This window comes from Chinchilla lanigera, unplaced genomic scaffold (assembly GCF_000276665.1).
Source record: "Chinchilla lanigera isolate Chin_1 unplaced genomic scaffold, ChiLan1.0 scaffold00012, whole genome shotgun sequence".
NCBI classification, from domain to species: domain Eukaryota; kingdom Metazoa; phylum Chordata; class Mammalia; order Rodentia; family Chinchillidae; genus Chinchilla; species Chinchilla lanigera.
The window spans coordinates 25,212,863-25,274,804 of record NW_004955413.1 but is presented as its reverse complement, the minus strand read 5'-3'; the positions used below and the strand labels follow the sequence as shown (position 1 = coordinate 25,274,804).

Sequence of the window (61,942 nt, the reverse complement as noted above, 5' to 3'; positions counted from 1 at the left end):
GAAGGAAAGGAAAGGAAAGGAAAGGAAAGGAAAGGAAAGGAAAGGAAAGGAAAGGAAAGGAAAGGAAAGGAAAGGAAAGGAAAGGAAAGGAAAGGAAAGGGAAAGGCCTGGGGCTCAGTGCAAAGGCTGAGGCTTCAACCCTCACTACCACAAAAAACAAGACAAAACAAAAGCCATGATGAGCTTGAAAGTGCACATAGATGGAGAAGAGGCCCAGGGCTGCGGCTGGGGATGCTGACCAGAAGGCTCCCCCTTGCCAGCGCCAATATGGCAGGTGCGAAAAGCCTGCACACTCCAGGGGCTGGAGGGGAAGGGCTTCCGTGATGCCTGAAGCTTGAAATGTTTGAAGCGGCATATCTGGGACACATAACTGGGACAGGGCTTGGGAAGACACCGGAGCTGGGGAAGCACAGGTGACAGAGGGTAACCGAAGCAGAAGCCTTGGCTGATGGAGAAGCACGCAGGGCAGGAGCACTTTCACATTAGAAACAGGCTTCCCGGTGTGTGAGTCACCAAGAGCGTACACCATGAACTTAACGAAAGGAGCAGAGTGGCTAAGGGCGTGGGTGTCAGCGTAGACATATGACCTGCTCGAATCAGACTGTGCCCAGGGCGACCCCAGTGGTGCCATGTGACCTCTTTGGCCCAGAGCCTCATCTGTAAAATAGGATCATCTTGAGCCAGGGTGGCAGCGCATGCCTATAACTCTAGCACTCGAGGAGGCTGAGACAGGAGGGCCACAAATTTGAGTCTAGCCTGGGCAACTTACTAATATAGCAAGTCCCCATCTTAAAAAAATAAAAAAAAAGCTGTGGACCCAGCTCGGTATAAAGGCCCTGGGTTCGGTTCCCAGTAAAACACACACACACACACAGGGGCTCTGCCTTTGCCCTTGAAATGCTGTGAATTGAAACTCTTAATAATTTTATCTTTGAACCTGTGTTTTGTAAGCAAATCCAGAGAACAGAAAAGATACAGCAGGGTGGACTGGGCAGGGAAGTGGTGGGCAGCACAGGCACCCAGCAGTAGGCCTGGCCACCAGGTAGGCACCTGCGTGGCTGGGAAGTCTGGGACACTGTGGGGCTGCGAGGGGACAGAGATGCTTAGCGGCAGAACAAACTGGCCGTGGCAGCAGCCCACTGGGGCCATGGAAAGGAAGAGACACGACACAGAGCGCCCGTCCCTGCAGCAGGGGCACAGGTACAGCTCCTCAGCAGGTTGTTACAGAGTGAAAGCCCATCAGGGAACTGTTAGACTCCTTCAAGGCATTTAGAATTTCTGGTTTTGAAAATGCTGCAGCAGGACAAGGCAAATGTCTGCAAGCTTAGACAGAAATTAAATAGAAAGAGCATCATACTCTATGGAAAATAATTACACGTTTGCGTGAAGCTTCATCATTAACGAGGAAGGCAATTTTGAGATGAAGTTTTCCCATAATCAGTGATACACTTAAATCGCATAAACATGTTATTCAAATTATATGCAAATCACGGGATCATGTTCAGTTCCTTGTACAACCCCCCGAAGTTGTAGAAAATGTCAGAGGAAGCACTGAACATCACGATACGAATTCACATGTGAAATTGAATTCAGACTTCGATGAAACTGGTAGGGGCAATCAAACCCTTTTGGAAAAACAGTCTCACAAGAATCAGCAGTTTGTGGTACTAAAATTCGTATTTGAAATAATTCGTCACAAATTTCACCTGATGTGACAGCCTATAAGATATTCTTTTTTTTTTTTTTAAAGATATTCTTTTTTGTTTGTTTCAAACATGGTCTTTATGGACTGAAACCTCCACAAACTGTGAGCTAAATAAACTTCCCTTCCTTAAAACAAAACAAACAAACAAACAAAAACATGGTCTTGTTGTATAGTCCAAACTGACCTTGAACTCACTATGTACCCCAGGCTGGCCTCAAACTCCTGGTGATCCTCCTGTCTCAGCCTCCTGAGTGCTGGGACTACAGGTACACGCCACCACACCTGGCTTCTGTGATATATTCTTGGTGGCTCCAGCCACAGTGGCATTGCCAGAAAGGTCCTTCTCAATATTTACAATTATTTTAAAAAGTTCTCTTGCGAGGCTGGGGATTTAGCTCAGCAGCACAGAGCCTGCTTGACAAGAGCAAGGTCCTGAGTTCAATTCCCGGTACCGGAAAAAAAAACAAAAAAAATGAAAAACAAACAAACAAACAAAAAGTTCCCTTGCATTTACAAAGAATGACTACTATAGATTTCCACTGAAAATCAAATTGTCAAAAGTATAATATTTGGGGGCTGGGGATTTAGCTCAGCGGCAAAAGCGCCTGCCTGACAAGCGCAAGGTCGTGAGTTCAGTTCCCAGTACCGGAGAAAAACAAAAACAAAAACAAAAACAAACAAACAAAAAAAAAACCATCTCTAAAAGTATAATATTTGATGACTTCAATTCACAGAAAAATGATCCAGAGAAATCTTATGCTCAGCCATGTTTTCATATTCATATGGTATTAGTATTTATTGTTTTATATAAAATTATGACAGCAAAATATTATTGTAATTATAAATTTGTGGTGCTACTCAGGAACCACTATTACATTTTTATAATAAAATATTTTGAAAGGGAAAAGTGTTCTATTTTAGTATGTTAGTGCACTAGTTTCTACTGCCTTTTTTTTTTTTTAAACAGGGCCTTGCTATGTAGCTCAGGCTGGTCTTGAACTCACTGTGCAGCCCAGGCTGGCCTCAAACTCATGGTGATCCTCCTGCCTCAGTCTACTGCTTTTCAAACAAGAGGTTCTGCATTTTCATTTTGTACTTGGCCCTACCAGTTATGCAGCAGCACTGATTTTGAAAACTAGTATTTTTTTTAAAGGTTTTATATTTTCTTAAATTGTTCTAACTTAGTTCTTTCAGGTCTCTAATAACTCTCCTCAAGCCCAAAGTTTGCCCATCACATTGTAACATTTTAAAAACTACATCATATTGGGCATGGTGTCACATGCCTGTAACCTCAGGTACTCAGGAGACTGAGGCAGGAGGACCGCAAGCTGGAGGCCCGCAGGGGAACTTAGGGAAACCCTGTCTTAAAATAAAAAATAGAAAGAGCTAGCGAAGTATCTCTCAGGGGTAGAGAGCGTGCCTGGCATGCACGAGGGCCTGGGTTTAACCAGTGTTGCAGAACAAAACAAAACAACAAACCCACATTACAGCGTAGACAGCTGGTCACCTTAGCGGGCTGACACACCCCACTGTGGCTCCTATGTTCCCAATTCGCCCTCCCCATCATCCCCTTTGGGAACATCTTCTCGACCTGACTTCTGCTTTTGGCTCTCCGTGCAGGTGGCAGATCCGGGTGAGTGACGCCGCAGGTAAAGTAGGTGATGAGCGCTCCAGTGTCTGAGGAGAACAGAAGGCAGGAGAGCATGCGCGCTTGGAGGATGACGTGACTGCTATGTAACTAGTGCTAACTGCGCACCTTCCGTCGGGCGGGCCACGATTCTGCTTGGTTTTCTTGAAGCCTTTGGGGAAAGGGGCTGCCGGACGAGAGCTGCTAACCCCGGACTCCAGCAGGGCGGGTCGTTTTCACCACCCTGCAGCCCTTAGTTGGAACTCGCTCCAGCTGTTTCCTATAGCTGTTTCCCCATGGGCTTGCTGCAGCCTCAGGGTCAGGCCGTCCAGAGGTGTTTGGGCTGTTGATTAAGAGGAGCTGCAGCAGAAGCCTCCTTAAAGAATGGGATGGGGGTCACTGGTGGATAAATCGGTTTTCAGATTTTTTTATTTTGGTATGGGAAACCAACTCAGGACCTCGCCTTTGCCATACAGGCACTGTGCCACTGAGCTATGTCCCCGGCCAAGGTGCGGATACATGGAACTGAGACCCTGACACCTGCCCATCTTGCTTTTTACGCTAGTTGCCGGCCCTTCTCACTTGGACTGACCAATCTGGATGCCTCATCCTGGAGGGGGTCAATCTGATTGGCTTATTCACCAAGGGTGTGTGTGGGCGTGGCCAGTACTGCCGCTGACAGCCCCATAGAGACCCGGTTCACCAATTTTTCCACCAGTCCTGAGCTCCAGCGCCACCCCTGGACCAGAGTTGTCACATCTGACCCGCCTTAGTTCATTATTTGCTCAAATCTCGCTTCCTGCCACTCTTACCTCGTCATGATGATCGCTCTGTCTGCACAGCGGACCACAGCCTCTTCACTGCCTCATCCCACAACACCTCAGTTTGAAAAAAAAAAAAAAAAGAAAAAGAAAAAAAAGGGGGCTGGGGATTTAGCTCAGCGGCAAAGCGCGTGCCTGGCAAGCGCAAGGTCGTGAGTTCAGTTCCCGGTACCGGAGAAAAATCAAAAATCAAAAAAAAAAAAAAAAACAACCTCAGTTTGGCCACTCACCCTTCAGCACTGTCCTGGCACTAATGACCCAACCGCTATGGAGGCCGGCAAGGGTTCTTTAAAGATCCCCTGTCCTTGTGGCCTCCCACTACCTCTTCCCTAACCAGCTGCTCTCACTAGAAGTCACCAGTCCACCCTGCCATCCACCCATGTGCATCCCAGAGAGCTCAGGTTAAGTGTCACCTGCTAGGGGCTGTCCCCGCTCCTCCTGGTTTCGACTGCATCTTCAGACCTTCTCACACCCCGCCTCCCACTCACATTTGCTTGCATGTTGATTTAATTCCCCAACCCCCAAGTGGCCATGTCTGCCAGGACAGGGACTCCGCCTGGCTCCATGCTGAACTACAGGGCTCAGCAGCACCTGGGACTTCCTACAGTCACTGTCAGGAATGAGTCCTGTGACCACGATGTGCACATGGAAGAGCGTGGAGGTGGCCTGGAAAGGCCAAACTCTTCCCCTTGTTCCCCCGGGGGTTGGGGAAGGGACCAGACCGAGTGTGTGTGTGTACACGTCAGGTGGAGATTTTGGCTACAACTGTGGTGATTCTACTTTTCAAAAAGAGAACATATTCTTAACGTCACTGTGTAAATTTAAGAATTAAACAATAATAACGCTGGCCCAGGGCAGGGGAGATGGGGTCGGGCAATCCCAAGCCACACTCAAGAGAACAGAGAAACACCGGGACACACCTGCGATGCGCTGGTGGGTTCTGAGTCTTCACTTTATTACTATGTCACCAGGAATCACCACCTTCACTTGGTTCACCACAAATGGACGGATGTCATAAAGGAGGGGGCCACAGGGCCACTGGATTCACTCGAGAGACTTAACCAGGTGGTGGGGGTCGAGAGCAGGGGCCAGGACAGGGCCAGCCCTTCACCGCACACAGATATATTTGTGGAGCCTTATATTATACATCTTAGATATAGAAAATATATATATTTATACTATACACAGGCAGTAACGCTGCAAAGGGGCCAGGCACCCAGACAAGGGCTGTGGGCACCAGGGTGTGGGGTGCTGGGGTAGGGGCAGCGCTGGGAGACGGCTGGACCAGGCCACCCTCCATAAACTCTAGGGTGGGGATTCCCCTTTCTTGTTCCTTGGAGAATCAAAAGGATCTTGGGCCAAGGTTAGGGTCCCCCAAAGTAACAAGTAGAGGGTCTTGGTTACATGGGAGAAGCCAGGGATCCCAAGAGTCCTTGCAGATCAAGAATCACCAGGGCAGGATGGAGTGAGGAACCGATGCTGGTTCCCTGGGAGTCTGCCCACCAATACCACACTCCCAGGTATGTCAGGAGCCATGGCGGCCTGTGTCCACGTAGAAGGCTGGAGCCCGGGCTCTGCACCTCTCTGTGCTTTACCTAGGACACTTCCTGTCCCAGCTCTAACCTTTCTAAAGGCTCTTGCAATTCTAAACTTGTGTGGAACCCTGGTGTCCTGCGCCCTCTCTTGTGCTTGATGAGAAGGGGTCCCAATTCCACAGGGCTTGCAAGGGGCCTCTCCCCCCGGACAGTGTGGGAGCAAGGGGAAGCAGGGGGAGTGGAGGAGGGGTGCTAGATGCTGCTGGCCTGTGGGCTTGGGGCCCCCTAGGGACCTCCCAGTAGTGGAGTCAGCAGCTCTTCGTCCCATCTGCCCTGCCTCCCTCCTCCATCGCGGGTCCCTGCCCAGTGGCGGACCATGCTGGGAGCCTGTATCCAGGCTGTACCTCAGGAGCGAGGGTTGAGGGGTGCTTATTGAGCTGACTCAGCATCACCCCCACGCATGGCAGGGGTCTTGTAAATGCCCACAGCCTGGGGCAGCGGGGCCAGTCTGCAATACACACCCAGGATCAGGTGAAGGGCAAGGGCACCCTGCCTCCCGGCCTGGCACTGCCAGCAGCTGGTTGGCACCCAGCAGGAGAGATGGAGTCTCGCTGGGCCCACAGCAGGGGAGAGTCCGGTGGGGCTGGGACCTGTCCCGGCTTCCCACAGCGGGCACAGAACCTCGCCGTGCTGGAAACACTCCCACAGCCACCACGGGCCCACTGGGGATGCTCAGGGCAGAGGTAACCGGTCCCCGTGCTGTCCCCACTCCAGCCACCTGGGGGGACAGTCAACGGAGCCCCTTCTCCAGAAGTGGAAAGTGGGACTCAGCAACACGTGAGGTCCTCTCCCATCACTGCTGCCTTTGCGGGGCCTGAGCCAGGTGAGTTCACGCCTGTGCTTCACGGATACTCACTTGTGCTCAGAATCGTTTTCCCCTTCGCCTAAGTGGGGAGAGAGACACTAGGTGTCTGCCTAGAAGCGCCCCACCTCCCCACTACTCCTGCCACCCTCGGGGCCCCAGTGCATGTGAACTGTGCGTCCCACCAACCACGGACTCCACACCGTTCAGTGCTTATCCTCCCGAACAGACCAGGCGCTCCGGGAGGCAGGGACCACACATCCTGGGGCTCCCCAGCCCAGGTGCCAGAGAGGGCCAGCAAGCGACCTGACTCGCTGGATCCTGGGAGGCTGAGGGTGATGGTGGTGGGACCCCGTCCTCATGGGCCACTCACAGCTCCTCTGCTCTGCTCCCCCGTGTGTGCTGGGCAGACGTGCTGCTCTCCTGCCCCGAGAGGCTTGAGGTCGACCGTGCCTGTGCAGTGCTGCCTGCTGCTCCCCCTCTGGGCCTTTACTGTCGCTTCCCCTCTCCCGCTCTGCTCACCTGGGGCAGCACACCCCATGGGCCTGTGCGCCATCGGCCTTGTGACTCCGAACCCCGACTGCTCCCAGAGACCTCCCCACGCCCACAGGGCTCCAGCCCCGAATCCAGCCTGACGCCCCGACTGTGTCCTAGGTAGCATTCCTTTCCAGGGAGGTCACAAGGGTGGGGAATCTGCACCTGCTGGCTGACCAGGTAAGAAACGGAGGCCGGAAGCCAGTGCCGCCGCTCACTAGAAGAGCCCTGGGCCTCCTTGTCCACCTGCCCTGGGGAGGACTCAGGGCCCCTGCTAGAGGCGAGGACAGTGAGCAGTCCGGAGAGGCCACAGAGGGGGCTGCTGAGCCCCTGAGGGACTCGGGGAACAGGCAGAGCACAGGGACAGTGAGTGACGGGGCGGGTGTGCGGCTGGGGCAGAGCGAGCTGACTTGCAGCAGAATCAGCGTGTCTCATCGGGCTGGGGTCCGCAAGTCCCCCACAGTGAGGCTAACACCGAGCGGTGGAGCCCCAGGCTCTGGGTGGGGGGTGGCACGAGGACAGGGAGGAGCAGGCAGGCGCTGGGGGTCTGGGTGGCCTGGGTGTGGCCTCGCCCCTACGCCAGCTGCCTGAGGTGCCCGGGGTGAGTGACCTTGTTCTCCCCAGGCCTTGGTTTCCTCAACCGTGCAGTGGGGACAGCCCTGACAAGCCCAGCAGGCCTGCTGTAGGGGGATCTAGGGATGCCAGCCCGAATGCTGGGATTGAGCCCCTGTGGCCAGACTTCCAGGCACCACACCTGTCTCTATCCCACCATTCCCACCTTGGTACTGATGGAGCCACTCCACATCTCGGCCTCCCCTTTCCAGGGACCAGCGCTACCTCTCACCCCTATGCTGAGCTTGGGCCTGGCACACAGCAGCGCTCAGTGAGTGCTTGTGGGCACAGGGAATGAATGCACTGTCCCCAGTCCCACCCTCTAGGCCCCCGCTGGGCTCGGACACGCTGGTACACACAGGTAGACACCCCCACACCTGGTGCCCCATCCCTGCCCCGAGCCACCCTAGCCTCCATGGAGTGACCTGGAGGTGTGGAGGTGCTGGGCGGGGTGTGGGTGGGGCGGGGCAGGGCTGGGGGTGCAGGGTGGGGTTGGGGCAGGCGGTCACTGAGGCTCAGTAGCCCTGGGACTGGTAGCCCTGTGGCTCCGTGTCAAAGGCGGTAGCTGGCTGCTGGTAGGTGCCGCCCATGCTGGCGGGGTCCGGCCCTGTGGTGGGCTCCACGTAGGGGGCGTAAGGCATGCTGGAGTCCTGGCTGGGGTCCATGTAGTCCTGGGAGAAGAGGGCCGAGTCGGCGCCAATCTGGTACCGCTGGAAGGCCAGCACGGCCTGGCCCGCCTGGGGACGGGGCCATGGGGATAGGATAGGAGGGAGGGGATGGTTAGGGGAGAGACAGACAAGAGCGCTGGGTTAGTTGTTAGTTGATGGGACACAGGCTTAAAGATCCTCAAAGCACCAGACACAAAACCAAGCTGTCCCAGCAGCTACCCCATCCAGAGGCCAGAATCACAACATCCAGGCAGAGAGGACCTCCCAAGCCACCTGCCCTGTGTGGCCCAGAAATATTTGTGTCCACTGTGGAAAGTTAAAGCGGCCCAAAAGCCCCCAGCCTTCTCAATGTGTGTCCTTGGGGATACTGTAAAGAATAGGGAAAAAAGTTTCTTAGTAGGACAGAGATCTCTTGGCATTTCCTAAAAGCTCTCCTTCTATATCTCACAGCTAGACAGTCACGTGACTAAGTTTTGACCAAGGAGATATCTCCATGTTCTTTGTCCTTCCCTCTGATCTGATGCCTAGAATGCATATATGATGGCTGGAGCTCTAGGTGCCAAAATCGACCATGAGGATGGCAAAGGCCTGGATCACAAAGGACCCCTGAGTCGCTATGCCAGCCTGGGACTCCCTCCCCAGACTTATCTTTTTTTTTTTTTTTTTTTTTGTACCAGGGATCGAACTCAGGACCTTACACTTGCCAGCCAGGCGCTTGTGCCGCTGAGCCATACCCTTGGTCCTCCCAGACTTATCTTCAAGTCAGTTATTTGGGATTTCCATCACTGTTGCTGAACCTGAAACACCTGGTTATACAAACGTAGGGAACTGAGTTAAACAGAAACAAGTGCCAGGATGACATGACCTTGACTGCCAGGGCCTTGACTATTTGGGGAACTCCGACAAGCACCTCTGCCAGTCTCGTCTTCCCACCAAAGCCCACCTTGCACAGCACCAGTGACTGCAGCACACATACATGTTAGGACACTTTTTTCAGTAAAACTATTGTTTTGAGAACAGTGACACTGGGCCAGGGATAGAGCTCTGTGGCATAAGCGCCTGCCTGGCAAGCACAAGGTCCTGAGTTCAATTCTCAGTACCAAAAAATGACACTGTCCATGCCAAGCTAAGGAGTCAAACTTGTCTCTCAAACCAGCCTTGAGCCAAGTGAGGTGGTGCACACTTTTAATCTCACCACTCTGGAAGGCCGAGACAGGAGAATTGCAAGTTTGAGCCCTGCCTGGGAAACTTAGCAAGACTCTTCCTCAAACAAAACACAGGGCGGGGGTGTGGCTCAGTACAAAGGCTCTGGGTTCAACCTCCAGTACTACAAACAAGAGCCTCAGCCTCATGGCAGAGCTTTCCCCATAGATCTTTGTAGCCTGCAGTGGGAAGCAGTGTGCTGCTCACTCCTGCTGGGGGCTGGGAAGACTGAGGCCTAGAGGAGGCAGCTAGAGCTGCAGCCCGGCCCTAAACACAGGGGTCCTGCTTCTTCCTGGGCCAGGCCCTCCTCACCCCCTCCCATTTGGTCAGTCCCTTGCAATGCACCAAGTCAACCAGGGACCCAAAGGTTCAACTGCAAACAGGCCGAATGGCACCCCGTCCCAGAGGGCTCCAAAAACCCAGGTCAGGCGTTACCTGGAGGACTCTGGGGCAGCCCGTCCCTGGAAGAAAAGCACAGGGACCTGGGAAGGTCAGACCATGTCTAGGGAAGTGGGGCAGAGGAGTGCACCTCGGGTCATCACCGGGCTGCTGTGGGCTCAGAGGTGGAGCCTCAAAAGGCAGATGGGTGAGGAGCTCTGGGCACACCCAAGGTGCTGGCTAGAGCCTTTGGGAGCCCAAAGGAACGAATGGATGACTCCCCGAGAGCAGGGTCCGCAGGCCTGGTCCCCCGAGCTCCGGGCTCCCCGTCGGGCAGGGGGCTGCAGCAGATGGCCTCTTCGACCCTCCCAGGGAGCAGCTCTGTACAGGCACTAAGGATGGTCGGCGGGCTGGCCCACAGCCTTACGGGCTCAAGGCCTCCGGCAGCCAAGCAGTTAAAGGCACCATAGGACGGGGACAAAAGAGAGCCCCAGGCCCATGCTAGACTGAGCTGCAGCGGGGAGGCCAGGAGTCCTGCTCAGGGCCCGGAGACCTGGGGTCCACCTGGCGCTCTAGCTGGAGCGCTCCACAGCATCGCCCTGGCAGCGGGCAGTCTGTACTTTATGCCTCCCGGCCCAGGACTCTCACTCTGCACGCTTGGCAATAGCAAGGCTTGGGTGCTGCCCCTCACCTCCTGTGGAGAGGAGTGGTAGGTGGGGGCCACCCAGGCAGCTGAGCCCAGGGAGGCCCAAGTCCTCTGGCAGAGCAAGGGTTAGCCACAAGAAGATCACCCCTAAAACAGAGCCTACAGAGGAGCCCAATTCTCCGGAGAGAATGAATGAATGAATGGGTGAATGGGTGAATGAATGGGTGAATGAGTAAGGGAGTAAGTACAAGAGCTTACATTTATTGAGCATCTCTGTGCCAAGCCTTGCGTTGGCCTGTTCCATCGGCACAACCAGCCTGAGACGCTGGCCCATCACCATCTGTCGGCCCAAGGAAACGGACTGAGGCTTTCTCAGTTCACCAGCACGGGAAGGCGGGACCCGGCTGAGAATCCCCCAGCACCCCAGGCTAACCCCTCTTGGGAGCCACTCTCCAAGGGGGCACAAAGTCACCCTTCACACCCCAGCTGTGGAGAAGCTATCATACTGTGGCCACAGCTCAGTACCTTGGGTCACGGATACCTCCTGGCAAGTACAGAGCCCCCCAAACTCGCTAAGAGCCTGCAGCCCATCTGGGGGCAGCTCTGATGTGTCTGACTCCCCAGCCCAGCCTGTGGGCTCCTGGGGCCAGGGACTCCGTCTAACTGTCATAGGCACAAAACAGCTGCTCAATAAATGTTTACTGAATGAACAAACACAAAACAATGAACAAAGCAGGCATGGAAGAAAGTGGTAAGTGGTGAATCTTAAGGGCCCTGGGGTCCCCATCACTTCTGGCACCAGGCCGGGGAGCTAGGGCTGTGCTGAGGCAGGGAACAGCGTGCTGTACTCCTCCTGGAAGGTAAGGTCCTTGAATCTGCGCACGGCCAGGGCTGCGGTCAGGCTCTGCCGGAGAGAGCAGGGTGAGGCCGCTGGAGAGGACTGGGAAGGGTGGGGGCCTGCGGAGGCCCCTGTGAGTCAGTGCTTCAGCTCCGCCCCCAGAAATCCCGGTGTCCGATCACCCCTTCCTCCTTTGAACCCTGCTCAATCTCAGGGCCGGGTTTCCAAACTCTTCCCTGGAGGCTGTGTGGTCCCCAGTTCTGGGGTGCCTTCTTTGGACTGAGATCCCTTGGGGTGACCTTGTTCTTCCTGCCCAGGCTTGAAGACATTAAGAGTCAGAGTCACCACGGCTGGCTGCAAGGACCTGGACTACAGGTCTCCCCCTCCAAACTCCACCTCCCAGTACTGTAGAGGGAGACTGGATGTCCCAGAAGCAAATGGACATCCAGGGGCCCTCAGGAAGGGAAAGAAATGAATGCGTGCGGTGGGCCACACCTGCAATCCCAGCTACTCAGCAAGCTGAGGCAGGAGAGTCAAAAGTTCATGGCCAGAAGAGGCAACTGGTGAGGCCCTATCTCAAAATAAAAAAGGCTCGGGGTATAGCTCAGTGGCAGAACACCCTGGATTTGATTTTCAGCAGGGGGCAGGGGAGTCACCCCAAAGAGGGTAGGGACTAGGGAGGGCTGGTTGCCAGTCTACAGTCCCGAGGTTTCCTTGTGCGAGGCTTGGAGGGGTCAGTGCGGTGAACAGGAGGAGGGCAGCCCTGGGGACAGGGCCTGGAGCAGAGGAGACCTTGGCTCTCCACAGGAGGAAGACGACAGGAGAGAGGAGAGGGCCTGCACCCGGGGAGAGAAGGGCCGCTTGTGGGGAGCTGCAGGGTCTCCACCACCCAGCTGGCGCCTGCGCAGGATGGGTCTCCGGGCTGTTGGGCCCAGGGCCGAGCTTTCTTTGACTCACCTTTTTTTTTTTTTTTTTTTTTAACTTGAATAAACTATCCCTACACAGAGATCAGATTTCATGTAAAAAAATCCCAAATTCTGGCTCACTCGGTAAAACTAGGAGCCCTAGCCTCTGCAGGTTCCCATCCCTGCTTGGCAACGGAGCGGAGCACAGGGGATTCTCCTAGGATGGACAGGCATGGGTCACGAAGCTCAAGCACCTGGGTTTGTGACCCCTGCCCCACTTCCCTCATTTTCCAGATGAAAGACAGGAGCCAGGACAGTTGGGGCAGCCCAGGCTGAGACGGTCTCCTGGTTCCTGGCCTGCCTCCTTCCTAGCCTCAAAGCCTGGAGCCCCACCTTCCCGTCCAGGCCTCCACCTTCTCAGACCTAAAAGAGGCGCTAAATGCCATCCACAGAGTGGCAGGGGGTGGTGACCCCACAGGCAGGGCTGGGAAGGAGCGAGGCCATCGCAGGGCCTGGAGTGTGGGCTCTCAGGTGCTGTACTCACCCAAGTAAAGATGGAGAAGAAGGAGAAGGCGATGGCGGCCCGGGCTGCGTCGGTCCCTTCGTTCAGTGGGTTGTCCTTGGGTTTGGAGACCTGCCACTGATTGGCCAGGAAGCAGAAGCCCACGAACCAGAGGAAGGCCCAGAAGGCTGGGGGTCCCCGGGGCCAGGCACAACAGGCGGGGTGACACACCAGGGCGAAGGGAGGAACGGGGCAGTTCAAAAGCAGGTCTCCCGTGCTCCCCCACCCCACAGGCGAGGCCAGGGGGGCAAGCGGGGGTGGGAAGAGGCGCAGGCAAGAGGCAGAGGCAGAAGGGACCCCAAGGAAGGAGCAGACAGGGCCAGGAGCAGGCAGCACGAGCCGCAGCAGTGAGGGGCAGGAGGGAGAGAGAGAAGGCAGTCAGTCAGGTGCACTTCTCCAGCCTCCGCAGGCACCCACTCCCTGCCACGTCCCAGACTGCGGCCCTGCAGCCCACCCCTGGGGCTGGCAGCTGTCAGGGAGGAGCGCCACTGCCCTCCACCCTGCTCCGGCTTCCACAGATCTGGTGATCTCAGCCTGGGTGAGTCAAGACTTCCATTTCCAGTACCTGGCAGCCTCACAAAGCCCTTGGAGAGTGGAGATCTGGGAACTTAGCAGGGAGTCTTGTGGTGACCAGGGTCACACAGAGACGCCCTGTGCTGCCCAAGATAAAGTACGTGCTGCACCCAGAGGCACTGCAGGGACCCTGGGGTTCTGTGGAAGTTTGAGAACCTTAAATTTAATCCTGGTTCCTTCTAGAAGGGCTAAGGGGCCCAGGCCCGGAAAATGGGAAGATCATTCCGCAGACACCTGAGCCCCCAGTCTGGGGGCAGGGTGGCTGAGATACACAGCTCTGACCCCTGACAGAGCATCCACCAAGCTGACTCCTGGGACTCGAGGGACAGCGGTGAGGGAGCCTATGGCAGCGGCCACTTCTGAAGGGCAAAGGGTGGTGGCAGGTCACATCCACCTGCCCAGGCCTGACGGAAGGGGAAACTGAGGCTCCCGGGAACTGACTGTGCGCTGGGCATCTCGCTACCCCTCACTGTTTGCCTGAGGCTCCACTGGGCAGGGGTGCAAGCAAGGCCTAACTTAGTCCCATCCTGTCCCCGACCCCAGAGGGCCATGTGCTGTCCTGAGGTCCCAGACTCTGCCATGGTCTCACCTCCCGCTTGCCACCATGTACCCTGAGTCTGTCCCTTCGTCCACCTGCTCCTCAGCCTCCCCTGTGGGAAATGGGAAGAGGGTAGTGACCATGTCCCGAGGCCAGGGCTCACCCGAAACACCGATGTCAGACAGGACGGCCTTCTTGCGGTCCTTGACGCTGCTGATCTGGGGGAAGTAGACGTCCAGGGCCAGGTAGAGCAGGCAGGTGAGGAAGGCCAGCACGCCCACCGCCACACCGTAGCTGCAGGCGTTGGGGTTCTGGTTGTAGATGCAAAACTCCTCGCCCTCCGAGGGGCTATTGAGGTAGCCCTCATTCACGATGGAGCCGAACACCACGATGGAGAACACCTGAGGGCGCAGGGGGACAGGTGTGAACCCCAGGGATGGCGTCTCCCAGTGCCAGCCCTGAGGACAGGGTGGGTGCGACCTCCCTGCCCGCCTGCCAGCTGCCCCTGCGTGAGCCACAAGGCATACGCTGAGCAGGCGTTTCAAAGGGGGGCCCAGAAAGGCAGGACAACCTGCCTGGGGTCACACAGCCAGGCTGGTGTCAACTGTTCAGTAGAGGCTGGAACGGAGGACTCCTCTTATCAGACACGCAGCCGCCCAGCCAGAGAGGCCCTCCCGGCCCAGCCCCCACCCCCAGCGGACTCCTCCAGAGGCTGCGCTGCGCAGCCCCACCCGTCTGTCCCTCTGCGGAGCTGTGGCTGTCTGGGGTCTCATGTCTTGTCTTGGCTCCACATTTCCCAGTTGCCAGGGCAACCAAGGCCCTGACAAGCAGATAGGTGACAAATAAAGTATCACAGCAGTCCCAACCCTGCCACCTCATTTAAATCCTCAATATCCCCTGTGACAGGTACAACGGCGACAGCTCGGTGGGCAGCCAGGGAGATGGCCCCGATGACCCAGCCCCTACAACCCATGCCCTGTGTAGTCCACGTCCCTTGAGGGCGCTGGACCTAGTGGCTCGCTTCTAAAGGACAACATAGTATAGTTCACACAAACTGGCCCAGCAGCTGTGCACAGTGGCTCACAGCTATAATCCCAGGACTCCGGGAGGCCAAGGCAAGAAGGTGGCAAGTTTGAGCCCGGGCTGGGCAATTTAGCAAGACCCTATCCCAAAATAAAAAATAGGCTGGGGACATAGTTCAGTACAAAGGCCCTGGGTTCAATCCTTGGTACTCCCCCTCCACCCATAAAAAGACAGTGGTGGGATACATCTATAATGCCAGCACTTGGGAGGCTGAGGCAGGAGGATTGCTGAGCATTCAAGGCCAGCCTGGGCTACATAGTGAGTTTAAGGCCAGCCTCAAGTACAAAGCAAGACCTGTCTTGAGGAAAAAATAAAAGACTGAGGCTCCCACCTTGCTCACTCCTTGCCTCCTGTCCCTGCTGCTCTGATGGAAGCTAGCTGGTTTACTTTTGCTTCTCTTTTGCAGTGCTGGGGCTAGAGCTCAGGGGCTCGTGCATGATAGCCAATTGCGCTACCACTGAGCTGTACCCTGGCTCTGTTTGAGCTCCCACATGGCCAGGACCTAAAGAATTCCCTGGTTGCTGAGCATGGTGGTGCACCTCTGTAATCCCAGCACTCAGAAGGCTGAGACAGGAGGATTGTTGTGAGTTCGAGAGCAGCATGGGCTACAAAGTGAGCTCAAGGCCAGCTTGAACTGTATAGTGAGACCCTCTCTCAAAAAGACCAAAAAAAAAAAAAAAGAGAGAGAGAATTCTTTGGTTAACAGCCAGCGGGAACTGAGGCCTCTGCAGCAGTGTGGAAGTGGACCTGAGATGGTCACCCTCAGGGGAGCTGGCAAGTGAGACAGCAGCCTGGCTGTGGCCTTGCAGCAGGGATACTCAGCTAAGCAGATTCCTGAGCCACGAAACTGGAAGAGAACATGTTTTCTTTTTTTTTTTTCTTTTTTGGTACCTGGAATCAAACTCAGGACCTCATGCTTGCTAGGCAGGTGCTGCACCCCTGAGCTAAATCCCCAGCCCATGCTTGTTGTTTTAAGCCACAAGTTTTGGGGCAGTCTGTTATGCGGCAACAGCTAACTAATACATAAGCTTTTTGCAGTTAAAGGCACGGGTGGGTTTGTTGTTGTTATTTGTTTTGTGGTACTAGGGATCAAACCCAGGGATGCTATACCACTGAGCTACACCCTCAGCACTTTTTCAGTTTTGAGACAGAGCCTCACTACATTACCCAGGATGGGCTCGAACCTGTAATCTACTTGCCTCAGCCTCCTGAGTGGGATTACAGGTGTGCATCACCACGCCTAGCTCAAGGCACAGGTGTTGTGAATATGCCTAAGGTCACACAACTGGCACCTGACAGACCTGGGCTCTAAACCCAGACACCAGACTTAAGGTTCTCAGTTTCTTCTTGGGCTTCTTGCCTCCTCAGCAACCATGGAGGCCCCGACCCAAGGGACGCATGCTGGACAAGTGTCAGCCCCTGTAATGAGCTGGAGCTGGAGGCTGGAAGAGATTGCTCTTGCCATGTCCGCTTGTCTTCACTCTCCATTTTTTCTACAACAGAAATCCTATAATTAGGATGAGCCAGGTGCATCTTCTGCCACAGCGGACACCCAGGAGGGGTTCTGTGGGTGTGGGGAGCACACGTGAGAAGCACTGTCAGTATGACTTCCTCATCTTATCTACTGCAGATGTCTAGACAGTCACGTGCCACCTGGGAGGTTTTGGTCAGCGATGGAGGGCGATGATGGTGGCCTCGTGAGACCGGTGTCTAGTGATGCTGTAGCCATCCTAGTTTGTGTGAGCAACCCTGACGTCTGTACAATGACAGAATGCCCTATTGCACACTCAGCCTGAGTCCCCATTGCTAAGCAACGCATGACTGTCCTTCACCTGCATTTCATCACGTCCAGGACACACGAGTTCAGTAGGAAACATAGAAAACAAGTAAATCTACATTCAACGGGAAAGAGTGATGAACATTCTTCTTGAAAGGAAGGCAAATTTTGGAACCACAGTTTGGAGACCACCAGTTCAGGACACTGTGTGTTAAGGAGGATTTGGACCTAAATGGGAACCAGGATAACGGAGAAGGAAGCTGTGGCTCCTCCAGCCAACAGATTATTATTCAGCCATAGAAGAGAGTGGAGCACTGGTACAGGCTACACAGGGGGGATGGTGTAAGCAAGTGAGAGAAAACTGCAATAGAAGCCAGGGGCAAGGCGCTGAGGGGCAGCACGTGGAGGAGCTCAGTTTGGGCCCCAGCACCACAGAAAAGCCAGACACGAGAGGTCAGCAATGGCGCATTTTCTTCTCTGTGCTGCATTCACGAGTGGCACCAGAGAAAGGAAGGCTGGTGAGGAGCAGAGGGTGGGGAGGGTGGGAGTGATCTCGTGATGAGTCCAGTTGTGTTTATGGCGATGAAAGGGTCTCAGTCACAGAGAGGAGGTGGTTGCACAGTACTGTGAACACACCAAACGCTGCTGAATTACACAGCAGTGTAATGGATGGTTAATTGTATAGCAGGCAGAGTTGGCCACAATTTAACAAAAGGAAAAGAGGATTCTGAGGTTGTGTCCTGGTTAAGGCAGGGTGCACCTCCTCCAGGCCTGCCTGGGGACGCCACATGCCCACGGCCCTTTAGAGCCGGCACAGGCTCTGCGTCCTCCCCATCAGCCCACAGAGCCTGGGCGGGAATCTGGACGCTGAAGGGAAGCTGAGAATCACAAAGCAAGCGTGACACTGATGTTGGCAGCACGGGCTAGACCGGAGCCAGGTCTCCTTCCCGCCGGCCAGGCTGACGCTCAGCCTCAGGAGGTAGTAGCGAAGGAGAGGCTCGGCCAGAGATGCAGGGACCAGGCACAGGGACCAGCAGGGACACAGGCTGGAGCGCAGCACGAGTGTGACAGATCAAGACTCAAGTCCAGTTTGGTGTTCAGGGGCACAGGAGGGGAGTGACACAAAGCCAGGTCTTGAGAATCACTGTCAAAGGGACCCTCACTCAGGCAGGCAAGGCAGACTCTGGACACTGCTGGGCAAAGGCAGCTCCTGCACCGGCTGCCCGGGCCAACCGCCGTTCAGCCCCTGAGCATTGTGAACTTGAACCCCGCATCACAACAAGTCCAAGGGTCCTATCAGAAATCTGCCAGATCAGGTCCCCGAGGGCCAGTCCACGTCACCAGATGCCACCAAACCACTAGAATAGGAAAGCCCTTTGAATAGAGATTTCAGACAATGATGAGTCAGATGGACCTGTGAGGTTCAAATCAAAGACCTGCAGCTCATCACTGTGTGGCCCTGAGCAAGTGACTTAACCTCTCTGAGTCTCACATCAGGCCTCTATAAAAATGAACCTCCTGGCTGGGGCACAGCTCAATGTAGAACATGTGCATGGTGTGTATGAGGCCCTGGGTTCATCACACACGCCAGAGAGAGAGAGAAGAGGGAGAGAGGGAGAGAGGGAGGGAGGGAAAGAAGGAGGGAAAGAAGGAGGGTCTTCTTTAGATTAATTCTTGGAGGAGAGCCATATGCCAGTGCCTAGAGCAGGGCAGAGACTTGCAGGAGATTCATCAGGGCCTCTCCTTCCCCAGATGCCTCAGGAAAGGCTGGACACGCCCAGGAGACCCCTCTTAATGGTCACCTGCTCCTGGGCTGAGAGGTGACAGCAAGAGGGGACCCCTTCCCAAAGCAGGAAGATTTGGGGTCCCCACAGGCTGGGAGGCGGAAGCCTGGGCCCTGGGGACAGCAGAGGAGGAACCATTACAACTGGTCCCCTGGTAGAACAGAGCAGGAAGTCCCTGGAGAGGCGAGGAGGAAAGTGCTGGAGACGATGTGTCCCCAGGAGACGGAGGAGCAAGGTCACAACAGCCCGGAGGGACCAGGCGGCCTACGCACTCTCAGCAGCGCCAGCAAATGCTGGCTGTGGTCATCACCCTTGGCACAGGAGTCTCGCTGCCCAGCACTGTGCCAGGAAGGGCACCAAGGGTAGCCAGGTCCCCTGCGGTGGGGCAAGAGTCTATTCAGGCAAGCACCTACCACTTGCCCAGCAGGCGACCCGCGGCGTGAGACTTAACCTCCCTAAGCTCCAGCCCCCACACTGGTCAAGGGGGGTGATGAGCATGGGAGCTGGTGACACACTGAGGCACTAAGGAGGCTGTGCAGGCAGAGGACGCAGGGGGACCCCGCTGAGCCAGGAGAGATGGGACAGTGGTGAGCAGGGAGGGAGCCAGCCCTGCACGGCATGGGGTGTGTGCTCTGGCTCGGGAACAGAAGTGTGAAGGATAGCAGTGGGAAGTGGCCTCACATGGGAAGGTGTGGAGCAGCAACAGGGACAGGCACATGGGACAAGGCCACAGGGCTGAGGTGAGGACTGTGGCTTTAGTGTTCAGGAAGTCAAGGAGACAGGCTGGGTGGCCTGAGGGGCCTCTGACACAGTGGGCTTTGGGCAGACGCCCAGGTGCAGTAAGAAGCCACAAGTGCAAAGGCCCTGGGGTGCAGTAAGCTCAGTGTGTAGAGAAGCAGCACAAAGGCCAGTGTGGCTGGAGCAGACAGAGTGACGGGGAGATACCTAGGAAGTGAGGTCGCTGAGAAGGCTGGAGCTGGTCCCCAGGGCCTTGAAGGCCAAGTGAGTTCAGGAACCCTGCACACTTCTAAGTGGCTGATCTGACTTAGGTACGGACAGGATCACCCAAGCAACTTGGAGAGAAAAGATGCCCAGGAAGCTCCAGTGCCCAGGCCAGGAAGGTGAGGGCTTGGGGCTGGCACAGGCAGCAGGGATGGGGAGAAGTGGGGGGGCTGCTGCGCATCAGCATCGAGCCCCCCCGAATCTGCCAATAGGTCACCTAGGGGACGAAAGGAAGCGCGAGAACAGGCCGGATCTGGGCCAATGGGAACCGGGGCTGGGTGTGCTCCTGATGACATCACCTCCCAGGCGGCCTGAGAGTCTGCAAACGGAGAAACTGAGTCTCAGGAGGAGGGGACAGCTCCAAGCATACACACGAGTCCCCTGCACCTCCCCAGGCCCCTACAGGACTCGGCCTGCTCTGCTCTTACTGAGCTGTTGTCTCTCACCCTGACTGGGAGCCCCCCAAGAACAGGACTCGGCCTCCCCGCTCCACCAGGCTGATGCTCCTACTCTCGTCTCATGGCGTGTCCAGGACCCGCCCAGTCACACAGCTGTCGGGGTCACTCAGCACAGGACCCCGAGTCTGAGTCCAGTGCAGGTGCCCTGGGCCGGGCAGCCTCCCTGGGAGACCTGCGAAGGCCGCATCTGCAGTGACCACAAGGGACACAGAGCGGAGCAAGGAGACACTGGAGACCTGGAAATTCAACCAGAATGACATTCCACCTTGGCCAGGGGGAATTCTCCAAACAAGTGCACCCGCCTTGGGCAGGGAGCAGGTGCCAGAGGCCAGGGAAGTGGGGAGGCCAAGGGTGGCAGCTGGGAGGACCCTGAGGGCTGCAGGGGAAGGGCAGGCACAGGAAAAACCACCTCCCTGAGCTGAAGGAACCGTGGAGAAAACGCAGCAGGCAAGCAGGCCAGCGTCCCACCCTCTCTGAACTCCACCTGGAGCGCTTTTAGAAACAGGTTCCAGATGGTGCTTGCAAAAACAAATCGAAAGAAAGGAAACTCGAATCACACAAGCTCAGAATCTTGGGAATCTTGGGATGCTGGGTTCAGAGGCTCAGAGAATCAGAGAATCAGAGACCCCAGGACCGAGCTCTCCACGGTCCAGCCAGTTCACTGCCCCACCCCAGCAGAAGAATGGTGCAGCCACAGCGACCTGGAAGCTCTGCTCTGTGACCTGCACATTGTTCCCACCTTTTTCCTTCTTTTCTTCCTTCTTCCTCCCTTCCTCCTTCCTTTTTTTTGTACTAAGGATTGAACATAAGCTACTTCCCAGACCTTTCTTATTTTTCATCTTGAGATAGGGTGTTGCTGAGTTGCCTAGGATGGGCTATTATCCTGCCTCAGCCTCCTGAGTAGCTGGGATCACAGGCATGCACCACCGCATCCAGCTTTGCTCCCACCGTTGTCATCTGTCAGACATGAAAAAACACACCTGTCATCCTTGTAAACTGTGCCGGGACGTGTTGACTCCCAGCCACCTTCCTAGCCACCTCCCCACTCTTACCTTCCTGGTGGGACTTATTTATTCGTCTGCCTCCCCAGGAGACCCTGAGCCAGCCTGTAGTCCCCTGGGGTAGGCACCCATGGGAAGCACTGTATGAAACTGTCACATCAGTCCTCTAACCCACGGAAGGAAAACCAAATCTGACCGTGTCCCCACAGAGCAGTGTTAAACTTTGGATGCCAAGGCTTAAAGAGGCCCTTGCAGCCCTATTCCAAACCCTAAGCCCCAAGAACAGCATGAGACCAAGGTGTCCTGTCCCTACCCTCAGTTGGCAGACAGAGCCAGCAGGGCTCTGCCTGGGGCTCGCTGCAGAGCATTGCAGAGGTTCCAGGGACAGCTGCACCTCGCCAGTGTGGGGACAGAAGTCACTGTTCCACTGGGAACCTCCCAGAGCCCGGGCTGTCAACGTCCTAGACAAATGCTGGGTTTCCCTAGACAAGCTGCAGAGGGATGACACCTGGCCCTGCGCACCTGCACCCAGGCTAGGGGGCCTGCTCAACAGCTCCCCACCTCCTGGCCTTGGCCACCATCCATATGCGGGTATGCGACAATCAACAACACTGCAGCCTCCTCTCCAGCCTCCCCACCCATCCCTAGTGGTTCCCGGGCAGCCAGTGTCTCCTGGCTGAGGGTAAGGTACAAGTCCCTAGGACAGCTCTGCAGTCCTTTCAGGGGGCCCACTCTCCGCTCCAGCCTCCCCTGGCTTCCTGGTACCCTCCTACCACACCTCAGGCATGCACCAGCTGGCATCTTGCTGCCCCACCCCCATCCTGTCGAGGGGTGGGGCTGTCACTTCAGCCTCCCCACATAACTCTGAAGCACTCTATGTCCCCACCTGACCCAGGCCACTGTCACCACTGTGGCAATGACAGCATTCTGTATCCCCTCACCGTCTCTTCAAACCTAAGTCACACCATGTCTGTCCCCTGCTGGAAACTCATGCTGGGGCTCAGCCACCTCTGAAGTGAAATCCCCTCCCCACTGCAAACCCCCTTCCCTGCCTTCTCCTTAAACTCTACCAGGCTCTGCATCCTTCCCAAGCTCATTTCTGCCTCAGGACCTTTGCACCTGGCAGCCACTCTGCCTAGGATGCTTGACTTCCCTAGGTCTTCCCAGGGCCAGCTCCTTCTCAGCGCCCACACCTCAGTGGGAAAGACCCCTCTTCAGAGAAGCCCCAGACCAGAGTTCCAGCGCCAAAATGTTCTGGACGCTGGCCAGCATCCTTGATAACATCCTTACCTAACTTCTCCCTCCCAGACCCAGAGGGAGCTCAAGTCAGGAAGGGTCTGAGGGCACTGAAAGCGTGTCTAACGAGACAAAACATCCCCCACCCCTGCCTGTGCCTCCCCTTGCACACCTCTGACCACAGGGGGCTCCCTCCCTCCCAAGGGGCTGCAGTGTCTTCTCTGGAATGAGTCCTGCCTCCTTGCCAGGTCCTGCTGCAGTCCCAACCTTATTCCTGGGCTGGGAAAGGTGGCCGTGCTCTGAGAGAGGAGTCAGGTCCTGGGATGGGGTGGGCACCCCAGTCCAGAGAGAGAAAAGGATGAAGCCAGTGCAGGGCTCAGGAAGCGCTAGGCGGCCACTGGGCTTCCTGGAGATCGTGCTCCTCCCACAGCCCCAGAAGTGGCCCCGGGGGATTAGGCAGTAATCTGCCCCAGGCTGTCCCCTCGGTGCCAGCATGGGGGTGGGGTGGGCTGGGCTGGGCAGGGACCCGGCCAGTGACCTGTGCCATCAGAAAAGGGGAAACTGAGGCCCAGAAGGGCTTGCTTGACTGTCCCAGCACCCTTGCCTGGTGGGAGAAGCATGCAGTCTGTCCCCAAAACTTCTGACCCCCCAGGCCCTGCTGCCTCTGCCCTTTCCAAAGCTAGGAGTGGGCGAGGGGATGACATTACCACCTGGCCAAAGGATTGCCAATGCCAACCACAGGCTGCCCAAGGAGTACTAGGGATCCAACCCTGGGCCTTCACACTGAGTTATATCCCTACTCCCTTTTTATATTTATTTTTGTATTTTGAGGCAGGGTCTCTCTAAGCTGTGCAGGCTGGGTATGAACTTGTGATCCCCTTGCCTCAGCCTCCCAGAGTGCTGGGAGTGCAGGTGTGCACGGCCACCCTGCTGGCAGATCTATTTTATAGCTGGGGCCACGAGGCTGGGAAACGCAGGGCGGATGGCCAACACTGTTCCTTTTGTCTGAGGCTCTTGGTCGCCCCCGTGACATAACAAAGACAGTCCCTGCCCTCCAGCGCTCACCGCCTGACTGGGTGCTTGCCACGGCCCTACCACACCTCCTGGCCCTCCCCAGTGAGGCAGCCTCCGATCCTCTCCCTCGCTGCACCAAGGCTGAGTGGGGTCCTTCAGGGTCTGTGTTCACCTTTATTTATTTATTTATTTTTGAGACAGGCTCTCACTATGTATTCAGGCTGGCCCTGAACCCACCATGTAGTCCAAGCTGGGCCTGAACTTGCCATGATCCTACTGCCTCAGCCTCTCAAGGGCATATTTTAACTGGATCTCAGCCACATCCCCCTCCACTGGACAAAGCCCACCCTGGCCAAGACCAGCCCTGCAGGCACTCCACGTGCTCACAGGACAACAGGGAGTCCCGTCCTGTGCTGTCTGGCTCCGGTGCACTGGTACACCGGTGCAGGATACCACACACCCTCACTGCCTGCCCAAGCTGCAGAGAGATCTGTGAATGACACCTGGTGATAGATTTGGTGGTGAAGGTCACAGGACAGAGAGGAGGGGAGGCAGCCTGCTGAGCGCGAGCGCGGGAAGGCAGGAGGAGGCCTGGGGATGGTGCCATGCACAGCTGCTGTGAGGACTAGAGGGGCAGCAGCTTCTTAGAAGGGGAAAACTCCCACTTGTCGTGATGGGAAGGAGCCAGGTGTGGGGTGGAGCTGAGGATGGAGGACAGGAGGGAAGAGAAAAGCGCCGGGTCTGTGTCCTCGAGCTGGGGACAGGGACAGCACCCAGCAGCCTGGGTTGCTGCAAAGAGAGGTGGCCTGGGACGTGACAGCAGAGGCCCAGGATGCAGAGGACACAGGGGGTACGGGGGTGACAGTTGACACTGGGGAGGGCTGGGACTCAGAGGCCCAGAGCTAAGGAGCACAGGAGTCCGAGTCAGTGTGGGAGGCTGGGACAGGAGGGGCGGGAGGGCTGGACATGGGGACAATGGGGACAGAGGTGTGAGCAGCCTGAGGGTGGCAGTGACAGTGACAGTGGCTGAGGCAGATGAGGACTGGACTGCGGGGCGGGGCCAGGGTGTGCAAAGGCCTTGGAAGCAGGCGCAACCGTGGTCAGGCTGGAAGGCTGGGGACAGGGGCCGGGGGACAGTGCTGCCCCAGGCTGGAAGACAGTGGCCTGGCCACCCGCAGCCCCAGCAAAGGGAGGCTGTGATAGAAAACTGTCCCCCTGGACAGCAGGGTAGGGCATAGGTCAGGTTACAGTGCAACTTACACAAAGAAGCCACAGACCTTAGGACATCTGAGGGGACACTGCAGGGCACGTCCCCCTCACTGTGACTGTATCCGAGGAGCCCCAGCTTGTTGGGGTCTCTGCCTGGTTGCAGCCTGGGTCAGACAGCATGGGGTAATCCCTATAGCCAAAAGGGTACCGCCTCCCTGGAATGTCCCTTCCCCTGCTTCCTGGGGTCCCCTCTGCCACAGCCCCCACAGAGCATGGGGTGGAGGGTTTTTTGTGGTTTTGTTATTATTGTTATTGTTTTGTGGTACAGGGGATTGAACACAGGACCTGCATACTGAGCTTTATCCTCAACCTGCTCTATTTTTTATCTGAGACAGGGTTTCACTAAATTCCCCAGGTAGACTTGAACTTGCAGTCCTCCTGCCTCAGCCTCCCAGAGTACAGGGATTACAGGTGGGCACCCCCACCCCAGCTAGGCTGTAGTTCTTGGTGTAGCTTCTTTACACAGCCAAATTTAAAAGCCCCTACCTGGAGCTGCTAGGAACACAAGTGGGGTTCCCTGAGGGTGGAAGGGTTGGGAGCCACCAGCCCAATCCAGCTCTGCCTTTCCCTAACAGACGGGGAAACTGAGGCACAGATGGCACTGGCATTTTGCTCAAGCCACACGGGTGGGCAGGACCACCGGGGGCTGCCAAAAGGCACTTGCCACGACCTGCTCCCCACACCCGGCCTGCCTCCCCTCCCACTGGACAGCTGGTTCTTCCGGTCTGGGTGCCAAAGTTTGGGCGCCAAGCGTGAGTCCTCCAACCGCCCTGCCATCTGCCTCTCCTGGCTCCCACCCCTCCTCCAGGCTTTTCCTCCTCTCCCCCTCCTCCTCCTAGCCTTTGTTCTTTCTCCCCCAGGCTCGGGCAGGCCTAAGAGCTCCGCTAGCAGGTCAGGTGGCCTCCCGCATGTAGCTAGGGACTTCCTTCCTCAGCCCGAGGCTGTGGCGCCAGCCATGCCAGCAATTCGCCAGCTTCCAGCTAAAGAGGGGATCACAGAACCTTTGAGGAAGAGCTTCCAACCTTCAAGGCCTCCCAAACCCAGGCATCCAACCCCATGCCACAGATGAGGAAAGTGAGTCTGCGGGTGGGGCTTCCAAGGTCTCCCACAGTGGTCCCGTTCTCCGTGCTAAACCCCAGGTTCTCTAAGCTCCCTAAACCCCCAGATGCCCCTCCCTGAGGAACTGCCCAAGGCACAAGTGTGAAGCCCTCAGGCCAGGCCGACACCTCCCGCAGGCCTCTTGGCAGCTGACCCCATCCCAGACACAAGGGAGCAGCCCAGCAGACGGCCTGGCAGGCAGAGAGGCTGGAGGGTTCCAAGATGGTCAGTGACAAATGCCAAAAGGGACAACCAAATACCTGCAGCCAGGACACCTGCCCAGGGCCCCACCAAGCTCCACAAGGTGGCCATAGGCACCCTGCAGACAAGATTCCAATTGTGACTCCAACAGTCTCAGGTCTCGGGCCAGTGGCAGTCACCTTACGGGCCGAGCCTTGCTTCTGTCATCTGTAAGATGGGCACAAGGATACTTGCCCACTTATAAAACCCTTAAGAGACCAACCCTGGGGGGTAGGAGTATAGCTCAGTATAGAGCGGGTGCTTAGCATGCATAAGGCCCCCCCACCAAAATAACAACAATAAATTCTGACAGTGGCAAAATTTCTAACATGTTTTCACTTTATTTTGCCAAAACAAGTTTTTGAAAACCCTCTTATGAACCAGCACTGATCCTCTCTCCACAGGTCATCAGCCCACAAAATGAGAACACAACCGCCAAATAAAAGGCGGCCTTTGAATTCAATCAGCGCAGCTCCTGTTGTGACTGCATCGTCCCCTCTGGCTCCAGGTCAACCTGAGTCACCACAGACAGGTCACAGCTGCACAGCGGATGGATATCCTAGTCTCCTGGTTCAAATGGGGAGACCAAGGGACTGGGGTGAGGAGGTGACACTTGCTGAAGGTCACAGCCACTGCCTGGGGAAAGGGGCAGGAGTGGCAGCCAATCTCCCAGCCAGGACAGCCTCATCTCCCCAAAACCTGGGTCAGGGCAGCCTGGCCTCGTCAGTGTGCCAGTTCAGCCACCCCAACTCAGCTCAGATCTGGCCTGGCACAGCCCAGGCAAAGCAGTGACACAGGGCCGAGGTGGCCTCCGTCAAGGCTTAAGCTGCTTCTGGGAGAACCTGTTCCTGCCAGCCAGGCTAAGGGGCTTGGGGCTCAGGGCCCAGGGTGGGTGCAGGTCTAGTGAGGCCCATCAGCTTTTAAAAAACCAGAAAAAGATCTTTCTTGCAGAAATTGTACAAAGTCACAAGTTCACATGCACATGTTGGTGGCGCCCTTCCCTCCAGGATCTGGAGAGGGTACCCATTCCTGGTCTGGGCAGGATGGAGGAGCTCATACAGGATTTTCAATGTTAAAGCCAGGAAAGTTCCAGCAAATCAGGGTGATTTAGTCACCCATACTTGGAGTTCAGGCTTCATGAAGCCCATTGCCCGCCGTGTGTGTGTGTGTGTGTGTGTGTGTGTGTGTGTGTGTGTGTGTTATGGGGAATGAACCCAGGGCTTTTGCACTGAGGTTCACCAGCAGCCTTTTTTGTGTTTTGAGACAGGGTCTCACTAAGTTGCTAAGTTGTCCAGGCTGAGCTTGAATTTTTGATCCTCCGGCTTCAGCCTCGAAGAGTGCTGGGATTACAGTTGTGTGTCACCATGCCAGTTCTAAATTTTTAAAAAATGACGTGAAGAGACACAGTATTGTATTAACTGCAGCCCTTCCTAAATGGCAGTATCACCTGTGATCTCCTCACCAATTTTCTCCATTATGGTAAAATACATATAGCATGAAATTTGCTTTTTCGGTTTGTTTTCCTCACTCCCAGCCTTATCACCACAGTTTTAAGGGCACAGTTCGGTGGAATTCAGCATGTTCATGTTATCACACAAATACCACATGCGATTTATGTATTTCCCAGTAATCAGCAGGTATTGCTTTAACGAAATTTTATGTAAAGCTTCTCTGTTCTGTAAGGTGACAGTGAGCTGCATCAGATGCCTCTGCTCAGATAAAGGCGGAGAGCACCTGTGTGCAGGTGTGGGCGGGGCTGTGAGGGATGGGGACATGGGCGTTGGATGTGGCCAGCTTCTGTCCTTTCCAATCCTGAAGTCTCAGGATCCTGCACTCTCCCTGCTTTGGGGACAGGAGACCTGGGTTCTACTGCTTGCATGACACTTTTATGCTCAGCTACCTACAGCCAATTGCTCAGCCTCTGAAAGCCTCAATTCCTTCAGTGCAAGCTTGGGGACCTAGGTGGGGTCTGTGCGCTCTTTTCCCTGCTTGCCATGTCCTCCATTCTTCCTGATGTGCACAAGGGTAGCCTCCCTCGGCCAGGCCTAATGGGTCTTCCCCTGCTCCATGCAGCTCCTCCCATTCCAGGCAGGGAGACCCCTCCTGACTCTCACAGCTCTGCCTGGGGGCATCTGGCTCCCTGAGTACCAGGGCTGTGCCTGAGTCATGCCGCCTTCCCTCAGGGCCTGGCAGACTCAATAGAGCTCTGCTAAATGAAGCCATCACAGGCAGCAATGACCCAAGCAGACTGATGGCACCCACGCCCCCTCAAAAACCAGCGGCTTCACCTTCCCAGGCCGGGGACTTCAGGAGGGCAAACCTGAGCAGTTACACAGCAGCCCCTACAACAGGGCAGGTGCTCCAGGGACTCTGGGAGTGGGAGACTGTCACCGAGAAACAAATTTGGTGCCACAAGCCCTCATGGATGTACCCGCGGTGCAGGGACACAAACACTAACAGAGCCAGGCTTCCCTGTATCCTCCGTACCGAAAAGTGCTACCCATCTGGTGGGCATTTAAACCTGGACACCCTTCCTGCAGTCCCAGGAGCGGTGTAACTTTTTTAGACAAAGAAAACATAGCTCAAGCCAGGCATGGTGGCACTCACCTGTAATTCCAGTACTCGGGAGGCTGAGGCAGGAGGATTGCTGCAAGTTCAAGGCCAGCCTAGGCTACATAGTGAGTTCAAGGCCAGCCTGCACTACATACCCAGACTCTATCTCAAAAAATAAAATAATAACAATGACAACAAGAAGACATGCCCCCCCCACAATAAAAAAAAAAGAAAAGGCTAGCTCCCTTCTGCTCTGGGAGATCAGAGGTAAATACACAAGCTGGCCTGGTGGATCTCTGGACTCTGGGAATGAGGCAGGAGGATAGAAAGTTTAAGCTCAGCCTGAGCAACTTAATGTCTTAGCAAGAACCTGTCTGCAAATAGAAAATAAAAACTAAAAAGGGCTGGGGAAGGCCTTGAGTTGAAACCCCAGCACTGAAAACAAATACAAAAAACAAAACACACACCCCAAGCTGTCCTACCCAGCCACCAAGCCGGCTGCAGGTGTAGCTACACAGGGTTCCTGACTGTCCCTGCCCAGGGTCTCAGTCCAGATCCTTCCAGTCCGGGCCCATCAGGACTGAGTGCCAACCGGGCTTTCTTTGCCAGGTGCTGCCCAAGCCACCTGGACCCTTCCTCTCTGCTCTCTCTGTCACAGCCCCGGCCCAGGCTTGGCACTGGGCGCGCTGGGCGTCCTGCAGGTCCTGACAGGGCCTCAGGGGCCTCAGTGCTCCTCGCCTGAGGGGGGCCGTCCTCCCACACCGCGCACCGGCGTCCAGGTCCCTGCTGGGGGAGGGGCTGCCCCGGATTCAGGAAAGGTCGGAGCCCACGGGGCCTTTGGAGGCTCCTCCCACCATCGCTGTAAATCGGGAAACTGAGGCATGGCAGCGGAGGTGGCGCTCTCCACCTCAGAAATGAATTCCTCGCTCCCCGAGACTGTTTCCTGGGTGGTTCCCAGCCCAAGGTCACGCGGCGAAGGAGATGCAGCTCCCGGAGGAAGCCAGGTTTCAGGCTCCTGCTCCTCGCTGCCACCTTTGGGGCTCTCAACCCCACAGACCGGGTTCCCTACCCTGTCCTCTCCAACGTCCGCGGCGTGAGATGACCCACGCCCTGATCGGCGCCCCCAAGGCCACCTGAGCCCGGGCTACGTCCCCACAGCCGCGCGCAGCGGAGCCGGCAGCTGCACACTCGCGGCCTGGGGGTCACGGCGGCGGGGTGCGAGACGCGCGAATGGGGGGTCTCCCGGGAAACGGGGGTGTCCGGGAGCGGGCACTCCTCGCTGGGGCCCGGGGAGGGGGAGCAGCTCACGGGGGTTCGCGGACACAGCCCCTCTCCGCCGGCTGCCGCGCCCCTGGGGTCGAGGCGTGAGGGTGACAGGGTGTCGGGGTGCGCCGCTCTCACCCACACCCCACCACGGCCGCCCGCCCGTGCTTACCCAAGACACGACACGCAGGATGGTGTGTGGCTGCCGGACCAGGGTGTAGGGGTCGAAGGCGCCCCCGGCTTTACCAGCTCCGTACGCACCCCCTTCCATCGTGGCTGCACCGCGCGGCGCCCCCCGCTCGGCGCGCGCCGCCGGCCAGTGCGCGTGCGCGTGCGCGGCGCCCCCTCCCCCTTCCTCGCGCGCTGCTTGCGTTGTCCAGGACTCCCGCCAGGGGGCGCCGTGCGATGCGCCGAAGGGGGCTGGGCGGCGCGAGCCCTGGCTTGCGGGGACGCGCTCGTCACTAGCGCGGTGACCTCTTCAGCACAGTGCGGGGGAGGAGGTGGCGGCGAGTGCAGACGCGCCCCCGCCCCCGGGCACCCTCCCAGCCGTCAGCCCGGCCTGCAACCACCTTGTTATTTATTTGTCCTTTTCCTGTTGCTCTGTCTGCCTTAAATATACGGAGAAGGAAAGGGCTGTGTTTCGTCTGCACGGGGTGCAGGGCACACGCGGGGCGCCGCAGGTACATTTATGGAAGGAATGAATAACCCTCTCCCCAAGCCCCCCACGGCAGCCTCACCTGCCAGGACTACCTTTCGACCTGGCTTTCTCGATGACGTCACGAGTGTCCCCGCGTGGTCCGTGCGTCCCCACCTGACCTGGGGGGCTGCCAGTGCCCACCTTTTGTCTATCTTGTTTACTGCTGTATCCAGAACCTAGCATACAGTAGGTGCTCAATAAATAGGGCTTTCCCCATTGCCCCATCGCGTCTTGGTGAGACCCCAGGTTTTGTGGAAGGGCAGGCTGCTGGGTGACACCCACGTCCCAGGGCGCCCCCTGGCTCTCCATGAGGCGCCTCAGTTTCACTGGGTCCAGGAGCAGGCACTGGATCCATTTGGCAAGGAGATCTGCAGAGGCCTTTGCCACCCCCCAACTCCTGTCGTTCAGTGATGACAAGACCGACACAGACCTGCGCGGAGAAATGTGTGAGGCCTGAGGCACCTCTTACAACATCAGACAGGCCCCGTTCATCTCAGACCGAGTTCGTGGAGGGTTCATTCTCTGCCGGGCTCCGACGTGAGGGCTTCCCCTCATCGACACTCAGTCCAGCAACTGGCCGGGCATGGTGGCACACGCTTGTAATCCCAGCACTTGGGAAGCTGAGGCAGGAGAATCGTCGCGAGTTAGAGACCAGCCTGGGCTACAAAGTGAGCTCAAGGCCAGTCTGAACTGCATAGTGAGACCCTGTCTCAAAAAATTTAAAAAAAAAAAAATCCAGCAACTGTATGAGAGGACTACTGTGATAATATGAACTAGAAGAAATCTTTTGAGACGGTTTGACTCTGTAGTTCCAGCAGGGCTTGAACTCAAAATGATCCTCCTGCCTCAGCCTCCCCAGTACTAGGATTACGGTGCATTCTGTCTCAAAATAAAAATGTGTAAAATGACTGAAATGTAGCTCAGTGAGAACACACTGGGTTGAAGCCTCATACCTGAGGAAAAAAAAACATTAAAATATTTGAGTTTTGGGCATGGTGGCCCACACCTATCATGTCAGCACTCCAGCCTGAGGCACCAGGATTGGAAGTTTTTCTGTTGTTTTTCTTTTTTTTTTTGGTACCAGGAATTGAACTCAGGACCTTGTGCTTTCCAGGCAGGCATTTATGCCACTGTGCTATATCCCCAGCCCCAAGGATTGCAAGTTTGAATCCATCTTGGGCTCCATTGTAAATTCAAGGTGAGGGTTAACATAGTAAAATGCTGTGTCAATAAAACCAAAAAAGATGAAAGATTTATGTAAGATTTATAGGATCTGAAGAAAGCGCGAGTATTCAAAGAATAAAGAATAAAAACGAAGAGAAAGAAAAATGTTTGAAAGTTAAACTATTTTTCTTATTTATTTATTTTTGGTTTTTTGAGGCAGGGTCTAGCTATGTATTCCAGACTGGCCTTGAATCCGCTATGCAATCTAGGCTGGCCTCAAACTCTTGGTGATCCTCCTGCCTTAGCCTCCCAAGTGCTAGGATTACAGGTGTGGGCTACCACACCCAGTTTGGAAATTAACAAATTTTATGAAGACAGTGATGTCATCCAGCCCCAAAAACAGGGCAAATCTTTGTATATAGAACATCACTGGCCTTTTTTTTTTTTTTTTAGGTTAGGCCTTGCTATGTTGCCCAGTCTGGCCTGGAACTTGATCTATAGCTCAGGCTAAACCCCTGATCCTCATGCCTCAGCCTCCCAGAGCTGGGAGAACAGGTTCAGGCCACCACACTCTGACTGCCATTACACTTAACTATTCCTAACACAGGTGGCCCTGTCAGGGAGGAAAAAAGGCACCATGATGGTGGCCTTGTCCTCAAGCCTCAAGTCAGAGGCATCAGGCCAGTACCACAGTGAGAAGGTGGGGCCCTGGCTTGTGGGCCTGGCTTCAGTGACCCAGGACAACCTATACCCTTTGGGATTTTCAGGAAAGGCCAGGGGGCAAGTTTGAGACTGCTGCCAGGGCAGAGTTTAGAAATTAAAATGGGGGCCGACAGGGTAGCACATACTGTAATACCAGCACTCGGGAGGCTGAGGCAGGAGGATAGCCACAAGTTGGAGGCCAGCTTGGACTACATAGTGAGACTGTCTCAACCTACTAAAAAAATTTTTAAAATGGGAAGGGAAGAGCCACCAAATAGATAGTGGCAATTCGGCCACAGGGATAGTGTCCTTGCAGGCAGGGAGGGAATTCAGGTTTCACTTGGCTCCAGAAAGTTGAATATTTCAGAAAGGATCTACTCAGCAAGTTTTAAAGGGAAACCTCTGCTTACTGTGTGTGTGTGTGTGTGTGTGTGTGTGTGTGTGTGTGTGTGTGCACGCGCGCGCGCACATGTGTGTGTCCAGGGTACTATGTCTACCCACAGGGAACAAAATCCTTTACCACACTTCTACCTCAGCTGGCTGTGTAAGAGAAAGGAGGTTCGGCCAGGGATTTCTCATTGAAAACTGCTTTACTACCACATGTGGAAGAAAATCAATGTACAGAAAGATTGGGGTTAGGCTGGTGGTACACACCTGTCATCCCAGCACTCGGCAGGCTGAGGCAGGAGGATTGCTACAAGATCCAGGCCAGCCTGGGCTACAAGCTGAGTTGAAGACCAGCATGAACTGCATAATGAGACGCTGTCTCAAAAAGAAAAAAAGACCCAGGAGGAGTACGTTGTCTTGTAGGGACTCCCTCAGCAAGATAAAATGACAGACATAAGAACAAGACAAGCCGGGATTGGTGTCACACACCTGTAATCCCAGCTCTTAGGAGGCTGAGGCAGAGGGATCATTGCAAGTTTGAGACTAGCCAGGGCTACAAAGTGAGCTCAAGTCCAGCCTGAACTGCACAGGAAGACCCTGTCTAATAAAGACAAAAAAAAAAAAAAGAATAGAATAGTTTAGATCCTTTACGCCACCCATGTGTGCTTTTGTTTTGTTTGTTTATGTTTTTGAGACAGGATCTCATTATGCAGTTCAGGTTGGCCTCAAACTCACAGTGATCCACTTGTTTCAGCTTACCAAGTGCTGGGATTCCAGGTGTGTGCCACTATGCCTGGCTCATGTGTGTTTTACCATAAATTGCATTAGCCCACAAGAGGAACATTCATCCTTCTATTGGAGCCCTCTCTTTCTTTTCTTTTCCTCTCTCTCTCTCTTTTTTTTTAGACAAGGTCTTACTGTGTAGTTCAGGCTGGCCTTGAATTGATGGTGATCCTTCTGCCTCAGCCTCCTGAGTGCTGGGACAACAAGCATGCACCACCATGGCCAGTAATTGGAGCTCTTTTCACAGGTGTTCATCAAACGCTTCCGAGGACTCTGGAATACGGTCACATAGACAGTGACATGTCCTCATTTCCTCCTTGTTCTTGTCTTCCTCTTGGTCCTCTCTTTATTTATTTATTTATTGAGACAGAGTCTCACTATGCAGTTCAGGCTGGCCTTAAGCTCACTTTGTAGCCCAGGCCGGCCTCGAACTCGCAGTGATCCTCCTGCCTCAGCCTCCCAAGTGCTGGGATTACAGGCATGCGCCACCATGCGTGGCTTTGGTCCTGTCAAAAACAGGATACCCAGCCATTCTCTGCTATGCCCAAAATCCTGGGCCCTGGAAAGAGGCTGGGCTCCCCCTATGGGTGACAGCTGACTGGTGCCCGCGAGTGCTGGAGGGCTGTGGCCGGGGAGCGGCGGGGAGGAGCAGAAGGGCGCGACTGCGTTTGGATCTCACGAGTCATGGGACTGGAGTCTCTTTAGAAGCCAGGGGGCGATTTCCCACACAGTCACAGAGATTCCCAGGCATTTAGCCTGGACTCTGGGCTCGTGGGCTGTGGAGGTGAAGGGAGGGTTTGTGTCCATTGCCAATTCATTTCTGATCGTTTCTTCTGAACACGCAGCCAGAGACCTCGGGAGGACGACCACTTCTATAAATAAGGGCTTTGTATCTCTGATTGCACAGGACATGTGCGTCCTCACCCCCCCCACCGCATTGCTGGTCTTTTCCTAAATGCTCTGAGCAGGGGCAGAGAGCCACGCACATGTTCTCTGCTCCCAGGTGAGACCGCTGTGCCCTGGCTGCCACTTCCAGGTGCCCGGAAGAAACCATGGGACATGGGCACTCAACTAGCCCCGTGCCTGACAGCCACGCGGAGGGCTCTGGGTGACACGGGAGTTGGTGGAAGGACACGGCAGAGATCGGCACTGGGTGGCCATGTTTAGCTGCCTTACGGCCCTCAGGGTATCCATGAGCCCAGCACAAAGCCGAGCTGACGTCCCTGTGGCTGCCACTCACGTCCACACAGCTCTCCAGAGGGGCCAGGGACACTGCCACTCCAGACCTCGGTGGCCCCGGCTGGCAGAGTGGCCCAGCAGGGCAGACGTGGAGGTGTCGTTCTCCCAGAAGCCAAAAACAGTGAGCTGGGAGCTGACGGTGACCGAGGGCAGCGATCAGGATGGCACCGACCTGGGCGTCCTCCATGTGACAGTTCTGGGTGTCCAGGGCCATCAGGGTGGCCACAGCGGCCTCCAGCAGAACTTGAGGGGCTCAGGACTAAAATCATGTGACCCCACTCCGAGCCGGGGTTTGGGCTGACGGGTGCTCCGCACTGGATTCTGAGAGTAACTCAATTCTGGCTTCGAGTTACTGAGTCTGCGGGGGTCTTGGGCGCCTACGGGACCCAGCAGTTTGTCCTGGCAGCTGGTGGTGGATGGAGAACGGTCAGAAGTGGCTTCTGGGTGAGGATGACATCGACCCAAGGCCGCTGTGACCATCTGTAGATAGTCACCACGCGGATGCTGAGCGCCGACGTTGTCGATCGGGTCGCCCTATTCCGGGCTGAGGCCTGTCACCATGCTTGTGCGTCTGCCTCAGTCCCCATCCCCAGAGCGCCCTTCCTCACCGCCAAGCAGAAACCTACAGCTCTGGCCCGGTGACGCCTCCATGCCTGGCTTCCCGGCTTGGTGACCCTCTCCAAGGGTCCCACTGGACTTGTCAGGACAGAGCAGAAACAAAACGCTCGTTAAACGCAAAGTGTTCATCGCTGTTAAGTCGCCAGGGGCTGGCAGAGAGCAGGTGCCCCCAGGTGTGTCATGTACCGAGCAAGGGCGAGGCTGTCGCCTCCAGAGACGGGCCCTGCACCTCCACCGGGGAGCTTTTCCGCTGGCAAAGCAGGAAGTGGAGCTGGCAGCCAGCTCCTGGCCCCTGGGAAAAACAGGAATTTTCCAGGATTCCTCATCTGGTCTAGGTGTGGAGCAATCCCTGTAGGGGCGCACAGCCCAGCCCAGCAGAGCCACGTCCACCGCCCGGAGGCCAGGACGCCCTAGCACAGAGAGGGCATCGCCGGATCCGCTGCTCTTCCACCGCGGGCTCCAAACCTGTTCTCAGCTGCACCCCCGGAAGGAGGCTGCCTTGGAAGCCACCGGGAAAGAGCGGCTCCCTCAGGGAAAGGGTTGCTTCCCCCAGGCTGGGTGATTCTCCTCGTGGCCTCTGAGGGGCAGCACCGAGCGAGTGTCCGGGCCACGCCTTCTGGAAGAGCAGGTGCTGTCTGCAAATCCAGCAATTTAGGTCCCGCCTGCTGTGGGACCGAGAGGAAGGAGCGTCACAACTTTCCACCTGTGTGTTTATTCCATGTCCCCCACATGAACAGCTCCTTGCTCCATTTCTCTCTCTGCCCTTTTGGTTTTCTTTTTCCTTTCCTTTCTTTCTATGTTTGTTTTTTATTTGAGACAGGGTCTCACTATATAGCACAAACTGGCCTTAAATTCTTGGCGATCCTCCTGCCTCAGCCTGCCGAGTTCTGAGATTACAGGCATGCACCACCACACCTGGCTTCCTTTTCTTTCTTTCACGTTGACAATTGAACCGCAGGCCTCTTGCTTCCTGGGCCAGTGCTCTGAGCGTCTTTCCCACCCTCTGTCTTCCTGCCCGCACCTCCCCCCCACCAGCACACCTTGGTCCTCACTTTCAGTGTCTGGGTGGCAGGAGGCAACCATTAGCAGCCACTGCAGAAGCAATGGCCGGGAGCCTCTAGCCTGCCACTCACCCCCTCTCCCGACCTCCACTGTCCCTCTCTGGTCTCCCAGTGTCCTCTCTCCAGGATCCCTGAGTTGACCTCACTGGGGCTGGACCTGCTGGGCAGTGGCACATCAAGCCTGCCCAGCTGAGTTTATGAGGTCTCTGATTTCTTATGCCCCCAGACCTTTTTTATTATTTATTTTGAGATGGGGTATCCCTAAATTGCTAACTAACCCAGGTTGGGCTAGAATTTGTGATCCTCCTGCCTCAGCCTCCCGAGTAACTGAGATTGCCAAAACAAAACAAAACCAAATACACGTAAGCCAGGCATGGTGGCGCACGCCTGTAATCCCAGCACTTGGGAGGCTGAGGTAGGAGGATGGTCATGAGTTTGAGACCAGCCTGAGCTACAAAGTGAGCTCGAGACCAGCCTGAACTGCATGTGAGACCCTGTCTTTAAAAGCCAAAAACCAAAAAATAACAACAACAAAAAACCGAGTAGCTGGGATTACAAATGTGTACCATTATGCCCTGCTAATACCATTCTTCAAAAAATGTAAGCCAGGCGTGGTAGTGTACGCCTGTAATTCCAGCACTCGGGAGGCTGAGGCAGGAGGATCGTTGCGAGTTTGAGGCCAGCCTGGGCTACAAAGTGAGCTCAAGGCCAACCTGAACTGCCTAGCGAGACCCTGTCTCAAAAAGACCAAAAAAAAAAAAAAGTTGTATAGGGCCGGGGATATAGCTCAGTGGCACAAGCGCCTGCCTGGCAAGCTCAAGGTCCTGAGTTTGATTCCCGGTACCAAAAAAAAAAAAAATCTTGTGTAATTTTTTTGGGGGGTGGGGGTTTGTTTGTATGTTTGAGATAGAGGTTTGCTATGTAGCTCAGCCTTGAATTCATGATCCTTTTACCTCAGCCTCTTATATGCTGGCGTTACAGGCAGCCCATCATGCCCAGTTTGTATAATGTTTTTAAGGACAGGAAGACAGAACAGAGATAGAGCATGTACCTAGTGTGTACTAATTCCTAGATCCAATTCCCAGCCAAGTAAAAGCACATAATATTCTAACAAGTTACTTTTGAGCTGGGTGTGGTACCTATACCTATAAACCCACTACTCAGGAGGCTGAGGCAGGAGATCTCTGTGAGTTGGAGGCCAGCCTAGGCTACATAGTGAGTCCAAGGGCAGCCTGAACTACATAGCAAGACCCTGTCCCAAAAATAAAAGAAATATTCCTCAAAAAAAAAAAAATAAATTAAGGCAAAGACACCAGGTCAGAGCCACCAGGGTGTTGGGGTGTGACCCATGTCACCTCCTCTCCAACTTTCCCAAAAAGACTGGGAAATGATGTCCTGAGTCTGCATGTAAGAGCTGCTCCTAAGGAAAGCACTGGGTTTTAAGTGTCACCGCTGCACCAGGTGTGGTGGCACATCCTATCAGTCCAGCTACTTAGAAGGCTGAGGCAGGAGGATCACAAGTTTGAGCCAGGGTGACCAAACAGTGAGACCTTCTTGCAAAATAAAATAAAAAGGGCTGGGATGTAGCTCTTTTGAGTAGCATTTCCTGGCTTCAGTCGCCAGTACTTGGAAAAAACAAGTCACCTTTGTCTCTTTGTAATAACTGCCATTTAGTTTCTTAGTCTCAGACAAAGTCTTCCTGTCCTTACACCTGACTCCTCAATAACAGGCCACTTACTTCACTGATGAGACAGGGTCTTGCTATGTAGTTCAGGCTGACCTTGAACTCTTGGCAATCCTGCCTCAGCCTCCCAAGTGCTGGGGCTACAGGTATGTGCCACCACATCTAGTGTACATAGATGGCTATAAGAATTCTCTCCTAGCCAGGTGTTGGTGGTGTACATCTGTAATCCCAGCACTCAGGAGGTTGAGGCAGGAGGATCCCCAAGAATTTGACGCTAGCCTGGGCTACATAGTGAGACCCTATCTTAAAAAAAAAAATCCTGCCAGGCATGGTGGCACATGACTGTAATCCCAGCACTCGGGTGGCTGAGGCAGGAGGATCATCGCAAGTTTGAGACCAACCTGGGCTACCAAGTGAATTCAAGGCCAATCTGAACTGCATAGCAAGACCCTGTCTCAAAAAGACTAAAAAAAAAAAAAAAAAAGAAACCAAGTTCCTAACCAAGCATGCCAGTGCATACTTACAGTCTGAGCTACTCAAGAGGCAGAGGCAGGACTGAAAATGCAGGCTACCTTCCAATAGCAAGACCTTGTCTCAAAATTGAAAATATTTTAAAACTGCAGATATCGTTCAGTGATAGAGCGCCCCTAGATTCAACCCCAGTACTGTAAAACTAAATAAATATGTTGGCCAGCCGTGGTGACGCACACCCGTGATCAACAGTTGGTGGGGTCGGGGGGAGGCTGAGGCCAGAGAATAGTTGCGAGTTCGAGGCCAGCCTGGGCTACAAAGTGAGCTCAAGGCCAGCCTGAACTACATAGTGAGACCCTGTCTCAAAAAGACAAAAATAAAAAATAAAAATAAATACGTAAAGTCTTATACATTTTAACTGGGTCAGTTTACTGCTCGCTTCATCCTGCGCTGGCCTCTTTGACCCCTTGCAAGATTAAATGTCGTAATGAGGACATGTCGCCGCTTTACGTTCATTCTGCACGCTGCGGGGACCCAGGGACTGCGACCGGCCTGGCTCATGAGAAACACGCTTCCTTCTGCTCCCTTAACAGAAGGGACAGCAGGGACCCAGGGCGCGAACAGCCTCGCTCTTGCTTGCACTGTAGTCAAGGGACTGGGAGGCGCGAACGCTGATTCTCCGCGGGACGTGCGCCCTCTGCTGGTGGCTCAGGCCGGATGGGCGCCGTTTTCACAAGACTGGTGCGGCAGATACGGAGTGCTGTAGGGAAGGCTGCATGGGGTGAGAGCATGTTGTGATTTACATAAATACCAAAGACATCAGCGGCTTCTTAAAATTATGAAGGATGCCGGAGGTGGTGGAACTCTTGTGTAATAAGAAAGACTGCAACGTTAATAAAACTGAACCTGCATTTGTAGAGTGAATCAGTGAGTGAATGCTTGATTTGAACTCTTTCCTAATTCCTTTTCCCTTCCTGTCCAGATCCACTAAACCAATCGAGGTAGAGACAGCCGGTTGTGGTGGCACTCGCCTGTAATCCTAGCACCCAGGAGGCTGAGGCAGGAGGATTGCTGCGAGTTCAAGGCCAACCTGGGCTAAAAAGTGAGTTGTTGTGTTTGGGGTTTTTTTTGTTGGTTTTTTTGTTGTTGTTGTTTTGTTTTGTCTTTTTGAGACAGGGTCTCGCTATGCAGTTCAGGCTGACCTTGAGCTCACTTTGTAGCCCAGGCTGGTCTCGAACTTGCAACAATCCTCCTGCCTGGGCCTCCCGAGTGCTGAGATTACAGGTGTGCGCCACCACGCTCTGCTAGGGACAATATTTTAAAGGTGGAAACTTTGTTTCCATCGCACAGTTAGCATTTTCCATCTCTGAGTCCCCCATGTTCCATAAAAATGTACATGGCTTTTACCATTGCTTGCTAAGCTTTCTTAAAGGAAAACTGCAGCCCGTCCTGTAGGGTCTCCCTAAGCTGTCCGGGTTAGGCCCAAGGCTGGGATGGAGATGGGATGGGCAGAAGGCGTTTCAAGCGCTGTGGTGCCGGGGCCTCAGACCCAGGACCAGAAACTTTTCCTACACAGTGGGGCGGGGTTGTGGCGACCCTGGGAATGTGTGGGTGCCACAGTAGGGGGCAGCTGTTGAGGCCGTGAGCCAGGAGGATCCCAGAGGCCTCGGCTGTTGCTGAGCAAGAAAAAGTAGGGGAGCAGCTGGTGCCCAGAAAGTGGAAGAGGCAGCGCAGGCCCCGAGCTGGGTCTCTGCCTCCGTTCTGAGCTGGCTTCCTGGTTCACCCACAGAAGGTGGCAACTGAAAGTGCTAGATCTGCGGGAGGTGTACCCAGACTTCTGGTCTGTGGGGCCCAGAGGCGGAGAAGCCGGGGAGAAGGAAGCAGGCGAGGCAGGGCCAGGTGCAGAGGAGTAGCTCACCTTGAGGGTACTCGAGCACCTACGCTTCCAAGGCCCTGGTGCGCCCGGGATCCAGGGCTGCCTCCTGGCGTGGGCCAGGAAGAGAGCAGCGGCCGTGCACCCGTGCTGCGAGAAGGTGACCATGGAGTCCAGCCCCTGCAGGCCGTCCGGAAGCTGCTGTGCGCCATGCAACTGGACTGCAGCCGCGAGCTGGCTGTGTTCAGCGGCTGACATCGCGACGGTGCTGGAGCGATTCTGCGTGAGCTTAGGAAGATGACCAACCTGCGCACGTTCCACTTCAGGAGTCTCAGTTCCCTTCCCACTCGAAAAACAGGGTGTGCGCGCCTCACCTCTGGGAGCTTGGCACAGACCTCGGCTTTTACCTGTGCAGGGCTCTGCATGAGATCCCCAGGTGAGTGGGACCCGGGACCCGCACCTGCTCCAGAGGCCGGGGGATGGCAGGAAATATTAGAGGGTGTCTGTCTGGTGCGGCCAGTCATGCGATGTGGGGGACACTAGGAAGGTTCAAAGAGGAGGGGACTTACTACATCTGCCCTTTAACCCACCCACGAGCCAGCTGAAGCACCTGATTCTGAGGAAGGTCTTCATGAAATTCCTCAGCCATGAAATCCTCCCAGATCTGCTCCGACAGGTGGCCAGCACCCTGCAGACCCTGGCCCTACAGCGCTTTGAGCTCACCGGCGCCACACTCCTTGCCATCCTGCCTACCCCGAGCCAGCTCCAGACTAGCTACCAGCTCCAGACCTCCAAGTGCTACAGCAACACGTGCCTGGGCGTCCTGCAGGTGCTGCTGCAAGCGCCCAGGGCCTGAGCCGGGTCACCTAGGGCCTGTTTCTCACACCTGAGGAGAGCTACGAGGCCATGTGTGTGAGCTGATTTATGGACCCTGAGCAATTTTCCTGGGTTCATGAGACACTGACACCACTACTCAAGGACATCAGTGGGTTGGGGATGTAGTTCAATGGCACATGCTTGCCTGGCAAGCCCAAAGTTCTTAATTCAATTCCTGGTACAAAAAAAAAAAAAAAAAAAAGTCATCAGGCCGTCCCTGAGGGTCTGCATCTGTACCTACTCCTGTGATGCCTGAACTGTATGCCAGTTTCATAGCCTGGAGCCCACAAAGAGCTGGGAAGAGCTCAGGAGTGTCATTATCAAAGCCACATTCAATGTCACAACTGTGTGTGCCCCAAATTGGGTGCCTGTGAAAGCAGTTAGTCTTGCATGGATGATTGTCAAGACGTGAACCAAAAGGCCGGGTGTGGTGGCACATGCCTATAATACCAGCACTTGGGAGGCTGAGGCAGGAGGATCGTTATGAGTTTGAGACAAGCCTGGGCTACAAAGTGAGCTCAAGGCCAGCCTGAACTGCATAGCAAGACCCTGTCTCAAAAAGACAAAAAAAAAAAAAAAAAAAAAAAAAAAAGACGTGAACCAAATAAAGGGAATGTTGGTGGAAAGTCTGTCTTTTTAATTTGTTATTTTAATGGAATACAAATATTAATGAAGAAAATACAGAAAAGCCCTCTTATTTCCATGAAAACATAAAACTTTACAACAAAATAATCAGAATAATGATAGTATACTGTATCATAATCTTATAAGAATGACCAAAATGGGCAAGGGAGGGGTATAGCTCAGTGGCACAGCGCACTGGCAAGTATGAGATCCTGAGTTTGATTCCTGGTACAAAAAAAAAAAAAAAAAGAATGGCCAAAATGTTTCTCAGAGAGCCAGGGATATAGCTCAGTGGCATAAGTGTCTACCTGGCAAGCATAAGGTCCTGAGTTCGATTCCTAGTACCAAAGAAAAAATGTTTCTCAGAGTCCAAGTCATAGATAAAAAAGTCTTCTCACAAAAAACTAACTGATAAACACATCAAACTTTTTCTTCAATGAACAAAGAGAAACTAGTACTATAAATGAAACAAATTAGCCTATGTGTTAAAACATTTTTGAAACACTCAATAGGAGAATTTATATATCTTGAGCCTTATATATATTTTGTCTTATTAGAGACACCAAGTGACATTTAAGATTGTATGCCTGGCTTACTTAACATTATGTTCTCAAGTCCGTTTCATGAATGAAGACTCAATTTCTCAATTTATATATTTATTTTTTCCTTTCTTTGTACTAGTATAAGTTTGCCATGCATAATAACTGCATTCACGTGGGCTAGGGGAGCACTTTCTCTGTGGTGGGGTATTGAGCTCAGGGTCTTCACACTGAGCTATATCCCCAGCTCTTTTTATATTTTATTTTAAAAAAAATTTTTTTTTTGTCTTTTTGCAACAGGGTCTCACTATGCAGTTCAGGCTGGCCTTGAGCTCACTTTGTAGCCAAGGCTGGCCTCAAACTCACAACAATCCTCCTGCCTCAGCCTCCCAAGTACTGGGATTATAGGCATGTGACTCCATGCCCGGTTTAATTTTTGTTTTTATTAGTACGTATTTGCAGGACATGATCACATTCGTCATGGCAAGCTGGTACATGTACAGAATGCATCTTGATTCTTTTGAGGTCTCATTCCCCTCCTGTCCTATATCTTGGTCCCCTTCCATCTGCACAAGCTTATTTTTTATTTTCAGACAGGGTCTCACTAAGGAGCTAAAGTTGCCCCAGCTGTGCTCAAATTTGCCATCCTCCTGCCTCAGCTTCTCAGAGTGTGGGGACTATCACCATGTGCCACCATGCCCGGCTGGGTGGCCAGTTTTGATCTCAGGGATTTCCAGTGTATGGAGGAAAACCAGGCCATGGGTTGTACACTGTCTACAGGGATCGGCCGCAGGACCTCGTAGCATCAAAATGTGACCACGCCCTTCTCTCAGGACCTCTGTCACCTTCATGCTTATTTCTGTGGCCATTTCCAGAATGGCTGAGTCTGCTGACTCCAAATTGGCTTCATTCACTAGGTAATGACACTGAGATACCCATGTCCCCTCACGCTGTGACACCACTCTGCTATCTGCAAGAATCAGAGCTGAGTTCACCATCATCCCCGAAGGACATCTGGTCAACCCCACACGGGGCAGTGATGCAGGAGCAGCTGCACAGATGGGCTGGCAGTCTCTTGGCGAGCACCTAGAAGCCACTGCTGGTCACTGTCACCTTGACAACCTCGCCTGGTGCAGCTGCCCAGGGAAGGGCAGGGCCTGACTCACCATCACTCTGTGCTCCACAGCTGAGCACAGAGCCTGATAGGTGCTAGTAGCTGTGGCTTGACCCCTTGACCCCCAGTGGCATGGAAATCCCCAGCATCACTCCGTAGCCGCAGACAGGCAAACCTGATGAGTCAACATAGCAAGCAAGCTAGGGGCTGGGGATTTAGCTCAGCGGCACAGCGCTTGCCTGGCAAGCATGAGGTCGTGAGTTCAATTCCCGGTACCAGAAAACAAACAAACAACAAAAAAAAAACATTAGCAAGCTAAAAATAAAGCCAAGTGTGGTGGTGCATGCCTGTAATCCCAGCACTTGGGAGGCTGAGGCAGGAAGATCACCAAGAGTTCCAGGCCAGCCTGGACTACATAGTGAGTTCTAAACCAGCCTGGACTATGTAGCAAGACTCTCTCAAAAAAAACAAGCAAACCACACCAAAATAAATAACTAAATAAAATTTAAGAAATAACAAAAATAACATTATGTGACTAAGATGGATAGAGAAAATGGAACACTCCTAACTTGGCCTACTGGTGTATTCTTGTAATTTCAGTGCTTGGGAGGCTGAGGTAGGAGGATCATTGCAAGTTCGAGACCACCCAGGGCTACAAAGTGAGCTCAAGGCCAGCCTGTACTACATAGGGAGACCCTGTCTCAAAAAGACAAAAACAAACAAACAAAAAAAGAGACTGAAAATCTAGCAGAGGATAAGTGCTGAGGGAAACAGGAATGGGACAGTGCTCAGGCAGGGAGCTGACAAGATCAACTAACCAGGAAAGGCTGACCCAGACGGCTCTGGCAGGACACTGCCCAAGGACTGTCATCCCAGCACTCTTCGAGGCTGAGGCAAGAGGATTACAAATTCAAGCCCAGCCGGGGCAATTGAATTATTTAATGAGACTGCCTCAAAGTAAAAAAAAAAAACCACCACCAACAAAAAACAAACAAAACAAAAAGGCCCGGAGGTATAGCTCAGTGTGAAGGCCCTGAGTTCAACCCCCAACACTAACGGCAGTAAGAAAGTTGGGAGATTTTGGAATAAGCAAAAGAGATTACTGGCTTTGCTTTCAGTGACAGGCTAGAGCCCCAGGATTATCTAGTTCTGTGCGTGGATTAAAGGCTCTTCTTTGTCCTCAGGGTATTTTACAACTGTACAACTCTGAGAATAAAGACAGCAGAGCAAGGGATCCTTATCTATACACCGAAAATAAATTCTGTCCTGAGCAGGGCCAGCTCCACTTCCCGCAGAAAAGCCAGGTTTACATTCATTTGTTTTTTTGTTTTTTGGGTTTTTTTTTGTCTTTTTTGAGACAAGGTCTCGCTATGGAGTTCAGACTGGCCTTGAGCTCACTCTGTAGCCCTGGCTGGTCTCGAACTCGCCATGATCCTCTTGCCTCAGCCTCCCAAGTGCTGGGATTACAGGTGTGCGCAACCATGCCCGGCCTTTACATTACTTTGTAAACACATGTCAACATTGCTTCACTCCAGCAAAACATGTAGTTCTTTATCTCCTTTGAACAAATTGTGGCATCTGCCTGATTCTCTCATTCATTAATGAGCCAACTATAATCAATATTCATTTTATATCAGGATGAGTGTCAATTCTTTTTTTGAGACAGAGCCTCACAGCAGACTCACTGTGTAGCCCAGGCTGGCTTTAAACTCTTTGCAATTCTCCTGCCTCAGTCTCCCAAGTGCTGGGAGTACAGGCATGCGCCACCACACCCGCCAGAGAGTCAAATGTTATCTTCTCTTTCTCTGTCTCTCTCTCTTTTTCCTTCCCTCTCTTCCTCCTTCAGTACTGGGGATTGAACCAGGGGCCTTCAAACTGAGCTACATCCCCAGTCCCTTTTTATTTTTGCTAAATCACTACATTGCCCAGCCTGGGTTTGAACCTGTGCTCCTCAGCCTTAGCAGTGAATTCAAGGCCAGCCTGGGCTACACAGTGAGTTTGAAGCCAGTTTGAATTACAGAGGGAGATCCTGTCTCAAAACTACATCAGCAACAAAATCACCATTCACCTCTCTCCTACCCTCCTTCCCTCCCTCTGACAAAGCTCTGCAGGCCCATATTTGGTAGCTTTCAGTTACACAGAGGTGGAAGAGGAACAGAAGCCTCTTGCTGGGCAGGGCTGTTTGCAGAAATCAAGGCCATCTTGCTTGGCCTGGTGTTCCAGAGCCAGGTTCTAGGGGGTATGTGGGTGGCCCTAAATCCACAGCTTCCTCGTCCCTTGGTGGTATCTTTGTCCTCACCACGGGGCACAGGCTGCTGGAGGACGGTGAGAACATCCTTAAGGTGGCTGGGCCAGGCCCAGGGAGCACCGCCTCAGACGGACAGTGTCACTGGGAGGTGACAGCATCTGTGTTTTTGGAGGCTGCGCAACCCAGCCTGGTTCAGCAGGCACAGGCTGCTTCTCAGAAAGGCCCGGGCCACCGTCCCATGGTGCTGTGCAATCTGTCCCGGCAGCGGGCCAGCAGGACATAGCCACAACAGCGGTGGCTCTGAGGCCTGCTGCTGTCCTTGTGGGTGCCACCCAGACTGGAGAAGCTCCAGGGCCATGAGAGCAGAGCCCGTGCGGCCTCCCAGCATGGGTGCTGCAGGAGGCACAGGACCAAGGCCCCGTGTGGAAATGGAGGCTGCGGGGGCCATGCTGGTGTCGCACACTGTAGCCCCAGCGGGGGCACACAGAGGCTCACTGGGCCCAACGTGCATTTTGCAGCACTTTGACTGAGGCGTGGAGACAGTGGGAGAGGGACTATTGGGGCGCTGGGTATTGGTGTTGTCCCTGGGCATGGGGTGGCACCCAGGCCACAAGCCCAGTGTCACTGACCCTCTGGGCCAAGTGGCTCCTCTCTTCTGGGCCTGGTGGTTTTCCAACAGTCAATTTTGTAGCACAAGCTGGGTGTGGTGGAGCATGCCTGTAATCCCAGCACTCAGGAGGCTGAGGCAGGAGGATCGTTGCGAGTTTGAGGCCAGCCTGGGCTAGAAAGTGAGCTCAAGGCCAGCCTGAACTGCATAGTGAGACCCTGTCTCAAAAAGACACACACACACACACACACACACACACACAAAAGTTGTAGCACAAAAGGTCAGGATGGAGCTCCTGGTGACAGGCAGGCAGCCATCCACAGACACTGTCTTAGTTACTTCTCTCTCTGCTGAGACAAAATCCCCAACACCCAAAGTCAAAGGAGGAAAGGTTTATTTAACCAGTGGTTTGTAGAGGTTTCAGGCCGTAACTGGCTGGCTGTGGGGGAGGGTGGCTTTATGGAGAAGACAGAAAAAGCAACACCAGTGACTTTCTGCCCCTTTTGTTCTCCACCTAGGCTGCAGGGATTAGGGCGGTGCTAAACCAATCAGTGGACTGATCACACACGCTTGATCCCAGCATCACATGCTTGAGATCCAGGCACCTCTGAAAAAGCCCTAAGGCTGCATGAGGCTTTGGGGAGACACTAAGGCACAAACTATAACAGACACTGCAATGTCCTTGCGTGACTGAGACATGGGCTCTTCCAGGGGCTGACACACAGCTTCCGGTCTCATGAGGGAAATGGATGTTTTTTTGTTTTTGTTTTTTATTTGAGACAGTCACACTATGCAGTTCAGACCTGCCTTGAATTCATTTACGTAGCCCAGGCTGGCCTCCCAATTCACGGCGACCCTTTTGCCTCAGCCTCTCGAGTGCTGGGATCACAGGTGTGCACCACCACACCCAGTTGGGAGATAGATGTTTAAACTTCATGGAGACCAAACTGCCCCACTTGGCTGCTCTGCTATCCTCCTCCTCTGCTCATGCAAACTTTCGGCTGCATTGGTGTCCACACCTCTGGCTTTACCTGGCCATAGCCAGCTCTGTCCTTCAGGTATTTGAGCAAAACCTTGTACCTTCCCCACTGTTTATGATACTGGAAGTTCCATTTTGATTTGTTTCTGTTTTTGTTTTTTGAGACAAGTTCTCACTATGCAGTTCAGGCTGGCCTCAAACTCCCAACGATCCTCCTGCCTCAGCCTCCCGAGTGCTGGGGTTACAGGCGTGTGCCACCACACCTGGAAGAAGTTCCATTTTGAAAATCAGTATTGATGGGCGACTGTAATAAAGGAAGTCAGCCCATTTCTTCCCAGGCTCTGGAGTTTACTTTTTAATTAATTGTGTTCTTTTCACCAAGTTATTAACCTCCTGGGCTGAAGCTTAGTTTTCTCTGTAATAAGGCATAATACAGGTCATAATCCCTTGTTTCATTCTTTAAAAAATACTTAAATTATTTGGCAGCAAAAACTAGCATGCTAGACAAGTGCTCTACTACTGAGCTACACCTTTGACCCCAAGTCCCTGTTTTATTTATTTTATCCTTGGGGATTTTTGCTTTTTTTTTTTTTTTTTTTCTTGAGACAAAGTCTCACTTTGTAGTTCAGCCTTGAGCTCACAATATAGCCCAAGCTGGCCTCAAACTCAGGGCAATCCTCCCGCCTCAGCCTCCCAAGTACTGGGATTACAGGTGTGTGGTACCGGCCTCAATGCCTGTTTTAAATAGTCTTTGTAACAATAACAGAACACACTTGTTCCTTTTTTTTGGGTCTTTTTGAGACAGGGTCTCACTATGCAGTTCAGGTTGGCCTTCAGCTCATTTTGTAGCCCAGGTTGGCCTCAAACTCACAACAATCCCCCTGCCTCAACTTCCTGAATGCTGGGATTACAGGTGTGCGCCACCATGCCCAGCCTTTTCATTATTTTTTTATTGTTGGTTTTTGTTATTAATCTCCTACTGCGTCTAATTTATAAATTAAACTTTATCTTAGCTGTCACCAGGAAGCCAGTCCTGTTGCAACAAGGAATCACTTTCTTGGTTCCAGGTTCTTAGTGTCCCCATGAAAGAATTTAGTCAAGACACACATGGCTGTACAGAAGTACAGGTAGAATTTATTGCATAGTCACACCTTCAAGAAGAACACACATGGCGCTGGGGATTTAGCTTAGGGGCACAGCGCCTGCCTGGCAAGCCTGAGGTCGTGAGCTCGATTCCCAGTACTGGAAAAAAACAAAAACAAAAACGAAGAACACACATAAAACGCCTATAATCCCAGCACTCAGGAGGCTGAGGCAGGAAGACTGCAGTGACTTTGAGGCCAACCTGTTTTTTTTCTGTTTTTTTTTTTTTTGCCTTTTTGAGACGGTCTCATTATGCAGTTCAGGCTGGCCTTGAACTCACTTTGTAACACAGGCTGGCCTTGAACTCCTAACAATCCTCCTGCCTCAGCCTCCCAAGTGCTAGAATTATAGGCGTTGCCACCACGCCTGGCTAAAATGTCCTTTATAGATGGTCAATGTTTCCTCAGTGGCTTTAATCATGTAGGAAACTTTGGAAAGGTAAGTTCTTAATTTAAACCAGGTCCCAGTCCAAGAAGGGAGGGTCTTTAAAAAAACAGTTCCTAGCTGGATATGGTGATGTGCGCCTGTAATCCCAACACTCAGGAGGCTGAGGCAGAAAGCACCCTTCGAGTTTGAGGCCAGCCTGGGCTACAAAGTAAGTGAGCTCAAGACCAGCCTGACTGCATAGTGAGACCCTGTCTCAAAAAGACCAAACAAAGCAAGACAAAACAAAACACACACACACAAATCAGTTCCTTTCTTGATATCACTGGGCTGCAGGCCATGGAAGCCAGGAATGCTGTATGCCTTGTTTTGGACCCAGCTGGTCAAGGTATCAGTAATACACACAGTGTGTAACCCTAAAATTGTCATTGTGCTCTATGGGATAACTTTTAGGTCTGAGACCTACAAATGATTATAAATGTATTATACATTGAAGTCTCTGTTTCCTGACAGACAACACATGCTATTTTGGACCTCGGCTCCTCTCCCTCTCAAATTCACTAGTGTCCAAGTACCTGCCAAACAACAGGTTATGTACCATACATACGTAGGAAAAGCAGTGTACGTACAGGGTTCAGTACTACCTGTTTCAGGTATCTCCTGCAGGTAAGAAAGAACTACTGGATTCATATTTCCTTACAAAAATATTACTGTGCCTCATCGAGAGTCCTGAGAGATTACATAACACACAGTGTGTGCATGATGTCGCACCATTTTACCTTACATAAGCGCAAACGACTTTTTTTGTGTCGGGAATCGAACTCAGGACCTTGCACTTGCCGTACCCCCAGCCCACGACGTGGAGTTTTGAAGCACATCTGGTGCCAAAGATCACCAGTAAGAGGGGGCTGGGGATTTAGCTCAGCGGCAAAAGCGCCTGCATGGCAAGTGCAAAGTCGTAAGTTCGGTTCCCGGTACCGGAGAAAAACCAAAAAAAAAAAAAAAAGATCACCAGTAAGAGGCTGAGGACCTATCAGTGCTGCTCCTCAGGGATGCTGTGAGGATTAAATAAGAGTGCTTTTTAAAAGCAGCAATGGGTGCTAAGGCCAGGCCCCGAAGGGAGACGACAGTGTGCGATGAGGAGCACAGACAGGTCAGCAGCCCGGGGCGGAAGCCTCAGGAGTCAGTGCCCAATGCCGAGGAAGCACAGACGCGCCCTGGGAAGTAAGCAGATGATACCTGATCCTTACAAAGCTTTGCAGGGAGCCCGACCCTAGTCACCACGCAGACGTGGGAGACCCTGAAAATGAAGCGCGGGACCCTGCACCCCGCCACTGGAACGGCCGAGGGGAGGCTTGAGGGAGGCGTGCCTCAAATCAAGAGGGAACACGCTAATTTGGGTCTTTTCACCCTAGAGCTCGCTAGCTTCTTCAACAGCGCTGCAGAATGGCAGCAACGCTTGGAGTGTGTGAGGGGCTAAAATGGACCACCATAAGCAAAAGAGCTCTGGAAATGAAGCCCACAAGAGTCCCTCAATTCCAGAAGCGACTGCGATCCACACGAAAAGACGCAACGTAACCCTTTTTTTGCATCATCAGATTTGACCGCTGCCGAACGCCGTACATTCGGCGCACTCCAAATGCTTACGGAGTACCTCCGCGGCTTTCACTAAGTTTGAACCCGATAACCCGCCGTACAGTCTCTAACTCATACCCGTAAGGAGGAAGTCCCTTCCAGAGCGACCGACCTCGGGCAATAGGAAAGCGTACGCGGAAATGACGCGAAGTACCCGCTCTCTGACCTGACGTCGGTCACGGGCGCGCGCTCGTACGCCGGAAAGGGCGGGGCCACACATAGCCTTATATATTGCAAGCCGCACGCCGCTCGGCCTCTACTTGCCGGACGTCACGACGTGATGGTATGTTGAACGTGGCGTTAGCTTTTGTTCTTGGGCTGGTCATGGTGGAATCCGCAGTCTATCGTCGCCATCTCGGTGTCGCCAGCGCTGGGATCGTGATCTAGGAGTACTGGGGACACAGTAGAGACAGCGGTTAGGGCTATTTTCTGGAAACTCGTGAGGCTTATAAAGAAGGGAGCGTGGATTAGTCTGCGGCCTGCGGGTCGGCCCGAGAAAGGCCTTGGGGCGGGAGCAGGCCTGGAGGCTTTACGTTTAATAAAACGCATTGTCACCACGTTTAGCGACTGTTTTCGGTAAGGGCTCATTCACCTCTACTGGTCAGGGGACCTTGTGTGGGATCATTGATCGGGTGTTTCGGACGGGGAGCCAGGCGGCGGGGGAGATTTTGAGCTAGACTAGAATTGTGGATTCCGTGATTAAAAGTGTTTGCAGCAATTCTTAAGCGCTCTACAAACCCCAGAAGCCACAGATGATGAATTTATTGACGGGCGGACAGAGACTATGTGCTGATTGTCAAATTCTGATCTGGCTCTGGGTTCGAGAGGCCTGCGTGTGCCAGGTTGGCGCCTGTTGCCAGAACTGGACGGTTCTATAGTAATCACCCGCTCTGATTACTTGGGGTTCACTTTTGAACGTTCATAAAACGATTTTTTATAAAGTTATGTGTTAGTGATATTTAATGCGAGTATCGATAGTTGTTTTGTGTTAAGGAGAGACTGTATGGTTCATTTTTTTGTACAACAATTTTATATGTTCATCTCGGGTCGTGTGTGTTTACCTGGGCTTGCTGGCTGCCTGGTTCAGGATTTACCGTTCCTGAGAACACGTCAGACGAGCAAGAGCTCGGTTTGGTTGTTAATTATTTTTTTTTTCCTTTCGCAGTCTCACAGGAAGTTCTCTGCACCCAGACATGGGTCCTTGGGCTTTTTGCCTCGGAAGCGCAGCAGCAGGCATCGAGGGAAGGTGAAGAGCTTCCCCAAAGATGACTCTTCCAAGCCCATCCACCTCACTGCCTTTCTGGGGTACAAGGCTGGCATGACGCACATCGTGCGCGAAGTGGATAGGCCGGGATCCAGTAAGTACACACTGCATTGTCTTCGGGAGGATGGGAACAGTAAGCGTTAGGACTGATTGGCGCCCCAAGGCTACCTGTGGAGCCGTATTTGCCATTGGCCACCATAGTGTTTAATTAGGTGCTGTGAGTTGGTGAGGATGGAATAGAAACTGCCTTCATGTTTTGCTGGCTCACTTAGGCTCAGGGAGTAAACTCACTGTTGTCCACTGAGCAAGTTAGGCACGTAGCGCTCTTTATTGTGAGTCAAAGTCCGCTGGTCATGACACCTTACTGTATTTGAGATTGAACACACTTGTCTCTGTAGAAATTCTGATTACTCAAGAGAACTGAGGCCAGCCTCATATTTGGCTAAGGCCTGTATGGTTTTGGTGTGAAGTTGCACACAGCCTCACTCAGAGTGGGAAGTAATACAGGGAAGACAGTCCTAGTGTGGCCCCGCTTCTGCCAAGTCCCCATGAGTTGAAGCAGTTGCCCTCCCAGCCTAAATGGGGGACTTGATCATTTTCTGCAAAGCCTTGCGGGCATTGCCAGCTCACTCAAGTCTCACAACTTGCCCTGCAGAGGTGAACAAGAAGGAAGTGGTGGAGGCCGTGACCATTGTGGAGACACCACCTATGGTGGTTGTAGGTGTTGTGGGCTATGTGGAAACTCCTCGAGGCCTCCGGACCTTCAAGACCGTCTTTGCAGAGCACATTAGTGATGAGTGCAAGAGGCGCTTCTATAAGAACTGGTAAGTGGGGTGCAGGCCTGCAGTCGCTAGGTGGGGCTGGAGAACAGGGAGCACCCCGGAAGGCCCCAGTGCCAGTGAGAAGGAGCTGCTGTTTTCAGGCTTAATTGCCCCCTGAACAGGGTGGTGACCCGGAGCAGACACCTTTATTGTGTGGGCAGACTGGTTAGTGGGTGTTGGCTGGCAGAGAGCCCAGTGTTCCTGAGTTGCTGGGAAGCCTTGAATCCATTTGAGACAGCCGGAGCGGGGGGATGATCCCTGTGATCGTGGCAAGGGCACCTGGCCCCAGGTTAAATTCCCTGTTTCCTCTATTACTGTGAGAATAGTCCCTTGTCCCCAAGGTAGAGAAAGGGAGCTTCCTGGTATCCTGCAGCAAGATTTGTGTTGTGAATGTTTGTGGCTTGTGTTATTAACTTTGTGGCCCTCTGCTCAGCTCCGCTCAGCTCTGCCTGATGAGCTCCCTCCAGGCTCCGCTTGCCGGTGGAAAAGGCTCCTTAGAAACCGGCAATGAGCCCCATCCCCACGTGGTGCCAGGGTCCTTCCGCTCGCCCCTCAGCGGGGTGATGAAGGCCTGCACCCGGCCCCTTCCCAACTCTGCTCTGCTCCTGAAGGCATAAATCTAAGAAGAAGGCCTTCACCAAGTACTGCAAGAAGTGGCAGGATGACATGGGCAAGAAGCAGCTGGACAAGGACTTCAGCAGCATGAAGAAGTACTGCCAGGTCATCCGCATTATCGCCCACACCCAGGTAAGCACCCAGCGTGCCCTTGGTGTCTCAGAAGTGTCCTGCATAATCTGCCATGGAAGGCGCAGAGTCCCCCACCCTGCTGTGCCAGGGACCAAATCCCATGCACGGGAGGCTGTGAGTCCCCCAAAAGGTGTCCTTTGTTGACTTTCTTTTGGTTGATTGAATCAGTTTTTTGGGAGTTAGGGCTCCTCTACAGAGGAGATAGGCTATCTGGGAACTTGAGATTGGAAGCTGCCTCCTGCCCTGGGTTCCCGGGGTCACTGACAGGTCCTGCACTGGATAAGCCTCTCCCTCGCCAGCAGAGTGCGCTGTGTACTCACGCATTCTCTTTGAAAGGGAAGCCATACCCTATTTAGCAAAGTTGAACTCGCTGATCCCACTCCTGACTTATAGACCACCTGAAGGTGGCCTGCAGCAAGCAGGGAGGTACTGATCACCCACTGTCATTCAAATCAGATGTGACAAGAACCATCCTTCTGGCTCTGTCCTGGTTGCAGGGACGTGCTACAGCACTGTGTGGTTACAGGCAGAGGTACTAGCACAGCCTGTAGCGTGTTGCCATTACTTAAAGTCCTCAGTTGAAAGCATGCTGTAGGTGGGTGGAGCCTTACCCCACAGAAACCATCTGAGAGGTCAGTGATGGGTGGGAACACATGCCGCTTGGAGCCCAGAGTCTCCTTAAATCTTCCCGTCCTGGCCTGGGCCTCATTAGCTCATTCTAACAGTTGTTAAAACACCAGTCTTAGAAGAGTAATTTTTCATGTTAGCAAAAATAAAGGAGGTCCCCATACTTTGTAGAGGTCATGACGTTGTGACATCTTCCATACATGATTGTGCCCCATGGGAGGGGAGCCCTCTAAGCTGTGCCCGCTGCTTTTCCCAGATGCGCCTGCTGCCGCTCCGGCAGAAGAAGGCCCATCTCATGGAGATCCAGGTGAATGGGGGCACTGTGGCCGAGAAGCTGGACTGGGCCCGGGAGAGGCTGGAGCAGCAGATCCCTGTGAGCCAGGTGTTTGGGCAGGACGAGATGATCGACGTCATTGGGGTGACCAAGGGCAAAGGCTACAAAGGTGAGCTTCGCTGCGGCCCGCTCTGGGCTAAGCCTGGGCCGGGATGGACGCAGCTGTTCCGTGATGAGGTCCTGGGATGTGTGCTGGGCACAGCACCCGAGAGAGACTGAGGAATCCTTCCTTGTTGCCTTCCTTCTGAGAACAGCCCTCCGCCGCAGGAGTGACACCCTGCTGTGCACTTGGGCTGCCGTAGCCCAGTGCAGAAAGCAAACATTAGCCCGGAATTGCGGCTTCTAACCTGGGGTCTGGGGTATGGGGTAACACAAACAGGCGCAGCCATCCTTCCTGTGGCTCATGCCCAGGTGCCATGGTTGAACCTGGGTTGGGAGTTCACAGCCAGAAGGGTCAGGCTTCTGGTGGTCCAGTAATGATGTGTCCTCTCCAGGGGTCACGAGTCGCTGGCACACCAAGAAGCTGCCCCGCAAGACCCACCGAGGTCTGCGCAAGGTTGCCTGTATTGGAGCATGGCACCCTGCCCGAGTGGCCTTCTCTGTGGCCCGTGCTGGTCAGAAGGGCTACCATCACCGCACAGAGATCAACAAGAAGGTGAGTGCGCTTTCTCTGGCGAGGGGAAAGTGATCTGTTGTGGGTGTGGAACCTGTTCTTGTCAAAATGCTCCTTTGGTCATCTGGTTCTGGTCTCTGGGTGTCATAACTACAAACGTAGAGAGAGGCTGACCCTTGGTGGTACTTGGGGCATAAATAAGTACGAACCAGGGGCTGGGGATTTAGCTCAGCAGCACAGCGCCTGCCTGGCAAGCGCAGCATCATGAGTTCAATTCCCGATACCGGAAAAAGAACAAAAAAAATAAGTATGAACCAGTAAGGGAGGTTTTGGAGAGCCCTACCTTCACGGTCTGCGTCTTACCAGCAGTGTCTGACCAGCCAGCCTGTCCCTCTACCCTTTTTACTGGGCAGCATGTACAGGACTCTTCTGTCCTCGCACATGGTCAGGCTAGTGTGTGGGAGGCGCTTGGCTTTACTTACTCTGAGTGTTGGGGACCAAAGTCTGGCACTGTACCACTGAAGAAGGCAATTAACAGGAACACGGGCACAGCTGGTGAAAGTTATTTTCCAGTGAGTTGGGTCGGGGAGCCGTGGCTGCGTGCTGCAGGGGTACACAGGCTGCAGCATTTATGACGTGTTTGTGTGGTACTGGGCGTTGTACCTACAGTATTGGCTCACAGCTAGCTGCATTCTAAGCTTTTTTTGTTGTTGAGACAAGGTCTTGCTAAGTCACTATGTTGCCCAGGCTGGGCTCAAACTTGCTCCTCCTGCCTCAGCCTCCCGAGTAGCTGGGATTACAGCCATGTGCCACCATGCCCCGGCTCCTTGTGATGTACCGACGCCTTTGCCCTGCCCTGGGTGGATGGCTGGCCGTCCCTCTGGGCCTCCTGGCCTCCATCTTCCTTCCCAGGTGCTAATAATGGTTTCTCTTGTCAGATCTACAAGATCGGTCAGGGCTACCTCATCAAGGATGGCAAGCTGATCAAGAACAACGCCTCTACTGACTATGACCTGTCTGACAAGAGCATCAATCCTCTGGTGAGTGCTGGCAGCTGGCCTGGGCCTGTAGAGGGTCCCAGCCGCCCACCCTCTCATTGGGTTGGCCAGGCCTGCTGCTGCTGTTGGGCAGGCTAGCTGTAGAGTCACTGACTATCCTTGCGCAGGGCCCAGCAGTTCTGTGATGAGGCCTTGGAATGCGCGCTGGGCACAGCGCCTGAGTCAGGCTGAGGAACCATTCCCTGTTGCCTTCCTTCTGAGAACAGCCCTGTTGCCCCCGTGGGCTGGGACAGTCAGAATCTGGGGTGACGGTCCCCATTCTTTGCTGACTCATGGCTTTGCTTTCCTGCAGGGTGGCTTTGTCCACTACGGTGAAGTGACCAATGACTTCGTCATGCTGAAAGGCTGTGTGGTGGGGACCAAGAAGCGGGTGCTCACCCTCCGCAAGGTGAGTGCTCAGCCCCACTGCTGTGGAGACTCCGAGGGCCAGAACGGGTGACTCCTGACAGCGGCTTTGAAGTCCTAGGGGAGGAAATGACTCGTCTGGCCTCGTGCAGCCTCTGCTGCTTTTGTTCCGCTCATCAGCCCATCGGATGGGCAGTGGAGCTGGGGTGATGATGCTCCAGGATTGACTGGCTCCTCTGTGAGCCACAACTGACTGCCCTCCTTCGTCTGCAGTCCTTGCTAGTGCAGACCAAACGGCGGGCTCTGGAGAAGATTGACCTCAAGTTCATTGACACCACCTCCAAATTCGGCCACGGCCGCTTCCAGACCATGGAGGAGAAGAAGGCGTTCATGGTGAGTCTCCCTCCTGCTGCACCAGCAATGACCTTGGTGCCCCAGCTGTGGGTGCCCACACTGCTGCCACCCTTCCTCCACCTCTAATCTTGCCCACCCCTTCTGTCCACAGGGACCACTTAAGAAAGACCGCATTGCCAAGGAAGAAGGCGTGTAACAGCAGGAACACTCTCGGCAGCTGGTGGGGTCTCAATGAAAGTTGTTTTCTAGTGACTTGTACTTTGTTCGGTGATTTGGGTGGGGATACGCAGACGCCCAGGTGTGGAAGCCAGCTTGGAGTGCTGATCCCCAGGATGAGGCAAAGTCTGTTGGGTTTACAGAGCTTCAGTGACTGGCTGTGGAGAGGGAGAGCAGGGTTTGGTGTTCTCTCGTGCCCGTGACACTGATGAGCATGGGCACACCTGGCCTTGGGCCTGCTTAGTGCACAGAAAGGCAGTTGGTTACACTGGGCCACTTCCAGTCCTGGCTTGCAGTTTTTACACAGCTCCAGGCTCTGGCCCTGGGCCAGTGAGGTAACCCAGAGAGTGGAACTGAGAGCTGGTTTGCTTTGAGAAAGGCATGTTGTCCTGTATTAGGACACAGCTGGGGCCAAGGGGGTGCCTGTCTTATGCAGGAGCTCACCTGACAGTCATCACATGCAGGGAGCATATCGATGCTTTATGCAACACCTGGTTGCCACCCTTCTTTAGGGCGCAGGGCAGCCCAACTGTCACCTGGGCTGTTGGCAGCTGGGATGTCCAAATGAATGTTCTAAAGACAGGTATCTAAAGCCTACAGACAAACTAGGAGAAAGGAAAGGTCTAGGCCTCTCCTTGTTCCGTGTATACTTGGGCATTTTGTACTGGGAATCAAACAGGACCTTAAGCTTGCCAGGCAGGCACTATGCTGGTGAGCTATCCCCAATCCCTCCATGTGTGTTGTTTTTTGAGAAAGGGTCTCACTATGGAGCCCAAGCTGGCCTTGAACTGAACAGCTATATTCCTGCTTCAGCCTCTGAAGTGCTGGACTATAAGCATGTGCCACCACGCCCGGCTCCATGTGTATTTGTTTTGGGGAGCTTGGTGCAGGAAAAGACCTCCCCTTAGCCCTGTGCCCTAGCTAAGGCTGCACTTGAAGGCTGTGGCCACTAGGAGGCGAGCGTGTGCAGCACTCAGGGGCCTGCCCTTTCCCTTGGCCCTGTGCCAGACCTTGTGGGTAGGCTCTCCCAGTACCCACACAGCGAAGGGAGTTGGCACCTAAAGGCTCAAGGCTACATGGTACCTCTGGCAGATAATCAAGAGACCTGGACTCTGCCCCTGGGAGCATCTTGTCGCCCAGATCCAGTCTTGAGTTAGGGACCCTGGTGTCAACTCTTGACGGTCTCAGCTTGTGGCTCCCACCTTCAGGATAGTCCTGGGATTTTGCCCGCCTGGTGCCATGTGTAAAAAGCTCTCAGCCAGCCTCTCGCCCTGTCTTGTCTGCTGCCCTTCCTGTGGGGGACCTTGGCCACATCCAGGGCTCCCAGTCCGGAAGGGGCCAAGAAGAACGGTGTGGGCAGTTGGCTGCAGAGGGGCTAGGGTTAGATTACCTCTGGTGTCAATGGGGACCTCATCACCTCAATGTCCCAGTTGGGGAAGCAGAAGATAAACAAGATGTCTTTAAAAGTTATGATTTCAGTGAAGAAATAAACCCCTAGGTTAGAGTGCTGAGGCCCTGGGGCCAGGGAAGGCCTCGGGTTGTTAGCTGCAGGAGCCTTTGGTTTCCCTCAGCACTGAGTGGGCCACACAACCTGCTCCAGAAAGGAGATGGTTTCCTGCACCCCTGGGCATCTGATGGAGTCTGCCAGAGTCCCGGCAGGCTGTGGGTCAGAGCAGTGGGTAAGGTGCCGGTCACGGTGCCCAGTGCCTGTGGTGCACAGCTTCACAGCCCCCAGATGGACCTCACAGGAGTCCTGCGGTGACAGAGCGTGGAACTTCATTCCAATCCTGAAAAAATGCCTCCTGGGAATTTGAGCAAGTGGGAACAGGGAGGTGGCAGCAGCAGGAGCTGCCATTGCCTTAAAAGGCGCGACTGTAAGTGCCTTGGAGCTCACCTGGAGGTGGCCCAGAGCTCGGGGGCGTGGCCAGCTGCCTGCCTCTCAAGGGGTCCTGTGGCTCTGCTCTATCCCCTCTGGGCCCCTGGCACCCCTTTCAGTGGTTGATTACACGCTGCTACTTGTTTGGAGCTTCCTGGGTTCCTGGTCTTCCATGCTGTGTTCCACCAGCCTAGCCCCTCGGCTGGCCACTTTACCAGGCCTATTCTGGTCCAGCCTCTGCTCTCGTTCAGGGCCTAGCCCAGGCTGGACCATCACCTAAGAAACGGGACTGAAAACCTTGGGAGGCCAGAAAGCAATGGGCTAGATCCTGAAGAATGGGATGGGAGAATCCAGAACCTTTCAGTGCCCAACTTACCCTTCTCTCCCATGAGGACCATGGTTTTCACTGATGTCAGGGTAGTAATCATGACCACCTAGTTCCCGGTCTGTCCTTGAGGGCTTTTCCTACAAAAAGCTCTTGAACGTCCCTGCTGCAAGTGGGTTCCATCATCACCCCATTTTATAGATTAGAAACAGCCAGCCTGTGGCACACACCCAGCAGGTAGATGCTGTGAGACGAAGCTGAGGTAGAGACAGGTAATGTACCTGGGGCACACAGGTCTGGTCCTAGGCTTCTCTTAGGCAGGACCTGTGTTAGGGGAGTGGAAAGCGCACATGGTTAAGAGGAGAGTGCTCATTTATTGAGTACCTACTGTGTTCCATGAGCTCTTAATCTCAGCAGCCACCATTCCCATTTCCCAGATAGGGAAAAATGAGGCTCTGTGGGTCAGAGGCTTTTCTGAGGTCTCAGCAAAAACACCCAAGCCAGGCCCCTTAAGGATGATTCTAACAGCCTTCAAGAAAGAAACTGAGGCACAGACAGGCCAAGGAGTGGTGAAGCAGGGATTCACATTCAGGAACAAAATGCTTATCTCCTGTCCCACGCCACCCTGTCTGAGTATTGCAGTGCTACCAAGGCTGGTGATGAATGGGAGGCCATACTTCCCAGCAGCCCCTGCGGGCCAGGGTCCCCTTACCCCTGCCCCAGCTCAGCTCATGCTGTGACTGCTGTCTGGATGCTGGTGGCGGACTGGTTCCCTGGGTAGCACAGGCAGTGCCACCGTCCTGGGGACTTGTCACCAACAGTGGCTGACTCCATGTGACAGTGGAGAGGCGGCCCCTCCCTGTACTTGGCTGGTGGGGGCTGCACTGACCGGGCTCCGTCCTCACTGGCCACCACCTGGTCACGAGTGGCCCACAACATGCCTGCCCCAGCCAGCTCTGAATCTTCACTCGGCCCAGGGAAGAAGACAGGGCCCCTGGCGATGGTCACAAATGGCGAGGATCTCAGCTGTGACGGCTGGTGGTTTACCACGGCGGTGGTGGGCCAGGAAGGGGGTGCGTGCGGCCCTTGCACAGGAAGTAGGGCATTATCACTACCACCCCACAGCTCCCAGGAAGACGCCAGCCCCCGAGGCCACACCCCGACGTGGACACAGCCGCCATCCCGGCCCAGCCCCTGTGACCATGCTGCGTGATGATCCCTGTTAAAATGCAGTCGCAGGGGCTGGGGATTTAGCTCAGAGGCAAAGTGCCTGCCTGGCAAGCACAAGGTCGTGAGTTCGGTTCCCGGTACCGGAGAAAAACAAAAAAAATAAACAAAAAAAAATGCAGTCCCGCCACCCATTCCTGCTGTGCTTTCACACCCGAAACCGCTGCAGACCAGGAACCTCCTCCCGCGCTGGGTGAGGAGCGTTCACCAGCGCTCTGCTGGCCGTCCTGACCGGAAGTGGCCAGGGCCGGGCTAATGTCCCTGGAGGTCAGCGTCCTGGGCTGCGGGGGGCCAGGGGAAGGGTAGTCTGAAGCTGTGGGGAACAGACAGGAAGCCTAACGCTTCCCTCTAAGTACTTTATGGATACGTTTAGCCAAAGGCTTTCTGTGGCTGCGTACGAGCGCTTTTATTCACACGTCGACAGCACTTATGCAGCACCTACAGTGTATCAGGAAGTCCGGGCTCCTCAGACTTTTGCCCCAATCTGCCACTCCCGGGGGTAACAGGATTAATTCATGGTTGTTACTATATTTACTGTGCTGGGAATCAAACCTAGGGCTAGAGTGAGGATTAAATGAACTATATTTATTTATTTATTTGGGGGTTTTATTTTGGGTTTTTTTTTTTTTTTTTTTTGAGACAGGGTCTCCTTATGTAGTTCAGGCTGGCTTTGAACTCAGTGATCCTCCTGCCTCAGCCTCCCGAGTGCTGGGATTACAGGCGTGCACCACCACACTTTGCTTATTTTGTTTTTTCGAGATAGGGTCTCCTTATGTAGTACAGACTGGCCTTGAACTTGTAATAATCCTTTTTCTCCTTTGTCAGCCTCTCCAGCGCTGGGATTATAGGCGTGTGCCACCGGGCCCAGTATGAGCTGTAGTTTGAATATTCCTTGTCCGAAATGCTTGGGACTCTGGTCCCACACTTCTGAGAGGCTTCAGATTTTGGAGGGTTTCAGATTTTGGAATATTTGCATAGGCTTTACTATTGAGCGTTCCTAATCTGAAGATACGATGTGTCATAGTAGCTTTCAAAAAGCTTTGGAGGGCCGGGGATATAGCTTAGCGGTACAGCGCCGGCCTGGCAAGTGTGAGGTCCCGAGTTTGATTCCTAATACCGGAAAAAAAAAAAAAAGTTTTGGATTTGGGGCATTTTGGATTTCAGCCTTTGGGTGTGGGTTGCTCAGCCGGGCAAGTATGATGTGCCCAATGCAGGTGCTGGCAGGGAATCTCTGCTCACTGTACGGCCCCTCTGGGGTCAGGCAGTGGTTGGCGGGAGTCAGGCCACCCTATGAGAAGGTAACATACTGCCCTTTCACAGATGGCAGAGCCAGGCCTCAGAAAAGGCCGCTGGCTCCCCCCTGGACCCACAGCTGGCAAAATGTTCTGCTTGGCCTCGTGCTCCTGAGCCCTTGATTTTATCCAAGAAGCCAGTGGCAGCAACTGAGTCTAAGGGCCAGACCTGCCCACAGTGATGTTTGGTGTGGCCTCAGTGTCACAAAATAAAATTAGGTGAAGCCAAC

General features: G+C 53.9%; 2 protein-coding genes across 5 annotated transcripts; one reads left to right on the top strand and one right to left on the bottom strand.

Moving 5' to 3' along the window:
* Positions 1-5,079: 5,079 nt before the first annotated feature.
* Positions 5,080-30,126, bottom strand: Syngr1 (synaptogyrin 1). Of its 4 annotated transcripts, none has more exons than XM_005379287.2 (4): positions 29,958-30,126; positions 14,171-14,408; positions 12,879-13,024; positions 5,080-8,433 (listed from the first exon to the last, which is right to left on the bottom strand). In XM_005379287.2, the coding sequence occupies exons 1-4, from the start codon at positions 30,054-30,056 to the stop codon at positions 8,212-8,214; spliced, it is 705 nt and encodes a 234-aa protein (XP_005379344.1). In that variant the 5' UTR covers positions 30,057-30,126; the 3' UTR covers positions 5,080-8,211. The 4 variants fall into 4 exon arrangements, with proteins under 4 accessions (XP_005379344.1, XP_013366983.1, XP_005379346.1 ...); XM_013511529.1 differs by having other exon boundaries at positions 5,080-8,367; positions 29,958-30,125; XM_005379289.2 differs by lacking the exon at positions 5,080-8,433 and adding an exon at positions 10,833-11,495 and having other exon boundaries at positions 29,958-30,124.
* Positions 30,127-50,752: 20,626 nt separating this feature from the next.
* Positions 50,753-57,028, top strand: Rpl3 (ribosomal protein L3). Its single transcript, XM_005379286.1, has 10 exons — positions 50,753-50,896; positions 51,779-51,971; positions 52,533-52,701; positions 53,310-53,445; positions 54,329-54,515; positions 54,901-55,061; positions 55,958-56,059; positions 56,370-56,465; positions 56,696-56,815; positions 56,928-57,028. The coding sequence occupies exons 1-10, from the start codon at positions 50,894-50,896 to the stop codon at positions 56,970-56,972; spliced, it is 1,212 nt and encodes a 403-aa protein (XP_005379343.1). The 5' UTR covers positions 50,753-50,893; the 3' UTR covers positions 56,973-57,028.
* Positions 57,029-61,942: the final 4,914 nt, after the last annotated feature.

Excerpts from the sequence above, each read along its gene's own strand:
- Syngr1 (XM_005379287.2), bottom strand. The coding sequence starts at position 30,056 with ATGGAAGGGGGTGCGTACGGAGCTGGTAAAGCCGGGGGCGCCTTCGAC. Across the intron at positions 14,409-29,957 it reads TCCTGCGTGTCGTGTCTTGG|GTGTTCTCCATCGTGGTGTT; the intron begins GTAAGCACGGGC and ends CTGCGCCCTCAG. Across the intron at positions 13,025-14,170 it reads GTCTGACATCGGTGTTTCGG|CCTTCTGGGCCTTCCTCTGG; the intron begins GTGAGCCCTGGC and ends GGGGACCCCCAG.
- Rpl3 (XM_005379286.1), top strand. Across the intron at positions 54,516-54,900 it reads CAAGGGCAAAGGCTACAAAG|GGGTCACGAGTCGCTGGCAC; the intron begins GTGAGCTTCGCT and ends TGTCCTCTCCAG. Across the intron at positions 55,062-55,957 it reads GCACAGAGATCAACAAGAAG|ATCTACAAGATCGGTCAGGG; the intron begins GTGAGTGCGCTT and ends TTCTCTTGTCAG.